Raw genomic sequence first — 72,089 nt, forward strand, 5'->3', positions numbered from 1 at the left:
GATCCTCATGCCAGCATTGCTGACCCAGAGAAATGTCATAAGGAGACGGCCACTACAACTTTATTTCATTCTGCAATTTACCTACTGAACTGTATCCACAGGCCCAATACTGAAATATTCCAGAGGTTAAACAACCAAACTGTATTCAGAAGGGTTTGTAGAAGATACCCATGGGTCTTTGGTGTGTAGTGGTCATATTTTGGAGATTCGTGGATCGGTTTTCCGTGAGAGGAGAGAAATGCTGGCCAAGTCAAGTCAATATTCACCACTCAGCTCTATAGCATTTTCACATTTCTGAAGAACCAACTATACTATTTTACACATGTCCATACACTTGCACTTCTGTGAGTTCTGTAGCCATGCAACTATGGCCTTCAGAACACATCTGATTTCTTCAGGCAGTGTATCCCTTGGGTCATGCTTTCAATAAGCAGCAAACCATAACAAATACAGTACATTACCCAAACATCACATGGCCAACATGAAAGTAAAGGAGCCCCTCTTTGCAAGAATGAGGTGTCTGACACTGTAGAACAATGAGTTTCAGAAACATATTTTATTCTGTTCACTCTGTCTTCCATCTCACAAATGCAAACCTTTTGGAAACCCATGTGTGACCTCTCTGGAGTAAGACTATTAGCATTTAACTTTCTCTCCTTTAAATGTCACCAAGTCAAGCTCCATTGGACCAGTATATTGGTATTCATTGGAATGCTTGCCCTGAAGTATGTAGCAAAAAAAATAAAATAATCTAAGTTGTTTGCAGCTCAAACTGTCATACTGTGTGATGTTGTGTTAGATTCACATGGCACATAGCATTCATTAATATGACAGCATTGGAGGGAAGTGACAAACTCTTACAGCGATGTGTCTGTAGCTTTTTCTGTTAGGAAGCCGATTTCTTGTTATAGGCTTTATTTTCTAAAGGACCTTTTGTTTGAAGAATGGCAATTGTATTTGTGTGGCTTTGGTGTGATTAGCATCCCGAGTGTGATACATGTCAAAGTGTGTGTTCGTAATTGAGGTTCCTCTGATGCTGGAACCAATGTCATTGGCATGCATGAACGTATCTCCTTTTGTTTAAGGATCTCACTGAGTTGTCTGACACAATGGTGGCTAAAATGTACATTGAACGACAACGCTAGGAAAGAGTTGGGTTGATTTCAAAGTGCTTCTAATCATAATCATAATTTATTTTATGTTTATGTTTTTATCTCGTGTATGTTTTTATATGATGCACAGTGTCTTGTGGCCTTGGTGACATGCACTTTAAACCTTAATAAACCTTAAGAAATTGAAGTACTTTAAATGCCACCCAGTGTCTGTTTGAACAATATTTGATCAAAAGAAACTTGCATCACCTAAATATTTTTCATTGCATTTACCAGTGAGCATTAAATTATAAATATGATGATTATTGTGTCTGTTATTATATTATTATTTTCAAGTGCACTCATAGAGCTCTTCAATGGTCCTGCACTGTAGGTTTACACATTTTGAAGCTCTTCCAAAGGATAATTACTGTGTGATCCTTGGTTACTAACAATCACCACAGCAAACATTGTCACAACAAACAAAATCAGAGAGTTAATTAAAATAATGAGCAGACTGAGTTGTGTGATGTACAGTGTTATTTGTTTCAATAGTAAGTAGTTTATTTCTGTATTGTTTTAATTGTAATTAATGTTAATCGTAAATGTTCTCAAAATTAAGTTTTGTAGGTGGTTTGCACCCATTAAAGACCTGGCTCTGCTTCAATAGACTAGATTTTAGGGAAGACTTCCACTACAGTACAAAGGCACTGATTTGATTTATTAAAAATGCTATGTGCTTTCAAAAACTGGACAGGTCTCTGGAGAAATTAGCTTCAGCAATGAATACCAAAATGAATTGTGTGCAGTGCGATACAATAACCTAGCGGCTGATGGATCATCACATGAAACAAAGCAAAACAGATGCAGTGTAAACAAGCATATACACACACACACACACACACACACACACATTGCAGCAGAGAATGGTATTCAATTACTGTGAACTGAAATACTGTATGTAAGGGATTCATTACTGTCTCTGTAGAATTAAATGAAAACAGTTTTACTGTATCTCACTTACAGTGTCCATAACATTTCAAATCATGCTCTAAAAACTGTACTGATGATTCTCTTGACTTTTAATCTTCAAGGGCTATCAATGAATGTTAGGGCATTTTGTAGCAATAACTGGGCTGCTTGGAATAGCTTTAAAAGTGATGTTTCTTCTCATATCCAGCCACCTGAGAGGTGTGCAGGTGTGATGGAACCTGTCTGTATCTGCGGTATGGCCCAAATGCTCTGAAGGCTAGGGTGAAGATTAGCTCTAGACGTCCTCTTTAAAGCCTTCCTTGCACTCTCTCCCCCACCAGTGTCAGCTCAGTTCATCTGCAACGGCTAAACTAAGATTCTAAGCCATATCAATAAGAACTCTAATCTACTTAGCAAGTAGACCAGATGAAAGCACTGTGTGGTTGCCTTTTATATTTTCAGAGGACACTCAGCATCAAGTACAAAGTACCAATGTGTCACACTATGTGCTGGCAAAGCTACATTTTTGGGCTGTCATTGGCATTACGGTTCAGTCATTTATACACTAGATCAAATAAAAAGTAGTTTACAGCCCCTGGACAAATCTGTTAAGACAACTAATGGCAACAGATCTGAAGTAATATCAAGTGCTCTACCTGTTTGATTGATCATTTTACAACCTGAGTAGTACATGGAGAAGGAATGGTTGAAATTCATAGAGCTAATCGGCCATTGGAATTCCTTGCACATGTGCTAATATTTGCTAAAATATGACAAATCCATGCTGCTACGGTGCTCAATCATTTAATTCCATTGTCTGGCACATGTAAGTGTGTGAGAAGGCCCATTTAGAAATAGGGGATAGACAATTAAGGCAAATTCCCAATAAGTAGCAAACCACAATTACAATCTCTGAGCACTCAGCCCTGATCCCATCTGTTTAATGACAACTTGTAATGTAGCTCACGATCAGAGCCTGGACTAAAATGTTATCTTTCTTTAAAGTTTACCAACAATATCTGTAGGACTTCTGAAACTGCAGAACTATTAAACAGAAGGTTAGAACAGAGAGTTTAATCACGTTGAGGCAGAGAGCTAAGAAGCAATCCAAGAAGGTGAAAGTTCACCTCAAATCTTCTCATAATACATGCAAAATACCACCAACGTCTGGTTCATTTTCTGAAAAATAATTTATTTTCAGATTAAAATAAATGATATCTTGCCATACAAAAAAGTGTAAGAAAGGGACAATGCCAAAACTGTAACTGTAGAGAAACCTTAATCAGTAAAACAAGTTATATGTGCCAACAAACCTGGAAGAGGTCTTCAAATAAATATGTAAAGGGATAACAAAATGATCATGTGAATAATCCTGATATGGGATATCATCCTCTTAACTGCCATTGCAACTACATTACCTCCTGTACCGTTTTATGACTTCACATGCAGATTCTGCATGCCTTGAAGTAACAACATTGTTTCTTATACCTTTCTCTCAATAACATTGGCTCCACTGTATCTGTGATGCATACTGTATCACAACTAAACATTTTCATAAAGTTAAATTTAATATTCTTATATTATAATTTCAGTATAGTCTAATAAAACATATCCAGAACCTTACAAATTCAAATATATAAACTTTAATCTTCATTGTTTTACTTGAAGAAATATGTAATTAGAACACACATTAAAAGACTCTTAATTTTTCAATCATTGTTTTCCCACTATGGTGCAAAAAATATATATAAATAATATTCTTATCTGCATAATCCCTCATATTAAGACATATTAGGGTTTAATAAACTAACCAAATCAAAAACAAAAATTGAACAGCAAAGAAACGTTTACTATATCAAGACCCTTCAGAACTGAGTCTGACAAAGGACAGATGATATAAATGATAGCAATGGATAGCAATGGATATGAATAATAAAACATTTGAACCGGTACAAAGACAAATTGTGGTCTATGTTAACAGTCAAAAACGGTGTCTGTGTTCCAGCAAGAGCAAATTTTTTTGTGCAGTGTAACATTTACACCGTTTCAGCTACAGTACTACCACTGGACTGGATTCTGACATTGAAAGCATACAGTAGGCTATCACCCTAGAAGCTCTATCTTCCCTCCACTATACAGTACATAAGGAAGCTCTCTGTTTATTTGAAGTCAAAACATTTTTTAAAAGAAAAGAAAAAAAAAGTGCAGTAAAGAATGACAGAATGATCTCTTAATTTGTAAACGCTTGGCAACTTTTAAGTATGGATCAAACAAAGAAACATCCTACTTTAGTATTCTCATTCACTTGAGGGGAAAGGAACGAGATGTGACGCACAGTAAGCTGACGGAAAGGGACTGTCATTCTCACTGATTCTCACTGTGATCGATGTTGAAAGAATATGGCAACTATAAAAGTCGTATTATATTGACCAACTAATCAACTAAAGAGCTGAGGACAGAGCCAGTAGTTGTCTTCTACAAACGATCACAAGAGACTTCACTGGCACTGGACAACACCTCGCTGATAACATCTCAACATCTCAAACAAAATGGACCCTATAAAAAGTGACCCAGGATGTGGAGCAGAGAGCTGCAACAATCTTCCAGGGCCTGAAAGGGACTTCAGAGAGACTATCTTTATCAAAAAGGAAATTCTATCCTTCATTAAAAAAATGAATGAAGACAGAAGATAATCCCTCAAGAGAATGATTTGTGTAGCCAGTGGGTATCCGCTTGTTAGTTCTCAAACTACAAAACCGACTCCATATTTTCACACCACTCATGGTCCTCTAGGTTGTATATAAACTTTGTCCTGTTGGCTGGGTTCTGACTGCTGTCCTTCCCCACGTTGTCGAGTGTGACGCTGGAGGGGAACAGTTCAGTTGGCGTTGTATATCCCTCGTAATTCTTGATGTATTTCTTATAGTTCCTGCGTAAGCAATACCAAGTGGTGGTGTAGAGAAGGAAGGCAATGGCCTTGAGACCGATAGCAAGGCTCACATACAGATGCCTGTAAGCCACGTTGTCATACAACAGGCAGGCACCCCGATCCCCACAGTCTGTACTCCAAAAAAGGCACGTTGAGTCAATCCCAGCACCAAAGATCAGAGGAGGGGGGATGAATCCTACAAAACAGGTGAAGAGGAGATTATAGCAGCAGAACATGCCTTTTATCTACAGCAGGAACAAGGGTTAGTTAACTATATTGAAACAAATGTTGTGGTTTTATATCATTTTATACTGAGAAATGTAAGTCTCTCTGGATATGAGATTAACATAACACAAACATTATCAACAAACATTAAACCTCAATTACTGTAGCAACATATCCACACTATAACTGACTAACAGTAAAAACTGCAGAAACAATTCAGTCCTAATATTCATCATATACAGTGGGGTGCAAATATTTGGGCACCCCTAGTCAAAATGCCATTTCCAAAGTGAAAAAAAGCAAACCCAACCTCTAAATGGTGGAAAGTTAAACATGACACATTTCATCACACTTTAAAGCAAGATTCATTTTTACATTTTAACTTTTTACAGTTTAAAGATAATAAAACAAGGAAAAAGGCCTTGTGCAAAAGTTTGGGAACCCTGTCAGCTAGTACTTTGCAACTATAACAGCTTGCAAACCCTTCCTGTAGCCAGCTAAGAGTCTTTCAATTCTTGTTTTGGGAAATTTTCTAACCCTTTTTCCACATTCGTCCTGGCAGAACACCTCTAGCTCAGAAATATTCTTCGGCCTTCTTGCATGCACGGCATGTTTGAGATCTCTCCACAGATTTTCTATAATATTCAAGTCTGGGGACTGTGATGGCCATTCCAAAACCTTCATCCGTCTTTCCTGGAGGTACTTCATGGTTGATTTTGAGGTATGCTTCGGGTCATTGTCTTGCTGGAATACCCAACCTCTCTTCAACTTCAATTTATGGACTGAACTTCAAACATTAGCCTCTAGAATGTCTTGATATTTGGTGGAATAAATTCTTCCTTCCACCCGCACAATATTGCCTGTGCCCCCAGCTGCTACACAACCCCAAAGCATAATGGATTCACTTCCATGGTTAACAGTTGGCAAGGTGTTCTTCTCTACAAATGCTTCACCCTGTTTTCTCCAAACATACCTTCTTTGGCTGTGGCCAAAATGTAACATTTTGGTTTTGGCAGTCCAAAGCACATTGTTCCAATAGGCTTCAGGTTTGTCAAGGTTTTCTTTTGCATACTTCAGACGCTTAATTTTGTGTTGGGGTCGTAGGAAAGGCTTCTTTCTGCTCTTTTGCAGTGATGTGTGGGTTCTTCTGTGTGGGTATTTTCCATTTACTGATGATGTTTCTGACAGTGGAAATGGGTAGTTTGAAACATTGAGAGAGTTTTTGTAGCCTTCTCCTTGATGGTGGAAGGGAATTATCTTGATTCTGAGATCCTTGGACAACAGTTTAGACTAGAGGAACCCATGGTTTTGAACACCAGACACAACAGCCACTGCAGTCGGATACTTTAGAAGGATGGAGTTACTTCAGAATATATAGTTAAACTCTGGAATTATATTCACATGACTCATTGAAGCCGTAACAAGTAAATCACCTTGGTCTGGGCCTTAGTAATAATCTTCTCAAAAGGTAATAAAGAATAATCCAAAAGGGTTCCCAAACTTTTGCACAGGGCCCTTTTCCTTTTTTATCATTTAAAAACTCTGAAAAATTAAAATAAAAAGAAACCTTGCTTTAAATTTGCAAAAAGGTTTAACTTTGTAGCATTTAGTGTTCAGGTTTGCTTTCAATCACTTGGAAATTAATTGTAAACCAGGGATGCCCACATTTTTGCACCCCACTGTATACATAATGTATATCCAATTTGATTTACAAATAAAATGAATAATTTGATTTAGTAATCTATTAGGTAATAGATGTACATGGATAGTTAAGATATTGTGTATGTTTAACAGTATCTTACCAAGGAGGCGTAGCAAGAGAAACAAAACTCCCAGAGCATATGATTTCAATTCAGGACTCACAGTCCTATGAGAGAGGAGAAGAATGGAAAACATATGTAAATTGTTATTGCATGCTTTTTTTTGTCAACACACACACACACACAGAGACACACGCGCGCGCGCGCGCACACACACACACACACACACACACACACACACAGACACACACACACACACACACACACACACACACACACACACACACACAGAGAGAGAGAGAGAGAGAGAGAGAGAGAGAGAGAGAGGTAAAGAGAGCAGCGTAGTGCCTGGCAGGGGGTTGTTACCTGATCAGGATGATGACGGAGGGCGTCTGAGCCATGGCTCCAATCATGCTGCAGGCACAGATCACACACAGGAAGGTGAGGAAGGCCTCCTGGCAGCCGGGGCTGGGACATTTCCCTGGGACAGCAGTGGCAAACGCACTGTCACTGGATATACAGGAGCACCCTGTCAGGTTCTGAAGATAGGAGGAGAGGAACAGCACTGTTAATGTTCATACAAAGCCCTGGCTTTATGTGACAATGAGGTACCCGTCTGTCTTCTTTTCTTTCTAGAGGATCAGAGCAGCTAAAAATATGTCTGCTTGACAACCAGCTACAGTATGTGTACACCAGTAGCCTTCCATGTTGCATCTTGCAAACTTTTCTGTCTTGTCCTTTTGTATCTTTTGTGTTAAGTATGGTTTTGTTTGTTCTGTTTAGGCTTGCTCTAGTTTGCGATTATTGTATGGTAATTGTCTGCTGTTGTTAGTTTTTGTCCAGGTTTGGTAATTTGTTTTGTAAGTCATTTTTGTTATTTGTCTTCTGAGTTATTTGTCCTCTTCTTGATATGTTATCTTCTATATTTGGTAGCGTATGTACGTATTTTAATATTTTGAGATTTTAGGATGCCTCTTAAACTCTGGCCAGGGACAGCAGACAACAACTAGCCTGCTAGGCTAATTCTGGATCATTTACAGCATGTCTGTTAATCAATGTGCATTGTCCCTATTTTAAATAAATAAATCAAATCAAAAATAAATGTTTGTATTTGGGGAGTGTGAGGGGAATACAGCACAGTCACCAGTGGTGGTGGTGTAAAAAAGGTCACTGCTCGGACTCCAGATTATAATAGAGATCACTGTGATGATTCATATAAGTGAGATGAGTGTGATGCTAATGTGGTGCCTGCCTGTAATCCAATTGAGCCATTGCACTACTGCTGGTTGCACAATGTGATCACTCTTTACCCTTTGCACTACTGCTGTGTACTATACTACCTTTGCACATACCAATGTATTGCACATTGCACATACCTCTTTGATATAGCCTCTTTTATACAACTGTACATAAGCTACCTTAACGGTACATAGCAATAATTAATTTTAATTTAATAATAATAATTTTGCCATTTAGCAGATGCTTTTATCCAAAGCGACTTACAATTACGAATTACAGGGACATTCCCCCTGGAGTAACTGAGGGCTAAGTGCCTTACCCAAGGGCACACTAGTAGTGGTGTGGCTTCAGGCGGGATTTGAACTCACAACCTTCCGATCACAAGTCCAACTCACTATCCACTAGACCACCACTACCCCTAAGCTCATAACTGTATCTTAACTACCGTACTTGCCATACTGTTAGATTTGATCAATACCCATTGACCCATCACTACCATTGTCATGTTTTTAGATCATGTTCTTATATCACTATTTGCACTTCTGGTTAGATGCTGAACTGCATTTCTTTGTCTGGTACTTGTACTCTGCAATGACAATAAAGTTGAATCTAATCTAATCTAATGCTGCTCACTGCATGTGATATGAATATTGAATATTCAACTGAAACCAGTATCTGTTCTCCGGCTAGAAACGCCTGACCATACGCGATTAGAATATTTCTATATTATATTTCTATAATATATACCATATTTCAAACAATGCTATAAGAGGATGTTAGGCTACATGCCAGAAGACATGCTGGATATTCAAGGTCATGATAGAAGTTACTTTAGCAAATCGAGGGTAACAGATCATCAGCTGACCTGTACAGTGCGTAGTTGCATAAGTGGAGGCTGGTGGAGGAAGACATCTGAGGAAGGGCTCAGTGTAATGCATGGAATGGAATACATGGAACGGAATGAGGAATGCTACCATTCCTCATTCCATTCCATGCATTACACTGAGCCCGTCCTCCGATTTCTGCCTCCACCGTTCTCCCCGGATTTGAACATATTTCACTTGCTTATTACTGCTCATCAGACCAGGTCATTGTGTCCATTGCAGTGATTCTATTTCTAGGATGGTGGCTGGTGTCTTTAATGACCATAGCATATGGACTGAGGCGAATGGAGATGAGGGATGGAGGGAGGGGGCCCTGTCAGGGTAATGACCTGATTGAGGGGGGGACAGAACACTTGCGCTCACTCTTTTTGTGCAGCCTGCAAAGCAGGAGGACAGATAGGTGACACCGTTTGAGCCGCACACTGGGCTGACTGATGAGGTGAAGCAGTTACAGTGACTGATGCATTGAGCCTCTGGTTTCTGGCCCGGCCGCAGTGTCCTGGAGGGAGAGAGAGAGAGAGAGAGATTCAAACAGCTGTTCACATGTTGCATATGTCAAGAAAAAATCAACATGGTACCTGGAGACTGTTCTCTTGGATATGAGTGAATGTGTTATTTTCCCTGCTTCAAAGATGATATTGTATGAAAATGTAAGCTATATTTGGACAGAAGTTTGCAGACAGTTGGTGAGTGGCTGGCTTGGTTCCTCCTTTGATTATACAACCTTTCCCTCACACATTACAAAATAGGAATGCTACACTGTGTACACAGTCTGTTCTTACTCGTTGCCATAGGCGATGGTCACCCCAGCAACAGGTCCCGTGTCACAACCGAGGAAGAGGAAGGAGACGTAGCAGCCGGTGGACACTAGGTTGACGAGCATGGCCATGCGAATGGCCCCCAGGGCTGAGAGGTTCAGCTTCTTGACCAGAAGACCGCCCAGAAATATCCCCAGGCAAGCACAAGGGATGGCCGTCATCCCTGCAACAAGTGGGAGGAGACTTTGTAAAATCTGGAATCCAAACATTGTGTATATATACAAATGTATTATGTATACAGTATACAGTGTTTCCTCCAGGAATTTTTACAATGGTGGCGGGTAGTGCTGACCGCGCGCCCGCGATTTTTCCGCGTGCACGCGCGCTCAAAACAACGACGTAATTTCAGCCAAAACTCGAGGATGGCCCAAAAAAATAAAATGTTTTCCTGTACTTCTCCCGTGTGTCTCTTATTGTCTGTGTCTGCATGTTTTTCCAGCATGTAATTCCGTTGTCAATAAAAACAAAAACACTGATCTGACGGTTTTTTTCACAACGTTATTACTTGTCACTTTAAGCCCAGGAGGGAGTTAGCGATTAGCGATGTTTAGCTTAGCTTAGTTTAACAGAAGTATCTTCACTTTTAACATGACTTCCCGTGGTCGTAGAGGGCTGGTCGACGGCTTAAAATGACCGTGTAGACCTGTAGACCTTATATAGTCATATATAACCTTATGACCTATATATAACCTATATGACCTTATAGTCTTGTGTTTCTACCCCGGGCATAGCCGGTGTTATTCACGGACAAACACTCCTGTTAGAGTGGTTCTAGTACACTGGACATAGGTAACACATAGAGAGGCTTCTCCTCTCTCTCTCCATACTACACTACAATACACTACGCTAGCTCGCGGTGTTCGGGTGACAGCCAGGGCGCGTTCGTAAATACGCTCTGGAAATCTGATCAGCACTCACGGAATGCCTCTTGTCCAATCAAATGACTTGGTCCCTTTATGACGTTGAACCCAGTGTGCGCTCCGGGGCTCTCAGAGCGAATTTACGAACGCAGCCTCAAGTTCAATACTCGCGACACACACGGACTGGTCCAGTTTCAGCGCTTGTGGGTGTGTCTAGCGCTGTGAAGGTCTGAAAAGCGGCCTAAATCCTTTTTTTTTTTTTTGGTTGAGAAATCTGAATGGTGGCGGAGGAAATTCCATCGTGGCGGCGCGCCACGATGAAATGCATGTAGAGGAAACACTGGTATATATATAGTATATATTTTGCTGTATGTGCGAATACACTTGGCAATAACTAGAATTCTGATTCTGATATTGCAGTGTGTGAGTGCATGTGTCGTGCATGTGTGTGTGTGTGTGTGTGTGTGTGTGTGTGTGTGTGTGTGTTTGTCTCTGTGTGCATATGTATGGCTCTCTACGTTTGTGCCACATACCTAGAAGCTGATTGGCTGAGGAGGTTGTGAGATTGAACTGCTGCTCCAGGTATTTCCCCAGGAAAGCAGCGAAGCCAGCCACCACACCGATTTCCATACAGGCTGCCAGGGTGATGCAGGTGAACACTGGGTTAGAGAGGAGGTGCTTGGTCACCTTGGGGATCACTGTTAGGAAGGGAGAAAGTAGAAAGAACCTTAACAACATAGCAACATGTGGACATTCAAGTGGATTATTCATGTGTAATCATGGGATGCACTGTATGAAATAAAGTTGAAGCAAGTGTACAGTAAACATGTCCCCCACGAGTGATGTAGCGCCCCCTCCTTATGTGATTATTGTGGTTGTTGGTATGATTTCCAGTTGGCCAAAAGGTGTGGTCTGAGGTGCGCTGTCCTCTTTGCACCCTATTATGACGTTTTTAATGACAACATATCACTTTAGCTGCACCATCACAAGATGAATCGGCATCACCTCGACACTCCAAAGCAATTTATACGGCAAGATGCATCATTCAAAACTGTCCCAGTAGTGACGGACATACTAATATATAACATACTAATGGACAGAGACTGTAGTTGATCAATCCATAGTCGTCGTCCCCGATTTCATACAATAAAGGCCAATGCACACAGCGTGCGATTTCTGTTGCGCGTCAACATTCCATTTTGAAGTTTGAATGGAAGTCTATGAGAACATCGCATCTCAACACACACAGCCCCGATTTTAATCGCACGGCGAAAATTCGATTCCATTCATGACAACAATGGAAATTATGGAATGTTGACGCGCAACAGAAATCGCACGCTGTGTGCATTGGCCTTAAGCCACACGGCCAAAAACAAATACTAATGGACTAACGCATACTGATCGACACATATAACTGGGTGCAGTGCATTGTGTAATTTAATTTGGAATTCATATAACTTTTTCTTTGTATCCACAAATGTGCTGCAGCAGTGTATTTAAGTCCAATATTATTGTTGGCTCACTCGACAGAAAATACATACATTTTATATACTACCCCAGATGGTTTGTCAGCCAATATTTCAGACTTTACAAAAAAGCATTTGTGATCTTCAAAACTTCAATACGGATTTGAAAATAAAAAAAATTGTGAAATACATTCCCCTGTTCTATTTCAGAATCTCTCCAGCCTCCTCTCACGCTGTATTTATTCTCAGGCACTAGTTTGTAAGCACAGGAACAATGAACTCACGTACTGAAAACTCAAATGTTTTCAATTGGCTTCATATTCTCCTGTGTGTACACTAAAGTATGTAGAGCATACAGTACAGGCCAAAAGTTTGGACACACCTTCTCATTCAATGTGTTTCCTTTATTTTCATGACTATTTACATTGTTGATTCTCACTGAAGGCATCAAAACTATGAATGAACACACGTGGAATGATGTACTTAACAAAAAAGTGTGAAATAACTCTAAATATGTCTTATATTTTAGATTCCTCAAAGTAGCCACCCTTTGCTTTTTTGTTGTTAATAAAATATATATTTGTTGTTGTTAATAAAATATATAATAATAATATTAAATATATATATAATAACATATTATTATTAACACATATTATATTTAATATTATTATTATATATTTTATTAACAACAAAAAAGCAAAGGGTGGCTACTTTGAGGAATCTAAAATATAAGACATATTTAGAGTTATTTCACACTTTATTGTTAAATACATAATTCCTATGTGTTCATTCATAGTTTTGATGCCTTCAGTGAGAATCTACAATGTACCAAATAGTCATGAAAATAAAGGAAACGCATTGAATGAGAAGGTGTGTCCAAACTTTTGGCCTGTACTGTATGTGTCGCCATGTGTAAGCAACATAAGCCCAATAAAACATAATATTTTAGAGTGGGTGGGATGCAGACAATAACCTTGTTATGTGCTACATGTGTTGTGTGTGACAAACAATGCAAATGTCGTTCAAACAACACAACTTCTAAACATCCTGTGAGACGTTACGCTGGCATGGGCCAGACTTCTCCCCTCTCACCTCTTAGCTGCTGGCAGCAGGTGAGGCTGTTGGCTGGTTCATGGTTATGCACCACACCGTTACTGGGCTTGGGCCTCTCATAGTCCTGGGTGAGAGAAGGAGGCAGCATGGCCTGCTCACTCTCCCCCCCACCGTCTCCCTCTTTCACTGTCAGGGCCTTAGGAAAGCCGAACATGAAGAGTGAGGAAAAGAAGAGTAAGGCACCACACAGGAGGAAACCCCCCCACCAGGCCCCGATCCACCGGGGGTCGTCAGGAGTGATGTCAAGCTTCGCTGTGGAGAGAGAAAAACACAAACAATTAGCAAAAAACATAGCTATGCCATATTGGTACATCAATGCCAATTACCTAAATAATCCCCCTGCCCCCCACCCCCCTCGCAAATATCCATCGTTCCCATTTCAATCTATAGTTTGTATTGGAGTGATGTTGTCTTTGACTGTGACTCACTGGCGTCAATGAAGACAGCGTCCACATAGAACTTGGTGCAGAGGGACCCCAGGATGAAGCCACAGGCAGGCCCAAACACCATGGTGGAGAAGAGGATTCCTGTAAACAATGGAAAGCAGAGGAGACAGGCTCTATCAGTTAGACTAAACATGTGTTACGGTAAACAGTCGAAACAAGTTCAATGTCTGCTATAAACAGGCCAGGCTGTGTGTGTGTTTTTCAGTTTCATACACACAAGTCACGCACTAGTGATTTCATTCCTAGTGTCCAGTACCACCCAGGTGGAATGTAAACCATTCCTAATTCGACCACAAGGAGGCGCACCTTGCTCACAAATCACTTTTAGCATAAGGCACCCATCAACATACTGGGGGACTGCTAAGGTGACAAGGTTTGGATTAAGGTGACAAATAATAATAATAATAATAATAATAATAATAATAATAATAATAATAATAATAATAATCATTATTATCTCCTGCGCCGATGGCTCTGAATTGGAGTTTGTCATGTCCGCTAAATACCTAGGCCTCTGGCTGGACTCATCTCTTTCTTTCACGCCTCACATTACCTTCAGGCCAAAGTCAAAGCTAGATTGGGCTTCCTGTTTCGCAAAAGGCATCCTTCACACAACTTGCTAACCACACCCTTGTGAATACTTCCTTTGTTGTACTAGGGTGACACAATCTATAAAATGGCGTGAGAGTGAGCATTTGTTCTCAATTGATTTTATCTGGTAAAATAAAGGTAAACAAAATAATACATTCAATCTAATCTGAATAATGAGGAAAAGCAAATGTAACAAATAAGGAAATAAAACACAGACAAGGAAACTCCGTTAAGGGATTGCATTTGACATCCTTGATGTCAGCATGACAGCTTGTATCACCTTTCCAGTTCTAACTCGTCAAACTTTGACAAACTGATGCCATAACATTGAAAAATGCACAAGTGCTGTACATCAAACATGAAACATTCAGTTCAAATATCAGAGACCTACCAGAGAACAGTTCTCTAACAAATCTAATACAGTGGGCAGCTGGAGCTAGGATATGTATCCTGGCCACAAATCCTCATTAAACTGTCAGAAAGTAGGAGCCTGAAACAGTGACTCAGACAGAGGGACAGACACACTGAGATCATGAGGACCTGAGTGGAAAAGATCACTCATCACTGTGCCAGTGGTACACAGGGTATTTGACAACATGGGCTAAAGCTGCAAACCCCAGGAGCCACACACATTCCCCAGAGAGATTCATGTTGATCCTCTCTCAGTCCTTCCCTGGCTCAGGCCACTGAAGTCTAGTGCTGGAAAGGCTGGAGAGCCCATGGCTGTGTTATTACTGAAATAAAACCACGCTTAGTGTAATACTGAGCATTGGCAGGCAGGTCCGAAATGATTGACAACTGATGGTGGCAGGAAGTTGACAGCATTTCTACCAACATGAGGAAAGTTAGAGACAAACATTTACATAAGTCAGAAGATACAAGCGAGAATGGAGAAGAGTATATTTCCCTTTTCTCACTGGTACCTGGCAGTTATATACTTACTTAATACTTAGATTTAGACTTTTTTAGTTTCTTTTTATTTTACTACTCAATCTTTTCAGTTTGTAAAGTGTCTTTGAGTGTCTAGAAAAGCACTATATAAGTCTAATGTAATATTATTATTATTATTATTATTAATTGTTCAATCCAAGGATCATAGTCATGAGTTTATATTAAATAATAAACAAACAACCGATGTTTACTACAACTGCAGTTAACAGATGCTTGAAGGGCTTTTCATCCAAAAAAGATCAAAATGAATGTGCCCAGGAGTATGTGCCATAAAAAAGGAGTATTGTCAGCCAGGAATTGGACTACTGGATTTATGAATAAAAATACATTTAAAGAGTTTAAAGTGTGAGCTTGATTAAATTGACACTTAACAAAGAGATCAATTAATAAATTATGGGATAAACAAATCAAGAGAAAGCGCTAGAAACACTTTACAGTACGGGGACTGACATTGAGCCCTAGCTGGTTGAATAATTGTGATGATTCAGAGACGCTCAAAAGCAGTTGGCCCTCCTGGCTGTTCCAGATCCCTCTGCGGTTCTGCACCATTAGAGAGAGGGGGCGGAGGGAGGCAGCGGGAGCCACACTGAGCCCAGCATGACATTAGCCCATGCTGGCTCCAGGTTGGCCCTCGTACTGCCGTGACGCGGGCGGGAGGAAGGGAGGCTCCAGTCAGCAGCACAGATGTTAGTCATATGCACCAAGCAGCCAATGAGTGAGTACTGTATGCATGGAAAAAGTTACACCATTCACTAAACGACCCTATTGCTCAGATCAAAGTGGTTGCTGTAATATCGCTTTGAGCAAGTGCTCACAATGAGGGTCTGCTTCCTGAGTCCGACCATACCACCTACGTAGGGAATCAAGACACATTCAAAACAATAACATATGCTTCAAATACATAAAAGACTAAGAGGTCTTTATATTTCTATATAAATGATTTTTACTCTAAGATTGTTCAACTCGTAAAAGATACAATATATCTTCTCTCATCCAAGGCACATCAGAAATATAAGAGTACTGCAGATGTTCCTATCATAACACTGACTGGGTAAATCAGGTCACCTTCTCTGAGAAAACAGTGAATCAAAAGAGAGCGTCTCCAGTGTTTGCTTTAAGACTCTCATGCTGGGAGTCTGATGCTCCTGAGTCCTACAGCTAACCCCCCATTGTCAGGATGGTTGATGGTCAACACGGCATGTTGGTTTAAGGCAAACAGAGAAGTCGCTACCTATCTCGAAGCACCATCCAACAGCAGCATCTTTCTCCTCTTCTTGTGTGCCCTGCATGATTCACATTATGACCAGGGGACACTGATAAAAGTCAATGGTATACTCACATCAATCATATGCGACATACCCTCAAATGATATCATTCTACTGTATACTCCATACTAGATCAATCACTTTGTTGGTTATTTAGAGACTGACTTCTGGTACAGTATGTAGTCCCTTTTCCCAACCAGCTGTCATAACAACTGCTGCTCTGGTGTTGCCTCTGAATGTGAATAGATGCATTTAATTTTCCAGTGACATAGAAACAACATGAATACTGTTAGCTTAACTATGTTTTTCAATAGTAGGGCATTCCAGACTGTCTGGAGAGTACTATGAGGAACAGAAAGATGCCCTAAATAGTAAAAAAACAAAAACAAAACAAAATCTAAATAAAAGGGAGGAAGGAGGAGGGATATAAGCGGATGGATACCAATAAACATATGCAGTCTGACAGCTCTTTCAGGAGACACGGCTGCAGTTTCCATCTTGTGTATACTTGCTAACTGGCCTGTGGTGCATCAAATTAGTGCTGTGCTGTGGCTGTTTCAAGCGTTTCCTTAGAAACAGAGAGTGTTGTCTCCTCATAGCAACAACAGAACTACTGAGTTCACCACAGGAAACCTCAAAGATGAAAATCAGTTAGTGAAATCACTTTCCAGGAGATGACAGTTGGGTTGGGTCCACAGCCACTGAGAGGCTAAAACTTTCCACCAAACTCTCGTTTCCTGCGAAAGTACCACAGAGTACCACAGTCTCCTTTGATATAACATTGTACCATTGTGCATAAAGTGAGTTTTAGTTATCTATAACTATAGAAATAATTCAAGATTATAATTATCTATAACTATAGATAACTATTGTCGAATAGAGCATTTTCAACAAATGTGAATTTGTATGCCACTCATGTACAATGAGTGGCATACAAATTGATATTTGTTAAAAATGTAACTGCTCTATTCGACAAAATAGAAAAAATATGAGATTAAGCATTCATACGTAGTGAATACAAATCTAGAGACAATTGACTGTAGACAATTGATCATCCCCATGCACACCCCATGTATACTGACTACCTAAACCTTAACACTAGAACAGCCATGGGTGGGGTCATTTGACCCTGTGAGTAAAATCATTTTTATATCTTTGCACTCGATCAAATTTCAGGACCCTCCTTTCATGACATTTCCTAGATATTTGCGATATTTCCTAGAAAAGCTCTCTCTGTGAACAGGCAAGTTCACCTCTCTCTCCAGGCAGGCAGGTGCACCACAAACCTTCGTCTTGCTGAAGACAGAGACAGCCCCTAATCACTCCCCTCAGTGTCCTACCCAGTGGACAAGCAGATCTCCCCTCAACCGTTTTCCATATCTCTTCCTCTCTCACTTTCTATCTCTGTTTTGTGGTGAGCAGGTGTATAGTTCTTCTCTCTGAGGCGATGAATGAGGTCTAGTCATATGGGGAGAGGATATTTGGAAATCCCCTTCTCTTCCAGCGGTCCTGTTATGGAACAAGTACAAAGCAAACTAATTTGGCCCTGTATTTTGCCAGAGCCTTTAAGTATCCTGTGAATGATACTCTCTGTAGAATATCACCAACATAATTCAATAACAAAGCTGTGCTCGACTGTGTTTTGTCTTCCTAATTTGTTTAGAGACCAATAGAAGGGGCTCCTCTGGCTGCTGTCTATAAGTCATGTCCTTTAGTGGTATTAATTAACCCATGGTCCACCCTCATGAACCACTGCAGAGAATCATGAGGGGAAATAGAAATGTTTCCATGAGGCTTCATATCTATTCAATGGGATAAATGCTGCATCTCAGTAGATAATAGGGGCCAGGTTTATATATCCCTGTGACAGTCCCTCAACTGAACGCTGTACAGCAGTTCCAAACCCATACAGATTCACCGGTTCTAGGTGTCTACTACGGAGTGCGGATCGGTAAAGTACATAGAGGGGGAATAGCAGGTTTAACAATGTAACATTCATCTCAACAGGAGAGGCGCTTTCCTCCAGTTATGTGTATTCAGTCAAGTACAGAACTGCGGCCTCTTACAGACACCGTCTCTTTATAGAGCTCTTTTTCTAATAGCCTTTCCTAACACCAAGATTAAACCTGCTTTGCCATCCTCATACGATCACTAGAGCCTAATGAAAGCTCAAGAAAAACAGGTTTTAAAAGCTATGCACCCATCATACACACACACACACACACACACACACACACACACACACACAGTCACACACACACACACTCACACACACACTCACACACACACACACACACACACACACACACACACACACACACACACACACACACACACACACACACACACACACACACACACACACACACTCACAATTACACAGGTGGCCAACAATGCACTGTATGCATGCAACACGTTCTGTAGAGACAACGAGAGTATCTAACTATCTAATATATATATCAACAGTTGTTGAACCAATTATGTTCATTACAATGTTCTGCTTGAAAACAACATTTTTGATAGGTACATAGGAGAAAGACAAAGCAATAAGCTTGGTTTTCCAACACGTTTCCCTAGCCTCACTCTGCAGAGGGGATACCTTGCTCCCCTTCATTAATCTGTCTCAAGTTTACCCAGTAATCCCCCCTGAGCCCAGCGAGAGCATAGGGATACAGTGCAGCATGGGAGGCCCAACACGGAGGTCAAACCAGGGCCCCTGCCACTTTCACGGGGGGCCAGATTGAGACTGGGAGTGAGAGAGATCATCCTTAAGCCAGGGCTAAGTGCCAGGATTTAGGGCCTCCATCATTCAGAGTTATTCACCAGAGTGTAACTAAAATCACTGTGATCAGGAGAGGACTGGCAGGAGAGAATCCAAACACACAGCTTACAGTATCATTGGATCACTCTCTTTAGACCATGAAACAAAAAATGTACATCAGATACTGTACTGTATGGACATGGAGAGAGGTTAGAGAGATTGTTGATGTGTGCACAGTGGTAAAACACACACATGGCCACCTAAAGTCATTGTAAACTTTGGATTGGTTTATCCTTCACAATGAAGGATAAACTAGGAGTTACTAGGATAACTCCTTGTGAAGGAGGCTGAAGACTATAACTCCTAACACCTTTCAAACAATATCCTCTCCTTCCACTAATTCACCCCCTGGTAAAATACCCTAGTAAACCACACACACAGACAGGCTCTCTGACCTTATAAAGACTTTGAGGAAAAGCCATAAATGGCGAGAAAGCGTTGAGCCGTCATACTCAGCACAAGCCACTCTCTGCGTGCCCACTGGAACAAACTGACAGGGAATAACATTCAATCTGACAGGTTTGCGAAAAAAGGAGAGGACAGTTCCGTGATGCAAGAAGACCGTAATGGTGCAGGGGGCTTGTGAGGATGGGTCAGGGACGTGTTAATGCTGTGTGCTATGTGCTACGCCAGGCAACCCAGTGACATACTGTCTCATAGCAGACAATGAAGTCCCCTGTCTAACTCAACACATTTCCTGTTCACATTTCCTCCCACCACTGATGCCAATGTGAACAGAAATAGCATACTATTGTTCTGTCAAGGGCAACTTTCCTAGAAGGTACTGTAGGCCTAGTCTGGGATGGAATGTGTTGTTGAATGTGTTTTTTTTTACATAAGGCACGCAATGAGGAAATGGGCTGATGGCCACATCAACGACAGTGCCACCTCTTCAACATCGCCCTCCTATGAAGTCGTCTGCTGCCAAAGAAAACCTTTCCACCAAGGTTATACACATTCTGATGACATGGGGAAAGAGCTGTCTTACAGCAAGCTACGACTCCATAGGCATTGAGAGGCATACTAGAAACAGTCCATCCATGTTATCCTCCATTTCTACAGACCTGTATTATATATCCTGCGGCACGTAGAGAAACAGTGGTGCAGTGCCTTAGCTATCACATCAACATGGAAAGCCAGTAATGTCAATATTTTTGTAGCCGCCAGTTCTTTTGAACACGGACCATTAAGGTTTTGTGAGTGTTTTCACAGTTGCCTGAGTCCATCCCATTCGGTGGTGATTACGTCAGCTTCAGGCCAAGTGAAACATGGTCCTGTTTTCAGAGCTCGCCACTGTGCAGAGAATCTTAAATCACATCCACTTTGATTTCTTGTCAGGAGAGTATTTACAGTAAGCCTTTGAGTGCAACAACACTTTCAGTCTGTGAAAGAGTATGATACTGTATTAAAGGAAACAAATGTGCACTATTTCATATAGATGGACAGATAATATAGATATAAGACATAGACCTTCATGAGAAATTGAATACCCCCCTTGAGAAAAGCAGAGGCTAATACATATTGATGCCGACAGTATAACACCCTGCATTCCTTGGAGAGCAACTTTCAGTTCCTCCTTGACCTGTTAATGCTGGGGGGGTTTCTGACTATTAGGGACACAAACATTTCCCTCCAACTTCCTCCACAACTGAGACTTCAGCTTCACATTGCATAATTTACAAGCTGCAGCTTGCGCCCAGGTTTTCTAAGAAAAAGGATTTCTATTTTAGATGGTCCACATTCAATAATTTCTGAGTTGGTCATTCATTAATAAGAAGGTGGTATGATGTGGTGACATAACCTCTGGTTATCAAACGGTATCCTGCTAAAATATTGTTCTACTAATATGGACAGTATACAAGGTGCAGCAGCAGGCTGAACCAACTTCAACAGTTTCACATGAACATGGTTATAATCAAGAAAATAATGAAAGTGTTGTGAGATCCCACGGGAGCCCGCCCTAAACCCCGGATCAACCCATACCCCCTGACGCCAGCCGGCGAGCCCTTATATCAGTGCCGTTCCTTCGAGTGGGCAATGCCCCTCACCCTCTCTGTTAGCAATAAATATACAGATGAGGCTAAAGAAATCCGCTGTCTCCTCATCTCTCTAGCCACACAGTGTCACAGTGTTTTGTTGCTGTAGATAGTTATGTCATGGCCAAATAGCCTACTGTAAACAGTCTTGGATCATCTTATTGTCTCACGTCAGACAGCGTAACTCCGTCTGCACTGATTTGTCACGTATCTCGCAGACGGTCATGAGATCAAAAGTAGTCGGCCTAAAATGATCTACCTTGGTTACTCGTAACTGAAACAATACAGTTGAAACTATCAATTATTGTCATGTCTTTCTCCAGCAAGTTTCTTAGTTACATGACCTGAAAGTAGCCACGGACTTTGGTGGTTGAAGGTGCAGCCGTTCGGAAATGTACACAAAAGAATCTTTCAGTGAGTCAGCCAGGGGAGCAAGTTATATTTCACATGAAATGAGTGAGCAAGTTACATATCAGATTAAATGAAACAGGTACTTTACCCACAGCTGTGCAAACTCATCAGTGCATATAAATTATTCTAAAAGTGCCTTTAAACAACAGTAACTATGGAGTTTTCATGGTTTTGTAACATAAGTTGCAGAACCATAGATAGCAATGGGAGGGTGCATGAATCTCACAAATTAGGATCTATTTTATCGCAGATGCTTTCTAATCTTCTAGGCTTTTCTAGCAGCTCTGCTATTTATACAAGGAACAGATGCTTATGTGATGCCTGGCCCAAGGACATACTGTAGCTAATCAGAGGTACCACTCCCTCTCACTGTCTCAAGAATGTCTTCTCTACTCTTCTGTAGCCTACATATCATATCACATTGTGAGATTGCCTCATAAATATATTCTGTGTACTTATACCTCATTCTTATGAAACTCTGAATTGGGTCAGGGTGAATAACAGGCAAGATATTGGGGACATTTGGGAGCTATTTGTTGGTTTACATATTATTCCTCTGATCTAAAGAGTATTATATTGGTCTGTATTGAATTGTAGTAGACTGTCCCTTTAAGTGGGCCTGTGATGAGGCCATAGGTGAGGGAAAAAAATAGTAGAGAGACAGAAATGTAAAAAATGTTTGAAATGTAAAATATTAGGCAAGATAGGGAGAGAGACTGTCTTTGACAGCTGAAGGAAAGTCAATAAAAAAACTGAAATGTGAGTTAGGGTTAGGGTTATGAATATAAGGTAAAAAAATGTAAAAAATGTTTGAAATGTAAAAGATTAGGCATTTCACCATCCTGTGAAATGAATTACAGATACCGCATACCCAATTTAATTTGTACTTCTGTACTTTTGTTTGGGTTAATGCACTCACTCCCATACTATAGCCGGTCACTCTCCTGTTGTTGGGAGGGACAGTTGTTATTGTCGTGCATTTCTGAAAAAAGATTAGACGTACTGCTGTCTGGTCAGATTCCATGGTCCATTCATCAGTTTTAATGGGTTGATATGGCTCTATAAACTCCCTCCTTTTCTCCAGTCTAGACTGACTCACACACAAGTTCAAGCTGTTGGCAGAAAGCGTGCATGGGCTGTGTTGTGCAAACACTGACAGCTCAGACCAAACAAATGGGACAAATAGCCAACAGGTTAGGTCCTGCAGAATAGTCAAAGCAAACTAAGGTGAGGTCTACTTTTCTGAAGTACACTATGTAAATCTGCAGCGATCCACCAGTCAAAAAAAGCAACATTATACCCTGCTGGACCTGGACATGTATACCTTCAACAGAGCATAATGTACCATAATGTCAACATGTGTTACTAGAAGCATATCCACTTCAAACCATGAATCTTACTTTTACATTTTGATAGGCCTCACTGATACATGAAGTCTGTGTATCTTCTAATGTCAAGCAGTACAAAACATAGCCTAACCATTCCAGCATAAAGATGAGGGTGATTTAAATAGGTCTTCTGTGAACAGCATGTGTTAGTTAGAGACCCTCCGAGTTTATAGCTTTGAGGCAACGTCAGTTGACTTGAGCAAACTTGAAAAGGTAAAAGCAAAGAACAACATTTGCACAGCACACTGAGTGTAATAAGGGTGACTGGTTGCTTAAACTCTTTGCTTAAATGACTTAAGCAGAACTACACAACCATACTGACCTAAATAACAAGCCAAAGAGCTAAGTAGGTTCTCACCTCACAGTCAAATACCATTAGGTTAGGATCATCCTACTTTAACCACCTCCTACGTCATATCATCCCCAAATGCAAACCATGCTGCTGCACGGGTATTGGCCAGTGAGCGGTATGTAGGGGTGAGGCTCTTTTAGTGAACTGGAAAATGTACCTTGATGAAGCACCCTCAAGGCTCTAGTTATGGATCTCACACAGGTGTTACCCAGGAATTCCAGGTGATTCCAGATGCTGTCCCTGACCAGTCTCCTCCGGGCCTTTCTGTCCCTGCTGTGGATCTAGGTCTCACGATAGGTCGCAACCCTGAATGGGAGTTCATTGTCGGGCCTTGCTGAAGGCCTGAATGATATGCATCATATCAACGGTCCAGAACAACGGCTATTTTGAAACCATAAATATATATATTTTAAGAAAAGGGCCGCAAACGACCAGTCTGACACTTGTGACTGCGCCTTTGTGCCATCATCATGCAGAGAGTGATGCAACAGGACATGGAACAAATAACTTTATGAAACAACTGCATCTCAACAGATTCATGCAACATACAGTATGGATGTGTGTTAAGTTAACTACCGCCTTTATCCTCTTAAATGGTTCATGAAAGAACAAACACATGTTCACATGATCCCATGTTCGATAGACGTAAACAAACAACGAGAAGAGGGACTGAATATGTACTGCGCCTGTTGTCAAAAGAGCCCTTTAACTGATCTCAAATCTGGCTCATTTCATTATTGAATGTTTGCAACAGCAAAGCTGTCACATCCCATGACTCTTCTGGAGTCAACAAAGAGCAAATCCACTTAAGTAAGACACTCGAAGCTAAAGCGGGATGATTAAATAAAACACTTTATTGAGTGGGGCACATGAATCTGTTGGAACTGTGGGATGTTGTCATGGCTATAAATGCTCCGAATCTATAAAAAAAAGCCCCTGCCCTCTGAATTCATTCAGAGACTATATAAGGCCATAACATTAGATCTACTTAGTGTGGGGCCTCCCTCTGAAAGAATACTATGTATTTGTGGAGAGGAATCACACAGCAGACAACACCAAAGCCAGATGGAATGAGGAAAATACATAAGATAGGAAAAAAAAGAAAAAAGATTGTCACAGGGAAAATAATTCCCCTGTACCAGGAGTGTCAGCTAACGTGTGTCTGTCATGTCAACACTTTGATATGATTAGAAATTAGACCTCTAAAAGATCTACCACATAAGGTTCCTCACAAGAGTTTAATAGCCTTAACCATAAGGAGCTTTCTTCCGGTAGGGGTGAAGAAAGAGCTTGACACTAACAACATGACCCTAAATAAACCTTAAGAGAGACCATGTAAGGGCAAAAGCTGAGAGGGGGCCTAAGCCTCCTATCTCCTCGGTGATGGGCTCCACCAAACAATGTTTAGTTCGCAGAATATGTTTTGTCAGTGAAGGATAACATCCTAGTAAAAAACATTCCATTACAGTCTAACCACATATCGTTTTGTTTATTGTACCGTAATCACCAGAGGGATACCAGACAAAAATGTCTACCATGTCCTGGGAATGGTTATTGTAAACTAAGGATACCACACGGCTCTGATCCTGCACAGCACACTGTTCCTCAACCTCCCTCTGTGCTGAGACACTGTCTGGTGGTCCCTGCGTGACAGACACAGACACAGACACAGACACAGACACACACACACACACACACACACACACACACCCATGCATAGCTGAGCTACTAGTTCGATGCTACAGTCATACCCTGAAGACGCACATATGAGTCACAGGCACCAGTTTGACAGCTCAATAAATGAGTACTGTACTGTCTTGGTATCTCTACAGCCAGAGGAGGTTAGAACCAACAACGGATACTGTACCGTGCCTTTCCAGTGTGGTAATCGGGGACATTAACAACAAACCGTAGTTCGTATCATCTTCTGTGTGTTAAATGCCGACTGTGTTTGTGTTTTGCTCAGCACCTGCCTAGGTGTTAGGTGTTCTATTTCTATTGTAAGTCAATAGCATTAGTCGAACCCTAACCCTGGCTAGTGGCAAGATAATCTTTGGGGTATTAACCTGTCTATCATCACCCTAACACTATTACAGGTTATTACAGGTCATTAACCTGAATGATATCTCCATTAGTATTTGGTGTTACATACTGTAGACTAATGCTGCACCATAACACTATGTTAATTTCCTTCACAGTATGTGCAACAACAATATCCCAGATTGTATGGGCCATTTAATGCCATTAAGTACTTTCCATCATCAGTTACGATCTGATATTTTGCGACTATCTGATTCCTTAATGTGGATTTTACCTTGTTGATACTCATGGAATGTTTTGTTAAAAAAAACAAAAAAACAGAAAGAAGTACTGTACATTCAGTGGGGGAAACCGTGAGCTGCAATCATCCTGTCATGTTAATTACTCTCCTTGTGTATTGTATTGGGCAATAATGCAACAAGAGACAGACCGTACCATGAAATTAAAAACATGTTCTGTTACTCAGCATGTGATTTATAATTATTACAATAATACTAGGTTCCAGCCCTTTCCCTGTTAATGATAGTCTCCTTGTGCCATAAGATCGCATTAATAGATTGGGCATGTTTGCAAACAGAGCACTGATGTGAAACTGGAACCTCGTGGACTTTGCCAGCCTGCCAGCTCTGTCAACACGAGGTCAGTGAGCGAGGGAGACAAAGAAAGTGAGACAGAAAAAGAGAGAGAGAGAAATAGAGGGGGTACATTCTAACAGCGAGCCATCCTGTCTTGGTTCCTGGGTCACAGTGATCTGTTTGTAATACTGCCTCAGATGTTTTCCTGAGGCCTGGAGTGAGTGGCACACACAGTGTCCATTGTTGTGCATCTGGGTGTTAGAACGAAGCCAGGGTAGAAGACCGCCAGGCAGACGGCAGGCTCAGGCAGGCTATGGTGCTCTGCACTCCCCTGCTGGAGGACCCCCAGCTGCCCCATTGAAGAAGAGGAGGAGCGTGTACGGGAATTGGGGGGCTGGCTTATTGACTGCAGCTGGTAGCAGCTTCATCAGCAGGTGGCTTGGCATAATTACCAGGGTAGAGATGTCCCAAACAACATGGCTCCAACCTTCCTGAAACCATTTGAGGAAAAAGAACAAAGCTGGTTGTACAAGAGCATGTTAGCCACAAGTTACAATGAGGTCTAATTGTGCTGCATCCTGAGGAAGAGGGGATATGGATGCGGTTGGCCCAATCAAAGGGGAGGGAGAGGTTGGATGGGATTTTCAGAGCATTCAATGCCCCATCGACGATCTGCAATGAAATCGTTTATGGAGTGGCATTTTGAAGAAAGATGTGGTGTGGCAGGGCCAGAATAATTTACCTCAAGGCATCATTGAATGAAAAATAGATACAGCTCATCAGATTTTCTATCCCATTTTTTTTTTCCCGAGACATGATTAGGCCTACATAGCGTCAATAATCCTGTCAAGTTATTTCAAACCTAGTAAACACAGGAGCCCTGAATGAGACAGACCTACTGACCGTGGCTACTTAATAAAAGTAGATTGAATCCGACATCTGATCGTTTGTAACAATTACTGCCCATCCTATTGATCCAAGTCCATTTAATTAGGCAATGTTCTCCTGAGCGTCACGTCAGCATTGATACAGGGATAAAGTGCTGAACATGCTACAGGGTAATCCAGGGCCCCGCAGAGCCACTACTTACAGACCACTCAATCAATGGCTGGGGATTTGTGCTAATGCCAGGAGTGAAGAGTGAATCGGTAGATTCTGGGCAGAATCCTCAAGGTCAGCCATGACCTCATGAAATGAACAGCTCTAGTACATCCAACAACTGCCCGGACCAAAGGCTCGGGTCTCGTGTCCTAACAGAGAGGATGAGCCGTGTCTGGCCCTGTGATTTGTGAGCTGCTTCCTATGCCACTGATCTCTGCCGGGAGGCTCTCAGATCAGCCCCACACCCTTTGACAGCTGCTTCCTTCCCAGCAGGCATAGGGCCAGAGTAGAGGACAGCAGTGCCAGGGAAAAGGACTGAGCATCTCAATCCAATAGTAAAAACCAGCTAGACAAACAAGCATTTCCGTGGCAACGGCTTGCTGATGTTGTCGTGTTTATGATCTGCCTCCTCCCCCCCCCCCCCCCCCCTCCCCCTCTTGAAAAAAAAAAATCCCCTTTTTAATCAGCAGCGACAGGGCCTGACCCAGATTGCCTTGAGAAGGCCTGGTGCATGGTGACAGGTTTACTGAGGCCATGGGGATTGGAGATTGGAGGGAGAGGGAAATGATGAGGTTATGACGACCACCCATTGTCCGACGCCGATCCCCTCCACCTTCTCTAAGCGCTCAAACAGAGAGCTGCTGCTGGCCACAGCTCGGGCCGGCTCAGAGTGGTGTGGGGTGGGGCGGCCTGGGAGGGGCCGTCTGGGAACCCAGGAGAGGCAGCATGCTGCTGTATGTGTGTGAACCAGGCAGACCGCTGGCCCTCATCTCCAGTGCTGCAGATGGTAGGCTAGTGGCGATGTAGCTGAGAGCAAAGCCACAGGCTGCTGAGGCAAGCACACAGCTCTGACTTCTCTGATGTTGGGGCTCCTCTGGGGCTCTTGGCCACAGTCTGTTAACACCGACCCGATTCATCCGGAGGTCTGACCTATTTCGAGGCTTCCGAACTCAACCTCCACATCCCCTCTGTGGTAGTGAGCCCAGCTTGAGGGCACAGGGCTCATCTGGATAGGCCAGCACCCATGAGCCATGCTCAAGCTCTTAGGCTGCTGAATGAGTGCACTGCTCAGAGTCTCAGAGGTCCAAACACCCCCAGAGTGCAGATAAGCTAAAGTGGGCACATGGGCAGTGGCATGACTGGTGTGTATCAACTGTATTCTTGCCTCTCTCCTCTGCTCTGATGAAACATGAGTCAGTGCTCTGGGTATGGTGAGGAACACCAGTGGAGGCAGCATACTCTCTGGTCTGTCAACTGGAACGCCTCTTTGTGGTTGACTATATTAAACATACAGTAAGTAAGTCATTAGACATACTGCATTTGTTTATTTACCTAACCACTGCAGTGGTGATAATTAATCATTTATATATCAGATTTCTATACAGATTTCTATATCTTCTTCTTCTTTATCGATAAATAGCCTACTTAATTATTATTTTTTTTTACATTTGGGGAACATTTTGGCTCAGATACTTCCTGAACAAATTGGTCGTAAGATGTTGAAAAAGATGTGGTGGAATGTAGTCTGTAATACTTCCCCTAGCTTACGACATGTTGCTGACGTCCTCCAGCTTACAGTCTGTCCCTCACCTTAAGCTAATGTTTAGGCAGATAACTTAAGACATCTCATCTATGGTAACAAACACAAGCCCTCATTGGTCATCTATTCATTACAGACAGTACCGTCTTCACACTGTGCAGTGGCACAGAAAGGATGAAAGCAGGATCATACAGCAGGTCCATGTCCCTGTCAATTGCAAACTGCATTGCTGCAGCCAGCCTGGCCTTTCCTATAGAGTGTCAGCAGTAATTCTGTGGACAGTCAGACAATACCAATAGGATTTTGTGTCTGACATCTGACACTTAAACCCAGGGCAGCCAAACCAGTCACACAGTTACAGAGCTCTGCCATGGATATCTGCAGGGATGCAAACTGGTGATGGCCCAAAAAGGTGACACTTTTCTTTTTTGCCTGAAAACTAAGAAAATGATTAATGAGCTGCTAACGTTAGAGGAGACATTTTTTGACGGGGGGGTGGGGATATCGCTAGCACTAATGGTGCTAAATGGATAGCGCTAGCACTAACTGTGGTCTAACAATGATGCGTGTGTAAGAAGCGGTAGCCATGACCTTTAACACCTGCAGAAATACTTCAAAAACAGTTTACCGTGACTGTGTTCTCCACGCTGTCTGGAACTGTACCTAGCTGCCTGAAGCAAAAAGTTATTTCAACAGCAGCGGAGTTTAGCAGACAGGAAGATCAGTTAGCTCGTGCATCATGTGACTTGGATGAGACCCCCACCCCCAAAAATATCTTTTTTGCAGATCTACAAGATTCACATGGATGACCTATTTTGAGGTAAAAACGGCTAATTTAGCCAAGGTGACAAGTTTGCAAGCCTGTATCTGTAATGACTCCAGGACAAACAATGCCACAGTTTGATCATAGTGCTTAACAACAATATCCAATGCATTCCCTGTAGAGTAAGTGAACTAAGGAATAGCAGAAAATACACAAATTGCAGGTGCTACTGTCTATGTCTTCATTACTGTAATATGGGGCACAGTCTGGGAGATGCCTGCTTAGATGACTCACTATCACGCCTCTGTTTTGCTTCATCAGCAGACAGGATTGATAAATGATATCATTAAGTTAAAGGAACGGCAGCAGATTCAACTCTAATGAGGCTCTCCGCCCTAATTTAATGAAGACTCTTAATAATAATGGCTTTCACTTATCAATCACTATAGGTTACCATCATTTACTACTTGCCCTGAGTGGGTGCTCCGTTAGATACAATTTCTCTTACATCTAATCATCTTAGCATATCTTGGGTCAGTTCTTAAGTGATTGCTTTTCATGATTTGATTTTCAATGCATGTGTAGTTGTAATTGCTTGGGTTTTTCCAGACATAATATACTGTACCTTTGTTGACCAGATAGTTCAATGCAATGTTTCATGGCTGGGTACCAGTTACTGTAGCTACCATTTCCAAGGCCAAATACCAGTTAGGTAGCATTTCCAAATAGCCATGGCTAGGTACTGGCCCTCCGCCTCAACAACTGCTGTTATAGCACCAGTGCCTCTGGAGCATCCAGGGAGTTCTGCAGCAGTGTGGGTGATGACAGGTCTCCTGTCACATTGTTACAGAGGCACAATCATACAGAATGATGAAGAGAAGCTGCTGCTTGTTAATGATAAATCAATGCTGCTTATTGTCTTGAAATAAAACAAACTGGTGTTGCTAGGCACACTCAGCACAGAGCTTATCGCAGAGATGGAAACCCCCATTTAGAATCTAATCCTTCAAGATGACATTACGAGCACTGAGTTTAAGTAGCTTATATAAACACGCCCTACTGGAGCCACTGTTTGGAGTCAGAACATTTTAGCAGGAATGTTGACAAGTCTCTCGAGGATCTCTCTGAGGCCACCGCAACAATCACCAGCGTCGTAAAACACATCCGAACCTGAAGTGACATTGTAACAGCGATAACATAAACCTAGGTTGAAAATTATAGGAAAATATGTTAACACTACAGGCTACTGTATCAATTATGACATAAAGAATAAAGAGCAGATGAAGATTCATCTCAGGGTGTGTGTGTGTGTGTGTGTGTGTGTGTGTGTGTGTGTGTGTGGCCAGGGAGAGACTGGGGTACTTCATAGCCTGGAACAGACACAGCATTCTTCAGTTAGAGTTCCTGCTCTCCGGGCGCCTCAGACCGCCTCAGACTCGCTCCGTACATGACGCCCTCAACACAAGTATGACGATTTGACAAACCCTCACACATAAGCGGAATTGCATTTCAAAATACTACATTTCATGCCACCTCTCTGATAGAGCCCTCTGTTTGAGGTTACTATTATGTTCTGACATACTGTAACCTAAAACATCTCCCTCCTCTTGCTTATCTGTGTCCATTAACAGGCCTGAAACATAATATTAATAATAAAACCAACTATTCAGTCAGGATGCAAGCCTGTTCAACATTTCATAGGCCCTCTCACATCTTGTGTGTGTTAAGTCTATGAATCTCATGAAGTGAACATCATCTTGGATATAGAGCAGTGATAACACTAACAATTATTAAACAACCATCTGTTACAAATGCTACATCCTAGAAATACAGCCGATTTTTTTTATTATGGGTTGCATAAAAAGGCACATAACAAAGAACTGCTCTTATGAACCTAACATCTCTTAAAGACATATTCATTGACAATGACTAATCACATTTTTATGTGTGTCCTCTGATTTACTAGAGACTTCCCAGGCTCTACAAACCCCCAAAAGCTGGGAGAGGTCGATGGGTGGGGCAACTGGCTTGTGTGCCATTGCTAAGCCCCAGCCTGTACATGTATGTGCTGTATATTTTTTCAACCCAAGGCTCTGTGGGAAGAGCCCGAATTAGAAGTAGATGGTGAAAGGTCATAGAGCACTGGGAACGGAGATCCTGTTGACTCAAACTGTCCAATCATATTTGTTTCCTTTGGCCCCAAATGAGTGCCTACGTCGTCTAGACGCGGAACAAGATAATCTTGTAAAATCCAGTGTTCACCAGTGCTGCAGCCCTGCTTTAAACCTCAAGGGGTGACGGAGGAGATTGACCCTAACCCTTAAGCAGTTGAAAATAAATAGGATCAGCAGCAGTGGACATACTGTAACCTAAAACATCTCTTTAAGAGATCCGACTGTATGAAACCCCTCTGTAGCACTGCCATGCCAAAAACAAAACGAAAATCCGTTTTCTCTGCTTTTCAAAGACAAGTAAATAGCCTGTTACACATGGAGGAAGCAGAGGCAGAGGCAGCGACAGTGCTCGCAGCCCAGCCCCAGCCTTGTCTCCTCTGTGCTGTAGGAGTTGTTTTTCACAGAGCTATGTGGTATGCATGTGCAGTCGGGCCACTCAGACCCACCTCATGGCTGGCTGGTTGGCATTCCAGTCTCACTCTGTAATTATGGTTCCACTCCTACAAGGCTCTCTCTCTCTCTACCCTGTACTCTCTCCATAGTAAAGCACATTCTCACAGGGTTGAACTTCCACTGGCCATACCCTCATTACCTGCACAGTTTAGGCCTGTGGCTAATTATAACAATATGCTTTGCTAGGGGCAAAAGGGAGCACAATCATCATTACCACCACCATCCTCATCATCAACAGCAACAATAACAACAACAAAAGCAGCATTCTCGACATCAAGAAAAATCAAGAGCAGCAGTCAGTTATGGATTTAATACTATCACAAAGAACAATTTGCATCAGGTCATATGGGGACCAGCTTATGATTATGCTCCCTTACAAACTAAGAGCAGAAGAGAAGAATCTTGGTTTGATAGTTGTATTGAGTCTATTCAACACTTCACCTCACCCCCTAGATCCCACTGCACTCTATGGGGACCAAGGTGTTACACTACTCTGAGCTGCTGCTGAATATTCATGCTACATTGATCTTCTCCTGACACATTGATCTTCTACAGTATTAACCTGCGTCAGAGTGAGAACACAGCGATAAGTCTCAGAAGCAGCAGATTCTTTTAACATGTACAGTTCAAGTAGCACATCTGTCTTCATCTATCACAAGAATCAAATACTGCAGCTTTATATTTCTGCTCTCCATTTCTCCAAGACCCCTCATAACTGCTCTTTGACTGCCTCTCCAGTATATGACCATCTCTTCCTTCTTTGTAAACCCCTCTCTATCCCACTTAAATACAATGCGCTACCATCAATAATACTGTACAGCACTGTAAGACTCTTAATGTGGGTTGTCCTTAAGCATTGAGTTGAAATAATATGAAATAATATGAGTAAAATGTGCCATACCGAGCATGAAATGAAATTGTGCTGGCAGGACAGACTGACGGGGGACTGAGAGGCTAAAGGGTAATCACTCTGCTGACTGTGTCAGTTTAAAGTCATTAAATACACAGAATCAATTAAGCTACAGTAGTACAAAGCTAGCTATTAACCTTGATATTGTAGGCCTTTGGGATGTATCAGGCCCTATATAGTCTCCCCATATGCAGGGACGGACGTTGGTGTAATTTTTCTCTTTCACGTACACTGTACTGAATGGCTAAGGTTGACATGGCAACTGGTGCTAACTATTATATGACAATGAAATTGCATAAATATCAACCAGGAGGCTCTACGTCATTTACCAAGTACTGTTTGAGACATACTGTACTTGTTCAATTACAGATCAAATGAATAAGTAACGGTAAATAAAGAAGCATCTCCATCCTCAGCTATTGGCTGGTCATTACTGACCACCAGGCAGTGGAGGACAAAGTGCCAATAAGGCGTCTCACAAGAATGTAAACAAAACCATTTTGCTATGATGCAAAATCTTGTTTGGAAACTGCAACAATGTGAGTGTGTCAGTGCACACTACTGTGTACATTGATGAATAATCATAGAATACATTATCAGGATGTGAAAAGAAATCTTAGAGAGATTTAGACAATCTCTCCCATTCATGCTGCCACAAGCACATGACATGCCTGCAGCATGGGGATTAGGACGATCAGCTGAGCACATGGCTCTCAACTCAATACCACATTGTTCTCCAGTGTTCACCGCTTGTTTTCCTCCAACTCTCCTTGCAGCTTATCTGAGGAGAACAGCACCAAATCTCCCTCTGTGCCTGCCAAACTTTAATCAGTGCGAGCCCACTTCCTACTGTACACTGGGAACAAGGCACTGCAGTTGTGCCAGACGTCAAAGCCGTTTCTCTGCTTGTTTGTGGGTCCTGTTGCTTTCAGACAAAGCAGAATGCACTGTGAAGTGCAAGAAAAAAAGGCTTAGCTTGAGGGGACGAAGTGAACACAAAGAGTGGCAGTTAGACAAATCAGCTTTAGGCAAAAGATCAGACAAACACCAAAGCCATTGTCCTTGATAGTGACCCTCACATCTATGTTACACTGACAAATGTCATGTCCCTTTAATAATGTTGTGCATGGATCAAAAAGTATATTTTAAAACATCCCTCCCCTTCAGCCTTCCTTTCATTCTGTTGTGCCGCACAGATATCAAACAAGGCCGGCATAAAAGGCTGATGTGTGTACATGGACACCAAATTATGGCCAGGTCCAACTTGGAAACCTGCCTGCTGTGATAACAATTTGTGGCTGTATCTACTGAGATAACAATGCTGTCATTATCAGTAACAATAAAGGAGAAGGATGACATGCTGCTGGGGACGTTTACCATTATCTAGCAGAGGCGTTCCTTTGTCACCTTGACAACTGAAGACCTTCAAAGCCAGCTGCTATCATACACATGATTTATGTTTCATCGTTATTTGTAATTTCACTGTGAATTATCTCTCTGGGTGGGCTTGGTATCGAGAGATCAGAGGCAGCAGCCAGAATCCTGGGGCTCTGCCAAGGAGTAACAGGTCCTATGGTTCATTCCAAAGAATACTCATACTGTATGCTAGTAGTTATACTGCTCCCAACCCCTTTAGGAGAATCGTTCAAAAATAAACATAATTCTTATACCTTTGTGGGGAATACTAGCTGATATCATACAATGGGGTCAAAATATCGGTGAAATGTTTTCAAACTGGCAAAAAGGCAGAGCAGAGACCCCAGTTGCCTCAGGGGATATTTCCAGGCAATCATCTGCTATTTACGGTTAGCTCAGAAAGTGCTTTGAATGCACCGTTAAACCTTGAAAAGCCACATCAGCAGCATGCCTGTGATAGAGCACAGGCCAGCCGAGTGAAAAAATGTTGCCCGTCTTACATTCCTTCTTCACTTGCCAGTGACTCCAGCGCAAACGTAATGGAGATGTAAAAGCCCTCATGGATCTGCTCACCTGGCAGTCACACGGGGCAGGCCTGTTCTTGTGGACAAAAGGAGACCAAGTACAGCACAGGGAATACATTCATACTGCACCTGCAGGCTATGAACAGCGGACAAACATAGCCACTGATCTTGTGTTTGCCTTAGGGTTTTTGTTTGCCTTAGGGTTACCTTGTGATGGAACAAATAGATTTTTAATTGCCAGTGTGACAACAATCTACTTCATTTAAATAGTTATTCTTGTGCTTCGTTGAGATCCCGTTTTCCCAGAAACATATACCAAATGTCTATGACCTACTTTCGTTTTGTTCCTTAATTCCTTCTCTAAAAGAACAGCTCCAAGGTTGTGCAGGGGTAAACGTCTGGTAAATCCTGCCCATATGGTGTATTAACGTATCTAACCGACTCACCTATATACAAAGAGGAGTCTTTCCTCTTCACATGATCATCGATGTAGGACACGCCCAGAGGCTGAACCGGGGTGGCGCCGATCCCAAGTAGCATCTGGGCCCCGATCAGCAGCAGGTACATCATGTTGGTGTTGGCCTTGTTTGAACACACTTCACCAACATCCCTGTCACCACTCCTGGAGGTGTTGGAGCAGACGTTTCGCCCATTCTCTGTCCTCCAAGTGTCCCCAACCTTATACTCATATTGGTTGGTTAGAAACTCTGGCAGTGCTGAGAGAAGCGCTCCGAGCGCCATGACAATACCCCCACAGCCAATTAACCTCGGCCGATGGGCTTTGGCACCAAAGTAGCTGACGAATAGGATGAAAGCCAGGTTGCCAATCTCGAAGCTGCTGGCGATCACTCCCACGTCGGCACTTTGGAGGTTGAATCGCCGCTCCAGGGTGGTCAGGACACTGACCTGAGAAAGAGGAGATATGTGTTAATCATAAACTTTAAACATAACTCTGACTGAATAACGATATCATCATAATAAGATGAAATATTAGTAGAAATACTGCTTTCATATTAGCTGAGACAATTTAAGTTAGGGAGAAATAAACAGCTTCCAAATAGAGACTATGTAGAAAGAGGTTATGAATAATGGATGCATGCTGTATGCACAACTGTCAAGATGTGAGTGAAAACAAAAGACAATTAAGACAAAGTGGGAGCTTTTGAGTTTCGAAAAACAGGCATAAGCACAACATTATGAATATTATTTGATTATTACAGAATTACTTTATATCAATTAAATTAAATGCAATTCATTCAAATGAATTAGAAAATATTTTCAAAACATTAAACTCTGCATAGTGGAATCAGAATGATTAATGTGCACTGGGTTTCCTAACTTTCGGTGTATGCAAATTAAAAAGACGATATTGTTTGCAGAGTGGCATTTTGAATCTAGTTACACACGCAGACCGCAAAGTAGGTATTGAACAGACAAGATGAATATAGCATGGCTATGAAAGGACCATGTTATGAAGGTTGTGCCCTTTTAAATAATCCCATCCCCTTGGAATATACTGATTCCCAGGCCCCTTTCAGATGTTCCTCATTGTGGTTTGAGTAAAATCCCCTCTCTGCCAAGACTCATTCCTCTGAAAGATCCATTCCTCTGTTTTTGATTAGCTGGGCACTGCAACACTAACTCGCATCGCATTGTTGTAAGTGACTGCTTCCCCAACACTCTTGTGCAAGGTTTAATGAAAGTGAAAGATAACAGCACTGTCTCTAGATTGAAGCTGGGGCACAAGTGGATTTTTTTTTCTCCAGCTCTTTGCCAGTTGTTAGTAAAAATACATGGTAGTTTCCTCAAAGTTAGTGATAATGAACACCTACTAGCAAGGGAGATTTACAACTAACCATTCACCCATACACTCTCAACAAGACTTAAGAGGAGAAAAAACACATAGGCTTATAACAGTGACTCGTTCTCAAAGGTTTAAAGGAGTTGAACCATCAGATAGATTTAATTTAGCTTATTTTCCATCTACCTCTATTTTCATGTGTAGAACTGTCTAGAGGGATCTCATTGGTATGAAATGTCTGGGAAAAAATGTAAATGGAACCAACTGTTTAGCTATATCCCACCTGTTATTTTCATAACAATTATCAAGCTATTTTCCGATGTGTCCCAAAATGTCCTAGAAAGGGCATACTTATTTACCATTCCCACAGTGAGTTAAACAGGCTAAGTTAAGCTCTTTAGTTCACATGGACTAAACATTTAAAAGTAGCTGTGTAGGCTGTGACATTTATGACTTATGATGAGTCATGGTCATGGTTGTAATAACACTTTAAAAAGATTAGTAAAGACAATGCTATTACAACATACACTCACCGAACACTTTATAAGGATCACTATACTAATACTGGGTACGGCCTCCCTTTTCTCTCAAAACAGCCACAATTATTCATGGCATTGATTCCACAAGATGTTGGAAACATTCCTTTGAGATTCTGGTTTCAGATTTTTCAGGTGCACTTTCAAACTGTGAATTTTCCGTTCAACCACATCCAAAAGGTGTTCTATTGGATTCAGATCTGGTGACTGGGAAGGCCACTGAAGAACTCATTGTCATGTTCATGAAACCAGTTGGAGATTACTTTTGCTTTGTGACATGGTGCATCATGATATAAGTAGCCATTAGAAGATGGGTACATTGTGGCCATGAAGGGATACACATGGTCAGCAACAATACTCTGTGTCATTCAAGCGATAATTGATTGATATTAAAGGGCCCAAAGTGTGCCAAGAAAACAGTCCCTACACCACCCAAATGAACGAGAAGGTGTACAGGTGTTTCGAATAAAGTGCTCAGTGAGTGTACAGTGCACATACTGTATACAGTAGGTAACCATAACAGTAGAATGGAATGTGTGTGTGCATGCGTGTGTGTGTGTGTTCAGAATGGGCTTTCAACCTCATCGGAGCTGCCAGGGACTCTGTGTAATGTGGCTTCCCAACAGTGCTGGAACCGTGAAGAGTTGGGCTGGAAACATCACCATCTGCTCCTGTCCTCACACCTCATGCCAAGCCATAGCAACCTGTTGACGGCACAGCTGGAGCTCTCAACACACCCCAGCACAGACTAACCTCCACCTCGCCCACCACAGCGGAGGCAGGGCAGCCGGTCATGGACCATGTCATTCCATGCTCAGGCCACACTAACACAGCAGTGTGACTGACAGCTGAGTTGAGAACAGAGAGTTTAGCTAGCATGCGGCCTCCCAAAGTTCCACATGTTTGTGCACATCCACTGGCATTCCGAGATGCTCAATAATTGCACAAATATCTATTAGTTAGGTCTATGTTACGTAAACTGTACATTCCAGAGTGGTGAGCAGCTAGCTACAGTAAGTTCAGTCAGTTTAAGATAGAGATAGAGTCTTGATGCTTTACCTTACAGTGACAGTCAGGAAAGTATGTTTTATTTATTGCATGGTTATACAACAAACTTGTCTGGCAGTGTTTTCATGGACAACTTGTCAAGTAGACATGACATCACCTGTTCAGAATGAGAGGCGCCAAACCACACACGGACATCTCTTTTTTAAACAAATGGATGAGGCTTGTGTAAGCAGAGCAAATTCCAGTTTGAGACATAAATACAGACTTATGCAAGACAAAAAGTCTTTAAGCACATCAAAGGTTGCTCTGCTGACATTTAAGGGGGACAATTCATTGGCAGTCAAAACCTCTTTCTCTGAAATAAACAAAGCTAGCCTATTCTAGAACATGCATTTATTCTTTAACATCAACATATGTTACAGCCTGTACTGTACAGTAAGCTGCAATCCCCAACTTACGCCCTACATTGAGGGATATTAAAAATAATTAAGACATGTTCAATGAAATCAACAATGTTTTGTTAAATACAGTTCATGTAGAAACGTATCAACTAATGCAGCTGGTTATAAAAATATAAGATAGTACGGTTAGGGTTAGATATATTAACAAAAACATGAAATAGATGATTCAACCTGTCTTTCTACATGTAATGCAATGGAGCATGTAACAGTAAATGGTTTCACCAGTGTCACGCACCACAACAAAGGAACCACAAACCGGTTGAATTTCTGAGAATCGAAGGACACAACCCCATTTCTCAATAAGTTTCATTATGCTCAAAGGGGAAGTACTACAACCCCATAGTGTTGAGGTTTAGTGTCCTTTTACAGGTACATGCCCTCAACAGTTTACCATGAAGCTCGCCAAATCAGGAGATACAGTGTTAGTAGTGTGTTGTTGGTGTTTTGTCCACAAGTATACAGTAGGTGCACCCTAAGCTGCTACTGTAACTTAGAGCACAAACATGGGCCATGACGCTAGAGTTTGTGGCTTGGAACGCCGGATCACAGTTTAAGTCCCTTCATCCTATCATGGACACAACAATAGCTCCAAAAGAGGTGGGAATCTAAAGAGTTAACGAGTCATCAGTTTGTCCCTGTTGCAGGCTCCTGGTTTCGAGTCCATGCAAATCGAGCAGGTGCCATGGGAAAGAGAACTACCTGTGCTGACACACCTGTGAGATACAGCAGGTCTGATGACCTATCCTATTTGCTTAGGCAAGTCAAGCCCTTCCTCTAGGGTCTATCATTTGCAAACCCTGCCAGAGCCCCTGTGTTTACTTTGCAAGCTGTCATACTTAAATGAGTAGCCTCTCCGCAACTCACCAGTCTAAAGCACAAGCATGTTTGTTAACCTTCTTTAGATTCTTCACATGACTCATACAGTACAAGTGGAAACTGGAAACTGTATTTGAACATACCGATTAAGCAACGTAATGGCTGTAAATGCTAGCTAGATCAACTAATATGATGAACAAATAAGTGTTATATGTATGTATTATTGTAGCCCACACAAGGACACAAAGCCCCCAGTTGCATGGACATACTGCTGAAACATTTTCATTCTCAATAACAGTGGGATGAAATGAGACATGAGGACTACAAGAGGAATCCTGATAGACACATTCCTTCCTACGTGGCTGCAGAGCCTGTAAATAGCAAAGAGACACATCACAGAAAAATGAGTGCAATGTACCAGGCCGTGTCAGCCTGAAAGAGAGGGTGGAGACTGATTTGATTCTGAGGAATAGAATGTGCATTCATGTTGGCGGAGTTTACCATTTCTTCATAACTTAGAAAAGCAGGTAGGCTACCAGACGTTCTATAGGCCTTTTTTATTGGGCCTATGGCCATCAATACACAATGTGGATAGGGGATTGTATGCCAATGAAGAAAAAGCATGAAGTGATGGATACTTGTTCATTGTATTTTTGGCTCAACAATCAAGTCAAGTGCAGGAAATTCTGACGGCATGCAGCATGCCTCGTCCACACAGTTCCAATGGTTGGAGACGTGTGGCTGAGAGGCATGGAACTAGATAACATGTTCCACACCAAATATGGCCAAAGCATTTCAGTTTACATCTTTGATTTCTCGGCAGCACTGATGAGACATCGGATCAAAAATAGGCTAGGAACTCATTCACTCAACCAATTCACTTGTTCTTTCATTTATTATGAGAACTGGGATGGACATGTTGATGTTTTAATGAAGGAAATATGTTTTTGTAGCATGAATCAAAAACAATTGCCCACATATGAATATCATCAAACTGTTGAAAAGAGAAAGAAGCATTGAGGCATCTCGTCCTAATTTAAAAGAATACAAACGTTAAAGGCCTTATGGATGCTTTAATCATTCATTCAAGAACATGTCATGTAAAAAGCAACACCCTGTAGGCCTATAATATTCAATTTGCTAAAAGAAAAGCTAATGGGTCTTGTAATGTGTATTGGGGCTTCATAAAGCCATAAATTCTAATCTAAAGTATACTTTACTTGACCCGGTGGGAGAACTCGTTAAAGAACCCTTTTGTGTGTGATGTACAGTACAACCTCCTATAACAAGTTTGGTACCAAAAGGGGTTCTTAAAAGGGTTCTTGACAAGCCCAGGAACGGTTTTGTCTACCTTTTTTCTGTAAAAGTGGGAGCCATGAAAGAGGAGATTTGAATATTCACTACCAATCAATCTGTTCTTCACTCAATGCCTGCAACTTCTGGATGTCCATGTCATTTCACTGATCTTCAGTGACAAAATAGACTGTAGCTTATTGCCTTAGCAGGTCTACAGCTATAGAAGTCATTCCTAATAGCCGGCGACGTACAATACAGATCAACAACAGGTCACCTGTGAATTCTAGGAACTAGTCATAGACCTAACTTAGTTGGACAACAGCCAACTCTTAAAGTTCAGGGTGGATTATTGATGCATCTACAGTATTAGAACAACCTAAACCATTCACAGTTTTAATGACAGGGAGAGGAGTGATATTGTCGGGGGCTGATGAAAAAATGTCTATTGAACGTATCATCTAGTAGGCTACCTGGGTATTTTAAAGCACCGGTTGATGTCAAGGCAAAGCAAGCCTTCTTAAGCCGGTTACACTTCATCTCGTTATGTCATAGCTGTTGCACGTCCCACGAAAGACACTTTTGCACATGCAACAGCGAGCAATGAGACTGTGCGTTAGGTTAGTTTGGCCCTAAACCATGCACAATTCTACACATGCTTCTTGCCAGATGTGAGATGTCATCATGACGGAGCACAGATGTAGTAGGACACAGGCTTCTAATATTTCACTCACCAGGTATGCTCCAACAGTGCCCTGTGCCAACATCAGAGCGCACTCCGACACCAAGAAGATCTTGATGTTTGAGAAGCAGGATTTGTTTTTGTGGGTTCCATCTCGTTGAAGGTCTCCACTGCTCCCGTCCGTGTCCCTCTGCTTTTTCACCTGCATCCTGAACGAGTGGCGCTACTTTGTATCACGGGGAGAAACGAAACACAGAATAATAATACGACCAGCCCGGAGATAAACACAGATCAGACACCGCTGCCGTGTTCCCCTGTAGGCTACATTCAGCGCGTCTGCCGTACGGGTCTGTCTATTTCCACTCGTACCGTCTTGCAATCAATGTCTTTACATCTGACAAGCTAGGACTGTAAACACACAACCCAACTCCAAAGGACCGTCGCTCAATTGGCGGGCTCTAAACATCGCCACCCCGTCGAATTATATGAAGACGTGGAGAGACATATAAACTCCCCCCACGATGTTCATCGGCCCAAATTGAATGAGAATCGCCGGTTTTCTCCTCAAATTGCATTCTTTTCCGCTTTGAAGTATGTCTTCGAGTTGTAAGCGTAACAATGTTCTGGTTCTAAGTATTTCGACGAGAAGCTTGCCACGGCGTTGCTGCTCCGGCTTTCCTTGACATGGTCCTTCCACTGTCTGTGTGTGTGCATGTGCACTCTCTCCACTTCGGATTTGCTCCGACTCTGCGCCTCTATGAACCACCGAGACAGCCCATAGAGTGGCGCTGTGTAGCATGCACCAAATTCTAAGCAAATATCTCTCTCTCTCTCTCTCTCTCTCTCTCTCTCTCTCTCTCTCTCTCTCTCTCTCTCTCTCTCTCTCTCTCTCTCTCTCTCTCTCTCTCTCTCTCTCTCTCTCTCTCTCTCTCTCTCTCTCTCTCTCTCTCTCTCTCTCTCTCACCCCCCCCCACATAATTAGATAATATAAAGAATACGTTTTTTTTTTTTTTACTTGATGTTATGGGAAAATCTATCATTATTAGTCAATTAGTCAATTATTACCCCCCCCCCCCCCCCCACACACACACACACACACACACACACACACACACACACACACACACACACACACACACACACACACACACACACACACACACACACACACACACACACACACACACACACACACATACACACACACACACACACACACACACACACACACATACAAAATCAGAAAGAGGGAGAGAGAGACAGGAATATATGTAATAAGATGTTATTAATAGTTAATTAAAGCCTCATAAACCAGCATAATGGACTATAACATTTTTGCCTAAACACCTGGTGTGGCACAGCTAAAGTGCCATTAGCCATTTAAAGGGAAACATAACTATTTGACCTGACACTCAACCAACTCTTTTTTTCACCTTTGAGATGTTGTTGTAGGAGGCCTCTGATGCAATTTTCTAAAAGAAAAAACAAAGCAAGTAATGAGTTGCTGTGATAATAATCATTTAGATTATTTTAACCATACTGCATTGCAAGGGTAAATAATAGGATCCATTGACTATGTAAATGTCTTTAAAATGTCTTTTACAGAATTTCTTTTTTGGATAGCTAAATGTGATGTTGTAATATGGACACCATGGGGGCCTTACAGGTTAAGCATGTAATTTAGTGTACCCCAAGCAGTGAACACCGCCAAGCAGTGAACATCTGTTTGTTTGTCAAATAGACAGACAGTCAAATATTGGTGGTCTTCAATCAGGGAATAGATAACCAGATTTTGACAGACATGGATAGAGTCAAGTAGGGAATGTTATATTATGTTCCATTACATTTTTGTCATTTAGCAGACGCCTTAATCCAACGTGACTTACAATAAATATTTGTCTAAGTAAGTAAATAATCTATTCATCAGTCATAGCAAGAAAAAGTGATATATGCTAGGACCATTGGCAGTCATAATGCTAGAATTAAGATTTTTGTTGTTGTTGTTGTTGTTATGTTATGAAACATAGATTATTTAATGTATGACCTCTTCACCAAGAGTCAAGTAGGGCATGTTAAGACAAAATAAATTATTTACTGTATACAACAAACTATGTTCTTAAATGTTATGAATCCTGCATAAACATTTAAAACAGTAGACATTAGAATGTAGGACCATCAACAATAGCCTATGTCATGACGAGCATTATTTAAATAAATGGAAGTGCACAGTACTGGTTATCATGATGCAACGTTTGACCTATAACTATAACAAACTATTGCGTGCCTGTGCCTGAATAATACTGCTCTAACCTTTTGAAAAATGACAGAAACAGGAATGCAAGCAATTTACTCAATCAAGAGTGCTCCCTCACTATGTATGCGCTTTGACATTGTTCCTATGTACTGTATTTTCATTTTTGTAGTTCAGTAAAATGTGTTGTCGTCCAAGTTGCAAACAACAAAGGTTTGCGTATTCATTTACAACACTCTACACACTACAAATAAGTTCTAAACACATGGCTCCTTCTTTCTGCCTTTTTCCTGCATGAGTAACGTCACTGAGGTGGAGAAAGGAAGGTAATTTGTTTCGGCCCATGGTTAATAATTGCCTACAAACTGGAAGATCATATTCTGTTGGGTGTCCATTAATTCAAATGACTTCATGGTGTAGTTGGCAGAGAGAGAGAGAGAGAGAGAGAGAGAGAGAGAGAGAGAGAGAGAGAGAGAGAGAGAGAGAGAGAGAGAGAAAGAGAGAGAGTCTAAATTGAATGACTGAATATGAAATTACTGGCTTTTATGTCCAAAGTTACATTTTTCTTTTACCGTTTATAGCTAGAATTGATAATATACTACCAATGCTATATACTGTTTTCAACAGGAAAAGTTTGTTTCTCTTTGTTTCTCTTATTAGATTAGTCTAAGTCATTTAATTTGTCAAAATCAGCTGTCAGGATTATTTGACAACAGTTAATCAGTACAAGACACCAATACATGATTTACAGGTAGTGTGTCAATGATGAATCCATAGTATGCTAATTTTAATCAATATGTCATTTGTCAATTTGACATTTAAACTGTCTTCTGGGTTAACGTTTTATAGTGTCTTTGTTGTTGATCAGTAATACGTAATACAGTTAGTCAACATATGACTGAGTTGAGAATTAATTAATGAATGCATGGATGAATGAATGGATGAATGAATGGATGAATGAATGGATGAATGAATGAACAGCATAACTAAAGGCATACTGTATGGAGGTGTGTGTGTGTGTGTGTGTGTGTGTGTGTGTGTGTGTGTGTGTGTGTGTGTGTGTGTGTGTGTGTGTGTCATGCCACACCAGGGCATGAGATTTCCCAGGGCATGAGATTGTACAGTCGTGAGTGGGTGGAGGAGTACCTGACTGCCAGGAATGTGTAAATGGAAAAGACTTCTGAGGATTTGTGCTACTCTATGGAATAGCTCTTATTTATAGGATTTGGAAAAGGGCAGACTGCCAAAGAGCAGCCCATCCCTTCTGCTGGGAGAAATTAGAAAATAGCAGGAAAAGGAGGAACAATGGCTAATGAATTAATCCAAATAAAGTATTGTAAAAACTACAGTGATGTCTACACACAATGGTATATTTTCAATTAACAAATCATATTATTAATACATTGTAACCATCATACTTGTGTAAACAAATCTAGGAGTATAACCAGAATTCTTTAAATGGAGCTGTTATTACTGTAGCTTGGTCATAGAGTAGCAGTACAATAAATAATCCAAAAAGGCAGGATAGGTTACAACACACAGATTTTGTGAATGACACTGCTCTTATGCTACAGTATGGCTGTGGGCAGTGAAGTGTGTTCCATGGGGTCTATATCTTAGTTGGACTGTGAATGGAGAGAGCGCCTTGAAATTCAATTTCACGTTAATGATCTGTGGCAACATGGTCCAAAGTAAGCTGTCTTTTATATTATCTCAGTTACCACACAGACAATGTGTTACATTCAAATGGTGAACTTCAAAACCAAAGCCCTCTCTTTTTGATGGCAGTGTGTGTTAAGTGGTGTCTTTGAAGGCCAGTTACTGTAGGACTTTTTGAACTCGAGAGTTCCAGCTTTGTGATTTCCCCCTGCTCTCTGACTCCCTCTGAATTCCTGTCATTATCTGCACCCCTCAGAGTGATTCTGCCAAGAAGTAGCAATTCAGAAGCCTCTTTTTGTTCAGTTGCCTTTTTAGAATGTATCCAGCAGTTGCATGACCCTGGAGATTTGAACTTATGAAAGCTAATGCCTCTACATAACACATTTTCCTGTTCAAGGTTTTTCTTACTCAAGCACACTTTACTGGAGACATAAAAGGGCTTCCAGGAAAATCATTTAAGAAATAATTTGTAGATCTATATGCAGCACACCTAAACCAACAAATATAGACAAGAACACAAACATGAAATACACTTCATATTCAGGTCTACTGTACATGTTTTGTTTTTAAATTAGGTATTTGAATGTACTGTAATACAATGTATTGTTATGAGGGATTCAAATGTGAATATACTGTATCTGACACAAAGTCCCCTTGGGAAACATAAAATTAATCTAGACCTAAAATGAAGTGAGCATACCAGATTATTGAGTTTTTTTAAAATATACGTATCAAAATGCAATATATCTGAAAGAAAAAGCCCTAACCCTAACCCTAACTTTTCTATAGGAATTCCGATCACTTTTCTGTACAGAAACTGAACTGTCAGAGATGAAATAGGAGCCATTTTCACTATAACCACAGTAACCTTTTTGATGGTCCTTATGGCACATGCGTTTTAGATGTGAGTCAGAAGAGGATGTCAATGAGATGACAAATTGCTTTCAGTCTCTAGGGCCTAAGTAGTCCACCCTGGGGTCAGCAAACATCCTGTTTTTTACCTTCTACTTACAATGTAGATGCTGTGTCATAAAGAGAACATTGGAAACTCCCACAGCACTATTTTTGACTGACATGACTCATTATGTATTCCATTCAAATAACTTCCTGTGAGAATTTCAAACAACCTTTAAGAAAGCTGTTTGCTGAGACACAGGCTGTAGTGTACAAGGTAATAGTCAACACAGAAGCCACAACACATATTGTACAGTACGAATCTACAGCTTGCATGTATGCATTCATATTTGTAATGTTCGCTACATCATGGGAAATGTAATGGCAATGACTTTGGTTGATTTTACTGATGATGTGTGATAATAGGCACATACTAGTTGGGGCATAATGTGTTCAGTGTTATAGTTAAACCCCAACATCCTGTATTCAATTTAGTATGTCAGCAGTAAGTCCACAAGAGAAGCTGAAAGTCCCCTCATACTCATACTCATACCCACTGCCCATCCCCTCCTAGAGCCATCTCCATGGCAACTGCTATGGCATTAGAGCAGGGCTGAAGATTTTGGGGTGGGTGCTGGGATCCTGTGACAGATGAGATGAGGATTATAGAGCATCCATTTGGTTGTTAAATATCTTACAGTCAGAATGTATACAAAAAGGCCTTAATACAGCTTGAAAATTCACCCTTCCTGAATCATGGCCTAATGCTGCCTGAAGTTATAGGAGAATTACACAGAAAATATTAGAAAATTGGAGCGAAAAGGCAACACTATTAAGTGTAGTACTTCATTCTGAATTTCTCAACAATGATTTAAATATATTTTTTGTGTTCCACATGTACTGTCTCATTTCCTCAAACATTGTGGTACGCAAACAGAAATATTAATGATAAAAGTTACCGTACTATGTGGCATCAATCATTCACAGTAATTCGTAATACATACTTGTTGTCAATATTCCTAACCTACATAATTGTCACAGTCTGAGCGCAGATCAGTGAGATTAAATAATTGAGTGATAAAATTCATCAATGTATTTATGTTTTACAACTCAAGTATTTGCCTGTTTGTAACTATTAGTGAAAATATTTATCTGATCTATTTATCTGAGTACTGCACTGCTTTTTCCCAGGCTGACTTCACATACGCTTTACTAGGGTAACATCCTCAGCTTTTCAGAAATTCCAGACACATCTCTTTGGATACAAGAGCAACCATCAATTCTTCCCTCCTTAGTGAAGAAGGAATTTAGAGTTTAGGTGGTAAAAATGCTAATTTTAGTTGGCCTCCAGAAGAGGGGCAGCACAAACAGACAGACATTCTGTAGAAGAGAAGGTGTATGGCTCTATCCTTTCAGGCCAAGTACAAAAGCACACTGACTGTAGAACTACTGTAGCTATGTGGAAAATAAAATACATTTAAAAAGCTTAACGAGCACATAGTAATACTATATTCCAAAATGTTTTGTATTAGTTTTTTTTATCATACGACAGAGAATGCAACACAAACATGCTGAGCAATTTTAGGCCTATAGTATCACTACTAGTAAAAGCAGGTACCGGTACTAGAGTTCTTGTCCTCGTTTGTCTCCACCTAGACTACAGTACTGGAGGCAGTAAAAGACTCAGACGCAGCAGTCCAGGTGTTGCATGCCATGTTTGTGTTTGCATGTGTTTCCTGGTTACCATGGTGGCACCGGCATGCAAACACATGGTTGACAGCTGTGAGGAGAGAGGGATCAGGAGAGGAGAGATTGACTGGTCTTGTGTGTCCCATGTGGCTCTTTAGGAGAAGACATCTCACAGCTACTCTTGGTTTGAATCACCCCAAGGGTCTTCTCTAGTGCAGTGAACCATGCAGGACCTGAGACACTATCTGAAAAATGGTTCCTGGGCACTTTGCATCAGTGCTTGTGGCCTGACAGTTGCAGCTGTTCAACACCCAAGCACGTAGAGTAAAGTGGGTTATTAGTGACGTACAGTTTGTCAGAATTGGGACATAAGGACAAACTAAGCAGAGTTGGCATGAGGCATCACAATAGCATATGCAAAAACGTCCTCAACCGTACAGTAGTTTAAATCTGGGAGAGCCAGCCAACAGAGTGCATTAACACAAACACAGGGAGTGAGCACTCTCTTCTTCGCTAATTATGTTGTGTGCAGCAAGACACAGAATTGAACTGTTTACACTAATGTGCTCCATGGTGCAGAAACACAATGATATTATGAGGCTGTTTCCAGCTACATATCGTATTCCCAGACCCAAATGGAACTACAATAGGGACTAATAAACTAAAATCAATAAACACTTAATCACAATGTCACTCTGCTGTCACTCCACACAATGAGCAATAAGCATCTCCTTGTTCCAATGAGCAGGTAGAAAAACACACAAATTACATGAAACTTTAGATTAGATCAGATTCAACTTCATTGTCATTGCAGAGTACAAGTACTATACAACTAAATGCAGTTTAGCATCCAACCAAAAGTGCAAAAAGTGATATAAGAGCATGACATAAATAGAACAAGAATGGTAGTGATAGGTAACTATGCAATATACAGTATGTGCAGAGGTAGTATTGTAAACATCTGTTTAGTTTAGAGGTATATACAGTTATGGGCTATATACAGTTATGAGCTATGTACAGGTAGACAGTACAGTGAGGTAGTTTATGTACAGTATCTAATAGTATAGAAGTATAAGTATAAGAGAAGCTATATCAGGAGAGATGTGCAATGGTATTCATGTAAACGTCAGTAGTGCACTACACTACACACAATTAGTCGTAACTGATAGGCTTCAGATGTATTGAGAGGTCATTCCATAAAGCCATTTACAGTAAGCGTGTATGGCTGTAGAATTAAATCAGTTGTCTATGGACTCCAGTGCAGGTCCATGTGCAGGCCATGACAGCTCCCGCTCCCAGCCAGTACACAGAGCTGCCTGACAGCTGCTGGGCCAATCTGGCCTCAGGTGCTACATAATCAAGCACTACACAGCAACGCTGGAATTTCACCTGGAGGGAGGAGAGATCTTTCAATATGCCAGTGCTCACATACTGAGCCAGCTCCCCCCCTCCCCCCTCCCCCCTAACCAAAGCCCTTCCCCCCATGGGCAGCCTACACAAAGCTTTTACTGGGAAAAAACCACAGCAGCAACCCTACCTGCCTCCAACTCCCCACAACTCCCCATCTCCCAGAGATCATTTAACCACCCTCATAACTATGCATGTAAATGTTCGTGGCATACATAGGCTACAGTATAGTAGTCGCACCTTCAACTTTGCACTGTCTCGGTTTCTGCCTGGAGCAAACTGCCAGATAGACAAACAGCTTACAAACACTGAGTAAAGATCACTGAGTGAGTCAGTGTGTGTGTGTGTGTGTGTGTGTGTGTGCGTGTGCGTATGAGTGTGCGTGAGTGCGTGTGTGCACACCCTTTATTATAATACTCACAATAGTGACAGAGAGCAAGGAAGGGTTAGGGTTAGGTAAGGTTAGGTAATCTGAAATCAACCCATACATACTGTACATTATGTATCTCCTTGATACTACAACAGTGTGCAGTTCTCAGTTTATGCCAAAATGTATGCAGTAACCAGAACCGTAAATTACTTCAGTAGAGTTTAGTTTTCTTTTCTCTCAGTAGAGTTCTTCAGGGCACATGCATATTGTATGATCAGAAGGACAGTTAAATGGCATTTGCAGCTTCAGTGAGAGTTACAAAAAAAATGTCAGGAGGCCCCTTTTTTCCTCTGTGATTGTGGCCTGTTTAAAAATAGTGTGGTAGTGTCTGTTCTACGTTCAAACCATCACATGCTGAGGCTTTGCTGCCTATTTTTACACTGGTATCAATAGAGAGAGCACTGCTGGGGAGAGCATTTCAAACATAGCACACAGCACATACAAAGTTATGATATCTAGTTATGATATCTGATCTTCACCAGGGTAAATAAAGCAGTGCTTATTTCTAGATGCAACCCAAATCCAAAGAGATGGAGGGCGTGCAGTTTACTCCCCCCAGCTGCTCATGCTGGTGAACCCTTACTGAGCCTTCTGATGTGTCAGGCCACAGTCACAAATACCTTTTCTTTTGTAATTACTCCACGATGGGTGTGGCAGTATCAACAAAGCTGAAATAGTCAACACAGTGCCTGTTTGTTTATTCTGACTCATGGCCAAAGCTCTGGGTACCACGCCTTCAGTAGGTCAGTGTATGCCTGCTCAAAGGGAATTAAGTGGAAAATTACAATGATACACAACAAAGCATTCAAAAAAAGCTAAATGAAAGACCACTGAAACCTGATGGACAAGTTGGATTGCATATGTGAAGAGTCAACGTGAACAGCTAGGAGGCCAATCAGATCTGAAAATAAACTTGTTCATCTGATACCTTGAATAACAAGTGTGGCCAGACGAAAATCCGGAAACGATACGGGTAAACAACATTTGGTTGAAAGTGTCAATGTATACTGTACATTGTCTTTAGAATGACAATAGGGATCCTACCATCATGTATTGATTCTTTTTGGTCATGCATTATGACAAGAACAGTTTTAGAATCAGTTGCATTTCCTAAAAACAAGTCAAGTATTGGTAAGTTGTGAGTTAATTAGGTTACTAGCTGAATTTAAGTACACAGGTTAGTGCTAAACCCCTCAGTATAGATGCTTTGTGATTGTACTAGACAGAATCATATTTTTTGAAGGTCAATATTCTGTAGAATTAAAGAGAATCACCCCCGACTACATCAACGCTTTTTCTGCTTTTGTATATTTCAGATTATATGGTTGCTGCAATTAACCCTCAGAATGAATGTAGTGATATAATTAGGAGCAGTTTTAGGCTTTTACTGTTAGAATGATATATAAATGTGGATCTTGGACATGTTCCCAAATTTCAAATCAGCAGGGCAATAATCCCTTTAATTAAACCCTCCCCACACTGGCACGGTGTGACTTACTCTGTGGAGCAACATACTTATAAATCAAACGTCTCCTCAGCCACATCCCAGGGATTCAGAGAGGAACTTAGAGCTAAGCTTTGTGTGAGACTGATGGAATTATCCTCCAAGTGGGTGGGATTTGACAATCACTCTTGGGAGAGATGGAAACTTTCCCGCTGCAACAGATAAGTGTTAGAGTGTTAGATCATAAGAGGGCATAAAATGACGGTAGAACTGTGGAGTTTTAAAAGGTTCGTCATCTCACTCTCGGGAGATTTCATGTCCTTAGTGGGTCCGATGATTTAGTCAGTGACAGTCAGTGTGCATTTAGCATGTGTCATGAGGGTGATCACTAATGTTGAAGGGCCGGGTAAGAGATCCAAAAAGCCCACTGTCACAGGAGACACATAACCCAGAGGGCTGTCCAGAGCACTGTTTAATGTTTCATGAAGCTATGCAGTTTAGGGGATATAATTTACTTGACTTCTAATTTTGCTCTGCTGCACTCTATTAAAAGGACATATTCTAGCTTTGCTACTTTTCTTGGAATGAGATCTGTCAACAATATTCTCATAGTTGTGTTCCAACCTTACAATAAAAAAAGAACTATATTGTAAATAAACAAACATCTGACTGATACGGTGTGTCCCCCTTTTAGTTTTTTTCCAATACAAAGTTTTTCCATAGAAATAACATCACACCATCACACACAGTTTTTATATTTATATATTATAGATACTGTATGATTGCTTCAGAAAACCCTTTGCCGGCATTTACTGAACCCTTGAACTAGAATAAGAGAGGGAACTGGGTGAGAACAACAAAATCCTCTATAAATTTACCAAGAGCTTTCAAACCTGCTGACTGTGCTGCCTTCCTCTCTCCATGACAACAGTGCAGGGAAGAGTCAGAGAGGATTGTCAACCGAATCCATTCCAAAACCATTTAAATAAAGGAACAGGAACGCCATTATCTACTCTGTGACAGGACTCCAGCCTGTCTCTCATCCACCATCTCTCAATTGCCCTGACATTCTGTTTTACCATCAGATTTAGTGACGTCTGGCACAAGACCACACAGAAAATGTCACTACTCCCAGTTAAAGAAGGCTCTTCCTTTTCACTTTGTCAAAAATTCTCGAAATGGGAGAAAACTGTAATATGAAATATGTTATATTATTATTATTATTATTATTCACTCTGACAACTTTTCCAAGTTACATCTATAAAATGACTTTTAATAATACTGTATAATTTTAAAATGGAGGATATATATTGAAATAAATCGATCAAAGAATAAATTAATCATCATCAAAGTATCAGCATTCAATGGTAATGGCTGGTTCAACTGAAACTCAAATAGCCAAATGCACGTGTATGAGACTCACACACTGTCTAGAGAACTCTGCTGGATGCAAGGGGGAATATTTAAGGAAAAGGAGAGTGTGAGTATTTTTAGTTTCTCAACTGTCTCCCCTTGATAACCTACTTTCACCACTTACACTCAGTTTGAGTTTAGAGAGGGGGGGGGGGGGGGGGTGATGGAAAGGACATCATTAATCTTAGGGCCCGTTTAGGGACCATTATAAACCACATACCATATTTATGCCATCAAATATGCATTCACTGCTTTTCCCACTTTGCACACAACCATTTCTGAAGTCAAATGCTAACTAAAGGTAACACATGAGCATTCTGTAATGTTTGCAAAGGCAGTCATGGAAAGGCTTATAGTCTGAAAAGGGGAAATCATCGAGGACCTTTTAAACTCAGTAAATCAAATTAAATCAGTAGCAAAGCTTTATAAAAACAGGCATATATAATTTGATTAAGATATTCATTGTAAGTGGGTTATCTATTACAATAATTACATGGTTATTACAGCTTTACCATATGGGTCTATGGTTTGGTGTTAGTTAATATTGTTTGTATCGTATTTATGGTTCTATTGTTTTTGTATTGTTCCTGTTGTAAAGCACTTTAAGCTTTGTAATAAGCATTATACTATGTGATTGGTTGATTGATTGATTGATTGATTGGTCTGTGAATGGAAAAATTGCCTTTGTGTTGCTGATGGCCCACAACCAGATTCCATCATCTATGAGCTCATAACAGCAGCAACATTATAGTTGAAAGCAAACCTTTGGCCCATTCTCGTGCAAGAATTCTCCTTGCAGAAATGATAAGAGTTAATAGATTAATAACCACATGAACAGCAGATTTACAATGTGAGAGGACTGAGGGTCTTTATACAGAAAATACAGGCATTTCAATCTGGAACGCCTGGTTCCAAAAGAATGGTGCGTGTATTTTTGAGCTACATATGAAAAGGCAGTGTGGTCTAGTCCTCTCTCCTCCGCCTGTTATCCTGAAGCTTCCAGTTTGAGAGCTTCCTTCCTGACAGGGAAATGACACGGTAATGGCCTCCTACTCTTCTTCTTCACATCCCTACACTGCAGCTGTCTAATTAGAGCATCAGTGCATCAGCTGCTGCTGATGAAGGATGCCTTTAACTGACATCAACGTCTTTTGTTCAGGTTTTAAATGTCTCGCTTCAGAAGTGTGTCTATGTTTGTAAAAGAAAAGGCCTGCCAAAATATTGCGTAATTGCATAATTAATGGCAAAATGTTTAGCATTCAGCATATACTGTAGTTAAAAAGGGAAATTTTTATTTGAAATACTTATTTGGCTTTATAATTGTCGGTGAAAACAAAAAGCGAAAAAAGATAAATCCCAACACATTAATCTAAGATGTCACTGGTTCTGTAACTCAAATGTAAATCTGTATCAGACCAGTTGTCAATACAGTATAGTACTGTATGTGGACTTCTAATGTGTGGACATACTGCACAGTCAAAAGCCTTGCATCTCACAACATGTATAAGAAACATACTGCAACATAGGCTGTAAATGCTGTATATTTAAATGTTTATTTTATTTCTTTATCTAGGATAATTAGTCAATACAAAACCAAGAAAGGTCCTCCAGGTCTAGCTGATTTCCCTAAGAGCTGAAACCTTCAGACACTGAATACAAAACAGGTTCACTCACATGACATTGACATACAGTATATAAAACAACACCATTGTTATCTATTTGTATGATCTCAGTATTCTGGCCCTTTTTTAAATACGCTCTAACACATCGATTTACACAGTATGAGATGCAACTACCAAGACTTAAAGGTGCAACATGTAATATTGAAGCTTTCTAAAAGCTTCCTAATGGTTGTAATGACTATGTTTAGTTGGTAACAATCAGGGAATGAGATCCCTTGAAAGAAATATTTTATTTACGGACACTGGTTTGGCCCGGAGTGTCCTATCCGACACTTGGTTTGTATACAAGCATGTTGTTACCGGCCAGGGGTGTTCTAGGGGAGTGGACTCTCTGATTATCCCCTTTATGTCTCTGGGAGGCTGCCTCTTAGAATTGTGTGTGGATGCAGAAACAAAACAGCAGCAGGTCCATTTCAGGGGGTTATATTATTATTAGGGAGGATGTTGTGGTTTGGAACTTAAACTGAATTTCACCGTGGTGGCCAGAGGTGGCCAAACTTACGACTTGCTCAGACTTACGACCTGCTCCTTTCAAAATTGTATCAAGAGAGCAGACTGTAGTTTCAGAATGGACAAGAGCAGGGCATCTCTCAGCCATGCTCCCTGAGGTGGTCTGAGGTAGTGTGAGGGAGGCTGTGCTGCTGGATGCAGGTGGAAGCGCTGTCATTCTTTCTCTGCCTGTTTAATTCACCTCTCAGCAGCCTGCACAGATGGGATCACAGCTCCAGAGATAAGGAACCCTCTAGTTTATGGCTCTGATTGTGTACAGTAGACTTGTGTTATAGGGATTGAGGCTATAGCTGTGATGTATCACAGGGCAGGGGCCCCAGGGGTTGTTTTGGCTTGACGTGAAATAGAGCATGTCCAATAAGTCAGCATAATGCTCCATCCATAATCACAGCCGTTAGATTGTTTGTAAAGATAGGCAAACGCCTGTGCTTTCCGCAGCTGTATATTTATCTTAGAGGCATGCAGAACCAGCTCCATCAGACATTGCCATATTTCAGAGAGATCAATGGCTCCAGAAATTCAGCTGGCTAAGAGGTCCTACTCTAATCATCAGTGAAAATGTACTCTATAGTCTAATCCAGGGGTAGGCAACCTTTTTTATATGAAGTGCCATTTTTACATTTTCTTGTTAGTCAGTGTGCCAACCACAATATCAACATTAATTATGACTCGACATCAAACCAAACCAAACAGACGAACAGATCTGCAATTTTATTCCACAACATGAACAACAATTTTCAGCAAAGAGCTATGTATGCAAAGCCATGTATGCTAAATAAACAGGCCTAACAGTCAACTAACTGAAACTTGAACAAAATTACCAACATAACATCTAAGACAACTAAAACTTTGTGATGCGTAGCACAACTTTAAGCAAATTGGAGCGCTCAATTTCTAACAAAGTTGCTAACTGCGCTCCCTATGGTTATCATTTTAATAAGTAGGCCTAACTGGATGGTGATTATACAAGGGTCTTACTTGTATGAATTATAATTTATATTTATATAATTATTTGGTTGTTACTTACATTTTATTGTTTTATTCCAACCACAACAAACATTTGTTGTTGTTGTTGCAAAGACCTATGCAAAGCCATGTAAACAGTCCTAACAATCAATGTGATCCCTGGCCCTGTTTTCCTTTGCTCAACTCCATTATCTGGGGGTGGTACTTGGTCACTTTAAGTAACAGACAAGCTTCGGAGTGGTCAGTTGTCAGACGGCAAAGCTGTCTGGTTTTATCAGGAAAGAGAACATGGGCCCATACTTCTGAAACTCCTGAAAGCGTGTTTTGAACTCTGACTCAAGCATTCTGATGTATTCGCATATTTCAGTGGTGCTGATGCTGTGCGTCACTGACAGCTCCCGTAAGTGTCCGAGGTAGCGGAAAGTGGAGGTAGCGACGTCCCTTGAAAGAACTGCCAGCTTTCCCACAAAAGCCGCCCATGTCTCGAGTCGTACATATCCAGAACTGTTTGCCCCGCACCTGAAGATAAAATAAGATAAGGCTTATTGTTGCACGTTGCACTTGCACTTGCACGCTCACGACACACACACACACACACACACACACACACACACACACACACACACACACACACACACACACACACACACACACACACACACACACACACACAACAATATTATTATAGTTAACTAAAACTAAACTAACAACTAAAACTAGATGTAAAACATTTTAGTTATATTAATAGAAATAAAAAATAGACTTTAAAAAAAAACTGAAAACACACATACACATTACGATACATACATACCTTGCAGACGGAGATTGAGCGTTCAGGTGTCCAGTAATATCTGCGAGGAACATGAGTTTCACAACCCACTTATTGTTCTCGAGTTCTGGATAGTCTTGGCCTTTTTCAGCCAGGAAGGCCTTTATGGCATCAAAGCAGCCGACAAACCGGTCCAAAACTTTCCTGCAGCTTAGGAGAGGGAGATCCTTGTAGACGCAGTCCATTTCTTCAAGCAGGGACTGAAACTGCCGGTGTGTCAGTGCAGATCGCTTGACTATGAAGTTAACAACCTACCCTGGCTATATATATAATATATATATAATATCAGGATCAGACGCAGGGTGACATTCAACGGGGTGAGACAGCAGGGTGAGACAAAATTCAGAATTTTACTTTGAAAATTGGCGCCAGAATACGACTCTCGTGGAGTGGATGAGAGACTAGGGCTGCATTCGTAAATTCGCCCTGAGAGCGCCGGAGCGTCCCTGAGACCGCCTCTAGTCCAATCAAATTACTTTTGTGACGTTGAACCCAGTGTGCGCGAATTTACGAACGCAGCCAACATAAAAAATATATAAAACATTCTCCCATTCTCGCACTTATTGCTTGCGTGCCACTGTTTAAGCTGTCGCGTGCCACTGCTGGCACGCGTGCCATAGGTTGCCGACCCCTGGTAATCTATGGCACGAGACTGCCATTCATTGTTCAGTTCTCTGTAAAATGTTGCTCTCAAAACCTTGCATGCTTGTTCAAAGATAGCTGACCGTTTTCTTTGTCATGAAAAACAAGTAAGTATGTAAGACAGACCAGTTAAATGTAGGATATCCCTGGAATGAGTAAAGTGTAGCCTATGAATTCTATTCTTAATACTGTACCTGGTTTTATAACAATATCGGGATATGAGAATATGTCTTTGATGCCAATGCTACACCTAAAGTAAGGCATCATATCATGGCTGCACTGTCTTAGTTTTAGCCTCTTTCATTTGGAGCAGCATACCTGAGAGAGCAAATCCAATGTACATTTCCAAAAGGCCTTTTACTGTAGGTCTTTCATCCAGGGAATTTTGTCATTCAATGTTTCTTAACATGCCCTTGCATCAGGGGTAAGTGGAATTATCAAACATGTAAAGGGAATGTGTGAGCTAAGTCCATAAGAAGATTTATTTGCATAAGCGCACACACCGCACTGGGAGCTTCCTGTGGACCAGTTTTTCATGAAAACACCTTTTCAATGGAGGGTACAGTGTGTGCCTGCTGTTAAATGTGTGACTGCAGCTCTTAAGTTTCTAAGAGAAAAACAACAACATTATCATACTCATTTGAATATATATCATAAATATTCTGAATTAAGCTGTATTTCACCGTCTTGTGTTACTTCAGAAACATTACATCAACCATTTAAAATGTGAAGTAATGGAAAACAGTAGCAATATTTTCACAGCCAAAAGCAATCAGTAGGCCTATTTGTTTTTATTTTATTTTTTGAAGCCAAAAGAAACGACCTCAGTAACAATGAAAGGTGCTGACAAATACTGTTCTACTCCATCAATCTCTTCACAAATATTGTTCTACTTCCGCAATCTCTTTACAAATACTCTTATACTTCCTCAATCCCATTACAAAGTTCTGATTACAACAAGGGGCTATGAGCAGCCATGAATGAAACATGAAGCTCATGTTTACAGCATGTACTAAACTATGCTAAATAACTATGTATCTTTTGCATCCCAAATAAAAACCTGTCCAAAAGGCACCCAGTAATACAAAAACAAGCAGACGGTTCATCCCACTTTTAGTGTTATCTTAATAGTGTGGGAGAGGACATTCCTCAAAGAAGATTTACAGTTCAATCTGTTCCTGTTGTTTCTTACATGTTGTTTGTTCCTATTCCCTACAGTCTTTTTAAAAAAGTGATATCTGACGTAATCACAGAACATACTGTACAAGACAGATCATACAAATTAACTACTCTCTCTGACTAATAACCTGTGTGTTCAGACTGCTTTTCCCCTCCAACCACAACACTGAAAACCAGGAGAGAGATCCACTGTGCACACATCGGAAGAAATCACATTAGATTACTGATTCATGCTTTGATTCACCACCTCTCTCTAACTGCTCTTTATCCCTACCCTCAGTTTGCTCTCTGTACAGACTGTAATCATACAGTATACTGTAGCACATGAACTGACACATTTAGCTGTGACTAATAAATAGTCAGCATCATGCCATCAACTGGGGCGGCAGTGGCAGAGGTAGAGCCGGCATCTAATGATTGCAAGGTCTGCGGTTCGAACCCCGGCTGGCCACATGTCGAGGTATCCTTGGGCAAGGCACTGAACCCCAAATTGCTTCCAATGAGCAGGCCGGCGCCTTGCATGGTAGCTTGCCGCCATTGGTGTGTGAATGTGTGTGTGAATGGGTGAATGAGAGGCCATTGTAAAGCGCTTTGGAATAAGGCGCTATATAAGTCAGTACATTTTTTTATTTTTTTATTATGCCATTTAAGCGTTTCACTTGAATTCATGTTATGAGACAAACTTGAGTGCGACTTCCAGGGTTTTACAGTTAAATGGACTGTGACATGCTAAATTATGGAAATCTATTTCAGAAAACAGACATTGATGAATGTTCACAGAATAATGGGTCATTGTGTGTGTTATATACAGTGCAGTTGACCAGAACCAAGTAAATTATCACATTGGCAATTGCTCTGATGTGAATATAGCTGTTTAAAGCACTCATTGAATAATTTAATATGAAAATACATAATTTTAATAAATTCTGGTGCTAGAATTGATTATGTCTACTACCGATGCTACATAAACTGTTTTCAACAGGAAAAGTATGTTGATCGCTTCAGTTTCTCTTTAAGTGTTAGAGAAAGAAAGAGCAAGAACCAACCCAACCCATCTCAAAACCTTGGTTCATGTCTATAAATACCTCTCTAAATGGGTATTTTTCATCTATGAAAGAATGTGGCTCTTCACTGACAAGGAAACAAAAGTGTCTCTGACACCGGTGTGGTATTCCACACGCAGGTGCAATAATAATAACGGTTATGGCATCTGACAGCTCGGGAAATGAAAGAATTGGTTTCAGGGGAAGTGCAGCGGCATCTGAATTCTCCTCGGTGACCAACAGCATATAGGCCCAATAAATCAATTTTCAGGCTCATAGAATAGCCTACCTCTGGTTAGCTTGGAGATCATATAGTATTTCTTCATTTCTTCCTATTCCTGATAACCATGTTTTCGCTCTTTTTATTTTTTTTAAATGGAGTAAGATTAATAATTTTGTTATACTTGATCTTAGTTTCAAATGTTCAGTCATTAAAATACATTTGATTTAGCAAATCACAAGTTATTACAGAAGGGTATTAGGGCAGTGATGGGATTGCTTGGATAATAATAAAGTGTTATTATTTTGAGAATCAAGTGGATTTTTATTTTTATTTTTATTTTTTAACAAAGTTACAGTTCTACTTCAGATTTGGGTTTAGTAACAAGGAAACCCTTGCTCTTTTAGCACATACTGTAGGCTAATAACCATATTATTATTATTATTATATTATTATTATTATTTGTATTATTATTACTATAAGTATTAGGAATTTGAAGCTTGTGCTGCAGATTGGGTTTTTTCAAAAGGAAACACATGGACTTGGATGAGATATTGGCCTTTTGAAAAGTGAAATCATCGACAAATGCAAGGCTGCAGATGGTTGCATCATATCATAAACTAGCAGCACAATATTATGCTCTAGATCTATTTATTTGTTTCAAGTGAGTCCAAGGCGGGTCAGATGCTCACACACCTTTACCTCTTGGTCGACACCACCTTGGAGGTCTGGAGAACATTAGATTAGCTGATCTGGCTTGGATTGAACTGGACGGAGTGATGATGATGTGAGTGAGAATGTGCTCACAATTTCATTGGATTTAACCTTCTAAAAACCCTCCCTCATATGCCTGTAGAATGGTTCTTGTTGTTTCGTCTTTTCCGACAAGGTAGGACTAGTTTCAATACAGTTGTTGCCTATGCTATCTTGCAACATTGAAGGCATTTTAAGAAAACCTGAAGGAAAAACGTAATTCAGTTTTTTTTCGAGCTCTTCCAAGCAGGGCTATTTGATTGGTTTTATGTGTTGCGTGGCATCAGTCATTTTCAAAACTTTCCACCACTTTGTAGCTATTTTCTGCAAAGGATAGGGTTAAGATTGGGCTAATATAGGGCTAAGATCAAGTATAACAAACTAGGAAAGCATGTTCTCAAAGAGGTTGGGACTCGCTGGGAAGTAATTCATCTGATGCCCCACAGTTTGATCCCATATGGGGAAGCATGCAATTCCAAAAACTCCCGCCTTTTTTCTGTGAAAGAGCAGTGCAGAAAATATGTATACAATAGCTTACTCAAGCTGGTTACAGTTCACATAACTAATTCGTTATTTTGTAAGGGTTAGGGTTAGGGTTAGGGTTAGGGTTAGACTATACATTCTTTACCAAAATAATTAAATATAAGATATAAGATGAACTAATTAGATACGTATTACATAGAACATCGCATTTATGCTAATCAGTGCATCTCGTACATGCCACCAAATTGTGCAAACTGTAGTAAATATGCCGAAACAATTAAAGATAAACATTATGGGTAATAATTGGACTTACAGATATTGTCACTCAAAGAGTTAGAAACTACAAGATGACTAACGATGGGGCAAGAACATTGATGCTGTAAAAAACTGTAGTTTTCTTGTAGTCATGGAAACCAGGAAGTGTGGAGCAAGAAGCAGCACTAAACAAAACACCACTAGATAGATGGCCTAGGCTAGGGCCTAGGCGAAAGACTCTAAAGATAAAACAACTATGCCCCCAAGTGGCAGAAGAAGGACTCAAATAATACATGTATTATATACAGGGATAGACAGTCAGTCGCGGCTACATACATCAGTGGCCAATGAGGTATGTTTCTATACTATAAACGGGAGCGTTGACAGGTATGTGTAGGCCTACTTGAAATCAACTTCATCAATGTTCTTCTTCAATGTTTCTGGACTAAGTGTATTAGCAATGAAATGACAGACGGGTGATCTGGTGTACTGAAATAATAAGAGACATAAGTTATCTAGGAAGTATGAAATAGTAGGTTACTCCGCCGGAGCGCACACTGGGTTCAAAGCAGGGTTCGAGTTATAAGCTGAGCTCTGTGGGGGTCTCCAAAATAACAGTGCGAAATGTTCTCATGCACGCGCGAATCATGCCCACACAGCGATGGGACTTACAAGTTTTAATTAGCTATAGGCAGTAGCGGATTAAGGTGGTCAGTGGCCCTAGGCTACTCCTTTGTGTGAGGACCCCCCCCGCCCCCATACACAAGCCTCCCCCCTCCCCAAAATATACAACTCACGAGCACCCTGCACACACACACCACTCATAATGCTTTACCATAAAACACTTAAACACTTTAATAACACAATAACACAACAGTGTTAATAATGCAAAGAATAAAAAAAAGGTTCAGTGCATTCAGTTCTGTCTCTATTGCTCTCCTCTCCCGTTGTCTCTCTGTTACTGTCCTGTTGTCTGTCTCTCTGTTGCTGTCCTGTTGTCCGTCTCTCTGTTGCTCCCCTCAGCTCTAGACAGAAATGAATTAGCTAATTAGTTGGCATGTAAACATATAGTTAGGGTTGGGTACAGTTTGGGTTTTATTCGATACCGGTGACAAATCGATACTTTAAAAACGGTACCGGTACCGAAACATCATCCTCATCCTCAAATCCCAACATATCCTGACGCTACAGCTGCAGGCTACTCATTTCACCACATCAACAGCCCCACATGAAACAACAGCTATAAAAGCGATAGTCACATGTATCTCGACCAATAATTGTGTTATTTTTGCTATACAGAAGGAGCGAAAAATACATTAGGTTAGTACACTAGGTTAGTAAAAAGTAAAAGCCACCTTACCTTTACGGAGACAAGATAGACCAAAGTGGTCTGTTTTCAGTAGGCTGCGGTCGCGGTCCTGGAACCCATGATGCTGACGTCCGATGTCTTTGATAAAAACCCGAAATGTTCTAGGCTTGATGACCCGGTCGGCAGCAGTGGCCTTTTTTTGGGCGGCATGGTAGCTACTGTATGTATACTCCTGTATAGCTAATGAATGAATGTTTGCTTCTCAATAATAGGCTAGGTGCACGATCTCACTACTTCCTGAAAGGCAACTGGTGTCTCACTCTATTGGTTTAATTGATTAATCAGCTGTGCACTGTGTGTTCCAACGGTTTACCGCATAGTTGATTAATCAACCTTTTGCTGTTGCACAATATTCTACTGCGCCCCATGGTGTCTTGGTGGTGAAGTGCAGGCAGTCAAAGGCATACTGTCATTCACAGGAGATTAATGGTGCGCGTAGTTCTTTTGGAAAACGTGTTTATTTTACAATATTTATAATATAAATTAAATAATATTCATTACATTGACATTTTGATCAAATAATAGTTGTGGTAATGTATTATTAGCGACCCCCACAGATTTTTGATTTTACTGCCTTCATGGGAGCTCAGAGAGCCTCAGACCATCTCTATGGGAGCTCAGCTCCCATTGGCTCCCACATAACTCGAACCCTGGTTCAAAGTCATAATGGAACCAAGTAACTAGATTGTACAAGAGGCAGTCACGTGGACACGGCCAAAATGCAGACGGATGACGTCATCATCATAATGGTCATGATGACATTTGTGGGAGGAGAGCAGACGGGGAGAGAGGTGCGTCACCCGGAAGCTCCACAAGACGGAGCGGGAGGAGAGGAGCCGCGGTGAGGCCCTGGTGGACAAGCTGGCGGCAGCTGAGGAGGCTCTGGTGCTTTGCAGGGAGGAGGTGAAGGACGGCAGACTGAGAGACAGCGACCTCCACCAAAAGCTCCACGATATGGAGCAGGAGAAGAGGAGCCTCCTCCGCAACAACTCCGACCTGGAGAAGGAGAGGTGCCAGGCCCTCGCTGCACAGCGAGAAACGGAGAGGAGCCTGGACAAGATCAGGGGACCCTCCTGGAGACCGCCAACTCCACCAGGGAGGCAGAGGACAAGATCAAGGCCCTGCAGAGTGAGGCCCTGGTCAGGGCGAAACTCCTGGAGACCGCCAACGCCACTAGGGAGGCAGAGGACAAGACCAGGGTCCTGCAGAGTGAGGCCCTGGTCAGGGCGAAACTCCTGGAGACCGCCAACGCCACTAGGGAGGCAGAGGACAAGACCAGGGTCCTGCAGATTGAGGCCCTGGTCAGGGCGAAACTCCTGGAGACCGCCAACGCCACTAGGGAGGCAGAGGACAAGACCAGGGTCCTGCAGAGTGAGGCCCTGGTGGACAAGCTGGCGGCAGCTGAGGAGGGTCTGGTGCTTTGCAGGGAGGAGGTGAAGGAAGGCAGACTGAGAGACAGCGACCTCCACCAAAAGCTCCACGATATGGGGCAGGAGAAGAGGAGCCTCCTCCGCGACAACTCGGACCTGGAGAAGGAGAGGTGCCAGGCCCTCGGTGCACAGCTGTTGGAGGTCATAAGGGAAGACTCAGAGAAGAAAGAGGAGAAGAAGAAGTCCAAAGTTACCTACTTTAAATGGTTAGGGTTAGCATATTTACAAGGTGTTTGAAAAAAAAAAAAAAGTGTGACACACACATACCGTACTTGCCAGCATTTCTTTAATAAAAGTGTGCTAAAAAAATAATGTGAGACTTTGTGATTTAATTACATATTAAGTAATTAGCGTGCTTGCTGTAAGCAAAGTCGACCAGGACTATGTACACGTGTCCGACAGGTCTAAGAGCACCACTGAGACATGGGAACGGGCAGCCCTTTCTCTGACAAGACAAGACCACTTGGAAAACATGAAAAACACTAAATATGTTTGCCATTTCTACAGATTTAACAATACACAGATATCTTACATCAAAATGTTCATCTCTTCACACTGTCACTCCACATCTGAATATCTGTTCTGGCCGTTTGACGTTTGTTTGTTGGCTAGCTAACACAGTGGCTTTGACACCCAGTTACTACGGTAACGGTCTGTGGTCTAACACAGGGATGGACAACTTGCATGGTGGTGGGGGCCACAGAATGTATGTACTGGTGTAACAGAGTTAAACCTATACTGTATGTACAGTTAGGTCGATATATATTTGGACACAGACAGAATTTTTAATTTTAGCTGTTTACCAAAACATCTTCAAGTTACAGTTATATAATGAACATGGGCTTAAAGTGCAGACTCTCAGCTTTAGGGTAAGGGTATTCACATCCAAATTGAAGGAAGGGTTTAGGAATTACAGCTCTGTAGCTCCCTCTTTTTCAAGGGACCAAAAGTAATTGGACAAATGACTCAAAAGCTGTTTCATGGGCCATTGTGGACTATTCCTTCATTATTTGTTAATCAATTAAGCAGGTAAAAGGTCTGAGTTGATTCCAAGTGTGGCATTTGCATTTGGAAGCTGTTCACAGGTCAAGTACTTGCTCTAGGTCAGAGTGTTCTATGAAGAAGAGTGGCACCAATGAAGGGGTCAACTTTCTATTGGCCCAAACACCATAGTTCCTTTACAAGATACCAACAGAGCATGTTGCCTGACAACTGGTTGTTAGTCCAATAAAAAGTTAATATTGGGTTAATCAGGACAGTATAACCAGGAAGCTATGTGGAACTATTTGAAGCTCATTGGCGCCACTCTTCTAACATACCACTCTGCTCAAGGCTACTTGGTTGCTGTTTTTCTGTTCAACCAGTTCTGCGTAATCTATTTCTATACCCACTCACATCGCTCTACTCGATAGCTATTGCTAACTATTAACTGTTGACAGATATCATGTCTACCTCCCTCTACCCATCTATTTCTATGCTCTGTCTTTCTGTCACTTATCCCATGCCCCAGACACTCAAAGACGCTTTACAAACTGAAAAGATAGAGTAGTAAAATAAAAAGAAACCAAAAAATAAATAAAAGACTGTAAGACGTAAGACTGCAGGCTTGTGCTATATCGTGACGTTTGTAGTGACTACATTATGGGTTCATGTTCTCCTCTTACTGTTGGTTGTGTAGTGGGAGGGAACCAGTTCTGGCACTAGGGGCAGAGGGGAGGATTATTAACGTTGCAACTTCCTGTTTAGACACAACAGTTTTGGTGATCTATTTTCTGGTCCTGTACTGAGAGTACAAGTTGTTATTTTGATTAAACAGTTATCATTACGTTGCCTACGTCTTTCCTTTTTCCTCCGGCACTACACTGGTGACCCCGACGTGGATTTTTGTTAACGTAATTGTGTACAAAAACCAGCGAACGAACATTACAATCCTGCAAAATGTCCGGGCGAGGAAGACGTTCAAACCAGCGGCAGCCATCACCATCCCCTGTCGGGGTAACGCGTGGTGCGCACACTCCCACTCTCAAGCTACCAGAGTTCTGGGACTCAACGCCTGCTGCATGGTTTGCTATTGTAGAGGCACATTTCAACAAAAGTGACATCGATGACGACGACGACCGGTACAACCATGCTGTGGCAATGTTGGGCAGCTCCACCGCAGCTCGAGTGGTAGGTTTTTTGTCTGCTCCCCCGACGACGAACAAATATGAGCGCCTCAAGGCCCTGCTTCTAGAGACATTTGAACTGTCCACTGCGGAGAGGGTGCGTCGCCTATTTGCCATGTCGGACTTGGGTGACGAGAGGCCTTCTGCGCGCATGGAGAGGATGCTAAACCTGCTCGGTACAGAAGACCCCATGATCCTCTTCACAGAGCTGTTCATGCGCACATTGCCAGCTCAAGTTAGGATGGCGCTGGCCAACACCGCCATCATGGAGCCCCGCGCCCTGGCCAGGGAGGCGGACCGGTTCGTCTTGGCCATGCCTCAACGGTCCCCCGACCTGCTCGCTCCCGCGGCCGCCCCGCCACCCGACCGTCGCAGGAGAGCGAAGGATGACGCCAGACCTTCTGGCCAGCAGGGTAACGCTGCGGGCCATTGTTTCTACCACGCCACTTTTGGCGCCAAGGCCAAACGGTGCCGCTCACCCTGCACCTTCGGACCGACGGGAAACGGCGGGGCCGGCACTCAGTAGTGGCCCTGAGCGCTGGCGTCACCAACAGGCTGCTCTTCATACAAGACACCGCCTCTGGTCGCAGTTTCCTTTGTGACACAGGTGCCCAGTGGAGCATCATTCCGGCAGAGAGATCGGATGTGGCGAAGGAGGAGCGTGGTCCGCAGTTGGCAGGCGCGGACGGCACACCTATCTGCTCTTATGGCACTAGGGCGGTGGACGTGTGCTTCGGAGGGCAATGCTTTTCGTGGGATTTTGTCATAGCGGCTGTCACATTTCCCCTCCTTGGTGCGGATTTTCTGTGCGCCCACAACCTGTTGGTGGACGTGGGGAACAGGCGCCTGGTCAACTCACAGACTTTCGCTTCCTTCGCCTGTACGCAGGGGGAGGCGGTCTACAGCGGGTGGTCCAATACGCTCGCCGAAAGTGACCAGTACCTTCGGCTGCTCGCCGAATTCCCCGACCTTACCAAGCCCACCTTCTCCGCGCCCACGGTGAAACACGGAGTGGAGCACCACATCGAGACCGAGGGGCCTCCCCTCCACGCCAGGGCCAGGCGCCTCAACCCGGAGAAGCTGGCCATCGCCAGGGCGGAGTTTGCGCATATGGAGCAGGTGGGCATCGTTCGGCGCTCGAGCAGCCCCTGGGCGTCTCCCCTGCACATCGTCCCTAAGTCAGACGGCGGGTGGCGCCCATGTGGGGACTACCGCCGCCTCAACGACGCGTCCAAGCCTGACCGCTACCCGGTCCCACATGTCCAGGACTTTTCAGCGAACCTGGCAGGCAAACGCTTCTTCTCCAAAGTGGACCTGGTACGGGGGTACCATCAGGTGCCGGTGCACCCCGAGGACGTCCCTAAGACGGCCGTAATCACGCCATTTGGACTCTTCGAGTTTCTGCGGATGCCGTTCGGCCTGAAGAACGCGGCGCAGACCTTCCAACGCCTCATGCACTCGGTGCTCCGGGACCTACCATTCCTCTTCGTCTACTTGGATGACATCCTCGTCGCAAGCACCACGGAGGAGGAGCACCTGTCCCACCTCCGGGCCCTTTTCACACGGCTCAGCCAACATGGGCTGATTGTCAATCCGGCGAAGTGTGAGTTCGGACGGAACACCATCGACTTTCTCGGGCACCGGGTCTCCGCAGAGGGGGTGACCCCCCTCCCCTCGAAGGTGGAAGCTGTCGCTGCTTTCCCGCGCCCCAGCACAATCAGCGAGCTCAAGGGGTTCATCGGGATGGTAACCTTCTACTATCGCTTCCTCCACCACATCGCTCACATCCTGCGGCCTCTGTACGATGCCCAGAAGGGCAAGACTCTGAAGCAGCCGGTGGACTGGACGGCGGAGCGTGTCAAAGCCTTTCAGGACACCAAGGCGGCCCTGGCCCGCGCTGCCATGTTGGCCCACCCCTCGCCCTCGGCACCCACTGCTCTCACCACGGACGCCTCTGACTTTGCTGTGGGAGCGGTGTACGAACAGTGGGTTGGGGACGCCTGGCAGCCTCTTGCATTCTTCAGCCGCCAGCTGTCTCCCAGAGAGCAAAGGTACAGCACATTCGACAGGGAGCTCCTCGGGCTGTGGCTTGCTGTCAGACACTTCCGTTTTTTACTGGAGGGCCGCGAGTTTACGGCCTACGTGGACCACAAGCCACTCACGCACGCCATGTCCAAGGTGGCGGAGCCGTGGTCCGACCGCCAACAGCGCCAGCTCGCCTACATATCCGAGTTCACCACAGACATCCAGCACGTTGCTGGGAAGTCCAACCAGGTCGCGGATTGTCTCTCCAGGGCGGTGGTTGGTGCGGTCCAACTGGGTTTGGACTACGCGCGCATGGCTGCAGACCAGGCCGCCGACCCCGCCGTCCAGGCTCTCAAGTTGTCGGACACAGGACTGCGCCTAGAAGAGGTGGTTTTCGGTGACGCAGGGGCCACGCTCCTGTGCGACGTCTCCATGGGTCAGCCACGACCGGTGGTCCCCGCCAACTGGAGGCGCCCCGCCTTCGAGGCGATACACGGCTTGTCTCACCCTGGTAGGAAACCGTCCTCACGGCTGGTGTCAGAGAAATTCGTCTGGCATGGGCTCAAGAGGGATGTGAGGGCCTGGGTAGACACGTGCATCGCCTGCCAGCGCGCCAAGGTGCATCGACACGTCAAGGCCCCCCTGGAGCAGTTCTCTGTGCCTGAGCGGAGGTTCGATCATGTAAACGTGGACCTGGTAGGGCCGCTGCCCCCCTCGCACGGATACACCTATCTCTTTACCATGGTGGACAGGACGACTCGCTGGCCGGAGGCAGTTCCGCTCTCCTCAACGACAGCCCCCGACCTGGCCCGGGCGTTCATCGCGGTGTGGGTCTCCCGCTACGGCACCCCTGCTGATCTCTCCTCTGACCGTGGCTCACAGTTTACTTCAGAGCTGTGGGCAGCGGTGGCGGAGAATCTGGGGGTCAAGCTCCACCGCACAACCGCCTATCACCCGCAGGCGAACGGGCTCTGTGAGCGTTTCCATCGATCCATGAAGGCCGCCCTTCGAGCCAGCCTCACGGACAGCGACTGGCTTGACAAGCTGCCGTGGGTCATGCTGGGGCTCAGGACAGCGCCTAAGGAGGACCTCCAGTCGTCGTCCGCTGAGCTGGTGTTTGGACAGCCGCTGCGGGTCCCCGGTGACTTCATTCCCAAGTCAACGGAGCCCTGGTCCGCCGCCGCTCAGCGCGCCTCCCTGCTGGACAGCGCCAGGACCTTCGTCCCGGTCCCGACTACGCAGCATGGTGTCCCTACTTCGAGGGTGCCCCCGGAGCTGCACTCAGCGAGGTTCGTTTTCATTCGTCATGATGGCCACAGGACTCCACTACGTCCTCCTTATGACGGGCCTTTCCGTGTCATCGAGGCCGGAGCCAAGAACTTCATGGTTGACATGGGGGGTAGGCCTGAGTGTGTGTCCGTTGATCGCCTCAAACCGGCCCACTTGGACCTTGAACTGCCCCTGGACTTGGCCCTGCCACCGCGCAGAGGCCGGCCTCCAGTCCTACCTCCCCTGCCGCGCCCTGGCCATTCCCCCCTCCGACCCCGACAACCCCCCGCAGCTCGCGAGCCCCCGGTCGTCACTGCCCCCCGTCCTTCCCTGCAGGAGGACGTGATGGGCGATGTCACACCTCCTCCCGCACCTCCTGACTTTACCTACGATCGTAGGGGCCGGGCCATACGCCCTCCTCGCCGTGAGGATTTCCAATATTGAGGTGAACACTGGGGGGGCTGGTGTAGTGACTACATTATGGGTTCATGTTCTCCTCTTACTGTTGGTTGTGTAGTGGGAGGGAACCAGTTCTGGCACTAGGGGCAGAGGGGAGGATTATTAACGTTGCAACTTCCTGTTTAGACACAACAGTTTTGGTGATCTATTTTCTGGTCCTGTACTGAGAGTACAAGTTGTTATTTTGATTAAACAGTTATCATTACGTTGCCTACGTCTTTCCTTTTTCCTCCGGCACTACACGTTAGAATTATACGGTTCTATCTCCGTTTAGGGCAGTTCAGAGATATTGAGCGTCAACGTTTTTACATTCCATTATGTTCTGTGAGATGGAACCTTTGTATTTTATGAATTACTAACTCAAAAATTTCAACATTTTAAAAATAACACCACACAGGCATTAATAAACACCTAATGGATCAGATGATGTACAAAACTCAATTTTGACAAAAATGGAGATAGAACCTTATAATTCTAACGTCACGATATGTTAATGTGTTGATGCACTTGTCCGAGTTGTTGTCTATTCCAAGTTAGCTCGGCTGAGCGAAAAGATGTACCAGTGGTGAGGTGGGAAATAAAACCATGCGAGAGCAAAACACTTCATCGTCTCCGTCCAATATTGATTCTCTCCGAGTGCAACGTAGGTGGAAGCTGCCATCATTAACGTTAACAGCTTTAATGCTTTAATGATCGGAATGAGAGATTAATAGATATGGGGCTTTTTAATATGATTATTATTTGTATTATTATAATTGTTTTTAATTATTTTGGGGGGGTAAAAAAAATGGAGCTTCTGAGACCAGGCTGGCCTCAGACAAAACTCAGACGGATGACGTCATAATCACAACAGTCGAGAATACATAATAACGTCACAATCAAATGTGGGCTTATGAAAGGCAATCGACCCAGTTTGATGTCAGTATCACAAGGATCAACACGCTATCACAAGGTAAGCGCCTGTGGACGTTAGCTTACTTGAGGCCGAAGTTAGCTAGTTACCTTTGGAGATGTAGCATTGTGTGTGTGTGTGTGTGGGGGGGGGGGGGTCTGGATGTGGCTGCGCGGGTGTGTGTGCGCGCGCGCTGCGTGTCAAAGTCTAACTTGTTTATTGTTTGAAAGCAGGGGCGGACTGGAATCAAAAAACAGCCCTGGCATTTGCGACACAACAGCCCTATTTCCAAACGCAACACGGATTGTTAACATAAAAAGTCAGAGGACAGATGCCAAACTACCAACATGTTTGCTGTAATTATATGGATTATCAGTAGGCAGTCATCAGTCAATATCTCTTTCAATAGCCTTTTCACACCGAATGTACTTTTTTGTGCTATTTTCGGCCCAATACATGCGAATTTCGGTGCATTCCTATTTCCTACTTCCAACTACACTTGCTCCCTGCATCCAGTTGTTGCACATTAACTGCATCGCTCTCGTCAAATTCCCCCATTCTGAAAATGAAAGCAGTGTAACGTTAACTGCTGTTATAAACGGAATGATGACATGAGGTGCGTGTCCACTGGCGATATAGAGCTGACTACGATAGTTATGGAGATATACTCCAGTTCGATGTCCGCGCCCGCCCTGGGGTGCTATAAAACGGGCGTCCTCCGTTCCCTCATTCTCCCAAACATACAATACAGCCGGGTTTGAACAAGTCGAAGTGGGCCAGCAGCCCGATGGGGCTCCGCTCCACTCATAGAACTGGAGTATATCTCCATAACTATCCTTCTATATCGTGGAGCTCCGCCCCATAGGGGAGCTCTGCTCCTATTGGTTTAGGGCCCTGGGCATACGCGCAGAACTGCGTGGATGGCCCGGCCGATATAAAATGTTTTGGGCCGCGGTCTGCTGAAATAAGTTATTTTCAATGAAAATCACCAGAGACAAAATTACAAATATATATATATTT

General features: G+C 42.5%; 1 protein-coding gene across 2 annotated transcripts; it reads right to left on the minus strand.

The window, feature by feature from the left end:
• Positions 1–4,811: 4,811 nt before the first annotated feature.
• slco3a1a (solute carrier organic anion transporter family member 3A1a) lies at positions 4,812–41,919 on the minus strand (the record flags this gene model as incomplete). 2 transcript variants are annotated; one of them, XM_080539060.1, is made up of 10 exons in its annotated part: positions 4,812–5,188; positions 7,020–7,084; positions 7,344–7,516; positions 9,464–9,599; positions 9,883–10,081; positions 11,312–11,476; positions 13,337–13,609; positions 13,786–13,884; positions 35,561–36,020; positions 41,764–41,919. In XM_080539060.1, 10 exons carry the CDS (start codon positions 41,917–41,919, stop codon positions 4,812–4,814), a joined length of 2,103 nt encoding a protein of 700 aa, XP_080395186.1. The 2 variants fall into 2 exon arrangements, with proteins under 2 accessions (XP_080395186.1, XP_080395185.1); XM_080539059.1 differs by having other exon boundaries at positions 7,344–7,542; positions 9,454–9,599.
• Positions 41,920–72,089: the final 30,170 nt, after the last annotated feature.

The sequence above is a fragment of the Nansenia antarctica genome (assembly GCF_963989245.1).
Source record: "Nansenia antarctica genome assembly, chromosome: 9".
NCBI lineage: Eukaryota > Metazoa > Chordata > Actinopteri > Argentiniformes > Microstomatidae > Nansenia > Nansenia antarctica.